Below are 72,089 nucleotides of genomic sequence, written 5' to 3'. Positions count from 1 at the left end.
GACCCAACCCACCCTTCTTCCAGCTGATTTAATAATCTGCCCTTTGCTTAGAGATATCGAGTAATAAATAGTCTCAACTTCAGTTTAAGGCCTCCCTTTCAGCCCTTTCTACCTTTGATTAAGATAATAGAATATGCCTAAGAGAGAAAATGCCTTTTTTTTAAGTAGCTAAGGGATTTTTTTTTCTTTACAACTGTTTTTTAGGAGACCTTTTTAGACAAGATTTCATTAAAAGTGATTTTCTTATGAAGTATATGGCAGCAAAAATAAATACCCTGTTTGTGATACATTTGCAGGTTCAGTCTGTGAATATAGCTCAAAACTACAACTTCTTATAGGATTAGATATTAAAAGGAAGAGCGTCAGAAATGGCTGTAGACATAGACAGTTTTTATACAGACCAAATAAGAGAGAGATTTTGGTTTTCAAGGGTGAAAGCTGGCACTGAAAAACCTTATCTTTTCTCAGTTTTGCCTTCATTCTCTTGCAGAGCCACTGTCAAGATCAAGATTCATGGTTCCCCCCATGGCTGCACAGGAAAACATTATATTTTTCATCATCTGATAAAGCTCATTAAAATGTTGTCTACAGCACTTTTCTTTGGTTATTTGTTCTCACTGGCATGTTACACCATTTTAAATTATTCCCAAGAGAAATAAGGGCCCCATTTTTCAGCTGTTGGTATGAGAGACAATATCTATTGCATTCCAAATGAAGGGAGATATATTAATAAGAAAACAATGAAAAAGTAGTCTGATTTTCACTGATCTAAGGCCCCCTTCCCTTGTTCTTCTTGGGAATAATATTTGATTCAGGACTGCAAGATTCAGTCCAATTAACTTCTATTTAATGAATGCTCTCACAGAAAGTGAAGTCTACTCAAATCTGTGTTTCTGACTGTATCAAATCATGGATGTAACCAGTCAATGGGAGGAATAGCCCGGCGTTACGTGGCTGCTCTGATCAGAACCCAAACAGCCCATATATTCTAGCCCCAGATGGTCATTAAGTCAGCACACTACAGCAGGAAGTGTTGCTGCAGCAGAGTCCTACACAACCATCAATATATTAGTGATAAGGGAAAAATCACAGAAGCATTTTTGAGTTATCAGTCACAAAAGCATTTCAGAACAGCACAGTAACTGGGTCCCATTAGTTTCTAAACGAGAATACGCATTTCTGGATGCAAAAGAAAGAAGTATGAGAAATAAACAACCTTTTATCCAGGATAATTGGGGTCTGTGACTGCTTATTATTGCTGATCATTTGTCAAAAAAACCCCTGAAAGCTACAGAAGAATAAGAAATGTTTTATTCTTGGTCATCCAGCCATTTTTACCTGCTTGACACCAAGAGGGTCACTACCTGCAGATTCAAGGGACCCTGACAACTTGGACAGAAGCAGACTCCAAATGGGATGGCAGAGACAGTGGGAGGGGGGATCCTCATGCAATCCCATTTTTGTTTGTTGGGTTTTGTTGGGGTTTTTTAGGTAATTAAGTCAGACTGTCCTGAAGTGGTGTCTGCCTAAAGCGGTGCCTTCATTAACGTAAGTCCTTGCAGAAATAAACCATGAGCCAGAAAACTTGCATCTCAGGTGGCTTCCTAAAAAACATGCAAGAATTAGGGGTGAGATGTCATTAGGTCTGCAGCCATGGCCTTTAAACTGTAGGGCCTCATCACTACAAGGACTGGCAAATGTAAAGTTGCACCTGGAGCCCCCATCAAGGAGTTGAGGCCAGGGATGGACAGAGCCGGCACTCAGCCTAGCTCCAGCAAGCCGAGGGCATGTGAAATTTCACATGTGGGTCTTATTGCGACTATCCTTGAGAGCCTGAAGAGAAGGAAAGGGGGGGCTTGACCAGATCTCTGACAAGAGGTTTGTTCATTCAAGTTACATTTAATACTGATGTCTACCAATGTTGTGGTTTTCATCTGCAAGTGTGTCTCAACCCTGGAATACATTCGGTATTGTCAAGTTTTAATGTCAAATTAACTTGCCCGAAGTTGAAGCCAGGCTCTTGCCGTATCTAGGCAACTGTTCCAAAACAGTGGTTAACAGGAGGCTGGGATGAGTGGAGCTGGAGGCAGCGAGCGCCGGCGACCACACATCCACTGTCTCTTGCTGTTTTGAGCAAAGTCATTTGTACACGTGCACCTGAGGGACTGTGTGACCATCTTTGGACTGGAGTCAGCGTCCTGCTCACCCCGGGGCTTTTTTCTCCCAGCTTCCTGTAACAGCCTTTTCATGACAAAGCAGATTTGAAAAATGGTGCTGTCACATACAACAAGCCGCTGAATCCTGGATCAGAAGATATAAACCAGGAGTGGGGCAATTTTTTTCGCCCACACTCTACTCAATTCCTTTGCCTTTTTGCCTGGAGCCTCTCCTGATCCTACTTTGCCTTCAGTTGAACCAGAGGAGACAGAAAATACCTGTAAACTGTCTCTGACCTTGAAAAGTTCCCTTTTACCCTGGTGACCTGGCAGCAGGCACAGCACATCAATGTATGTTTCTGCTATTCTGCTGATCCCCCTGTTCTCTTCAGGGGTAATCAAACTGCCTGTGTTTCAGTTCCTGACTAAGGCTCCGGAGAGAAGAGCTGTTTTTATTAAGGGGAACTAAAACTCTTTGTGTTTAGTTGATAGAGAAAGATGACAGGTGCAGAGGGTAATTTGGGATGCCTAAGGCAGGCTCTGGTGCTGAATTCCCTTCTGAAGGTGACCATCTCTCTACATATTACCTGTGTAGGAAACCTGTTGTGCAAGATCCTGGCTGGTCAGTTGGGTTTCCCAGAGTTGCAAATCCCTCTTGACTTGGTGCTAGCTCCCAGTCTTACCTTGTGTCCTGGTGTCGGCAGGGATAGAGTTAATTTCCTTCCTAGTAGCTGGTACAGTGCTGTGTTTTGGATTTAGGGTGAGAACAATGTTGATAACACACCCATGTTTTAGTTGTTGCTAAGTAGTGCTTACACTAGTCAAGGACTTTTCAGCTTCCCATGCTCTACCGACTGAGAAGGCTGGAGGTGCACAAGAAGCTGGGAGGGGGCACAGCCAGGACAGCTGACCCAAACTGGCCAAAGGGACATTCCATACCATGTGACGTCATGCTCAGCATATAAAGCTGGGGGAAGAAGAAGGAAGGGGGGGACATTCGGAGTGATGGCGTTTGTCTTCCCAAGTAACCGTTACGCGTGATGGAGCCCTGCTTTCCTGGAGATGGCTGAACACCTGCCTGCCGATGGGAAGTAGTGAAGGAATTCCTTGTTTTGCTTTGCTTGCGTGCGCAGCTTTTGCTTTACCTATTAAACTGTCTTTATCTCAACCCACGAGCTTTCTCACTTTTACCCTTCCGATTCTCTCCCCCATCCCACTGGGGGGGAGTGAGCGAGCGGCTGTCTGAGGCTTAGTTGCTGGCTGAGGTTAAACCACGACACCTTGCTGACTTGTCCTGCAAGTGTTTTCACTCCCTAAAATGGGTGCATGGATTTATTGTTTCATTTAATCTAGAGATTAAATAGAAATGGGGTTTTGGTCTGTGTGCAAGGAGAGAGAAAGCAGTAGCTAGACCTCAGCTTGCAGCTACAATGGCACACATTGTTTAGTTCAAGTAGTCCATCTTCACAAATCATGCACAATTGTGAAATGTCATGATATTGCTGAATGCATACCATGACACCTCATCTGGGTTCATAAGCAATTCAGAGCTCAGCCTAAATGGAGGGAGTAGCTTACATCAATAAAATCTTTCAGGATCATTTAGGAAGAGAACAGTACTGAAAGCTGCAGGCTATTTTGCTTTCTGCCTAGCCCGCAATAACTCTCAAATAAGAATATTGAACTGATTGACTTGTATCCTGTACTCTGCTCAATATGCTGCTTTCCTGCCTGGCATTTAAATGGAAATATCGCTATTCTACAACATGGAATGAAGGCTGAACATGACAATGTGCTTACTGACTGCTTATATTCCAGTCACCCGCCTGGATGATGTGTTGGTGAGTATTAAACCACAGACACCCCCAGCAGTAATTCCTAATGATGTGGCTCACTGGTGATTATCAAGGCCACAGTAAATGGTCCACGAATCATAAGGGCCTCATGTTCGGGGAGGGCAGTGTCTGCAGAGCCATGTGGCTGCCTCTCCGCTGCCGCAGAACCCAGGTGGCCGGCCAGGGTCAGCAACCCTGAAAAACAAAAAATTGAGAATAATGTGTTTCTCTAGCATACACAGACCTGGCACAGAGACTGATCACAAAAGAAGGTAGTCAAGGCATACTACCATCCCAGCCCGAAGCATTACTGTTCCTAGGTACATGACTAAGTACTGTTCTTTCTTCCAGACACGAGAGCTCAAATTTGTTTTGGATGTGATTCATTCAAAATAGCTGACAAGGGCAGTAAATCCTGGATTTGTTTTTTTCTGATGTATTCCCAATGCTGCTGAGTAATTCCCTTTTATAGAACTGTCTTGTTGAGATACATGTCTCACTCTTAATTTCCACTTCTTCCTACTTCTCCATCTAACTATTTTCTTGCAGAAGATACAAGTGAAGAAGGGAAGAAGCAAGTTGGCTGGGGACATGACACACAGGCACAGGTTCACTGCAAAACCCTGCCCTACTTGTTCTGCCTGAAGATAATGGAAAGAAAAGACACGAAGCTGGATTTTACACAGTATTTCTCAAATGTTGTTAAACTCCCACTTGTTACAGTTTATGGCTGCATTCTTTCTCCTGCTCTGAGTTTAAACAATTTTCAGTGGGAGTCCTTTACAGTGGATGCTTCAGAGCTGTTGGCACTGATTTTGCTGTCTCTTATATTTCACTCTCATACTTACGGGAAAACACCGTGTCCTCAAAAAATGTCTGTGCTGAGCTAGAAATCTCCAATTTTGACATAAATTAGTATCATATCTGTATCTTCTTCTCTTCTGTATTCTTTTCAGTATTTTGTTTTTGAGATCTGAGTCTTGCCAGCCCCTAATCTGTGCATGCCTGAAGTTAGGGATATGAGTAACTCCATGGAAATGCTATTGCTCGCAGACCTCAGCCTTTGCTTTTTAAATTGAAACTCGGAACATCAGCCTTAAGTGGTCTTTCTGTGTGTGAGTCTTGTAAGACATTCTCTTTGGTGATCTTAGTTATTGCATCCGGGGCTATAACATTACTGTAACTTGTTACATCTGTAACTGGCATGACACAAGCCAGCTTAACAGCCTAACATGTTACCAGCAGGACAGGGATTGCATCTCAGCCATCAGAAAGCAAAGTTCAGCTGCCTGAGGCCATCCTTAATATGATAATTGCATTACCACATGTTGATGACTCAAAACCACAAAGAGAACGATGGGGCAATTCAAACCCCTGCATCTGGGAGGGTGTCTGTGTCCAGCCCCTTCCAAACACCCCAGTTCATTGGCAATAATTTTTTTCTCAGTGAAAATGCCCTGAGGCCATTTTACAAATGGATTCATAGCTCCGAGTAGAATAGTAATGCTTTGGGGGCTGCACCCCATGGAAACAACTCAAGCAAGTAGCTTTAATCCACAAGTTACTACTTTGCCTTGAGTACCAGCATCATCCTCAATTTTTTCTTCTGACCTTGTCCATCTGGTGTCTCTCTAGCTTTGCCCTGTCTTTTGAACACCAATAATCAGATATTAGTGGTCTATGTCCCTGAAGGCAGGCTTCAGATCATTTTTCACCCTTCCCTCAGAGGACAGAGTTGTGCTAAGCACAATAATTGATGTCAGTAACAAAACTTCATAGAAAATGTGAGACATGAGAGAAAAAAGTACAAAACCTACCGAGGACTGAGACTGAGCCCATCCTTGCTAAGGATGGGTGCCTCCCAGAAATGTAAATCCACACCCCTCCGCACCGAGTCTTTTCAGATGATGTTAGAAAAGGTCTAATAAAACGTTCTTGTTTTAGTTAATCATTCCTTCAAGCTCTCCCAGCCAAGCTGAGTCGCACTCCATGAGGTCAGCATGCTCCTTGTACTCACAGCCAATGTTCCCTTTTTTTATTAGTATATCAACAGCGCAGTTTACTCCGGTACTGCAACAGTGTCAGGGCCTCATTTTCCATGGCATGAAACTATTCTCACTTCACCTGCTAGCAAACGGAGCTCTGCTTTTTCTCTGAGTAGACAGACTGTTCCTACCTCGTATGCCTTGACTGTGTCTCGAAAGCTTCTTCAGACAATGTACAGGCCAATTAGTGAGTTATTACCCAGTCCCCCAAAGTAGCTTAATGTTTTTCCCACGGTGAAGAAGGTTATTTAGAAAAAAATGTTCTCAGAGCCATCTCAGTTGTGACTGAGTTATTATCTACAATCCTTATTACTATCTTGTCATATGTGGGTGCTATAAAGCTAATAGCAAACTGGGAGGCATGAGTTTAAAATATGTAAGTATTGCCAGTGTCTAATGAGTTTTAAAATATCAGGATGATTTTGAAAGTTTTGTGACCCTCTCAGGCTGGCAGAAATGTGCCAATTAAGAAATCAAATAGAATTGCAGATTCAGAGAAGCCCCCAAAGTGACGGGAGCAAGCCCCCTCCCCCCACTGTCAGCGACGGGAAGAAACTCTAAAAACAAGAAGGGATTTTAAGAGCAAAACAAAGAAATGAGGCAGAGCAGTTCCACCTTTAACAGAGGAAGGCAAAGGACATAAAATACCTGGGGGCTCTAAGTAACCCTGGAAATTGTAGGGGAAAGGAGAGGTTTGAGCATAGCCTCTGCAAGCTAAATAAAGCACCAGAGCAACTAAGGAGGAGCCTTGCTGCTAAACAGGATCTGTAAACGCATTTTCTTACTCGATGCTTTTCTTTTGCAACAGTGCTTGCAATTGCAATGACTAAAACATCATTCTTAGCTTGCTGATGTAGAATAAAATGTGCTAATTTCTTCTGAAATTCATCCAGCGTTCAAAGCAACTCCAGAGAAATCTGACGCACACTAAGATTTCTGGAGGTGGTGATGTACCCAAAATGCCATTTTTAGCGGCACTCACAAAGCAAGACACATTTGCGGCTCGCCAACCTGTAACGTGCTTTCCCCTAAAATTGCGTTTGTGAACTGAAGTAATCAGACATTGTAACGAAGGAGAGAAGCCTCCCTCACTGGTTGTCACTCATTCCTTCTCCAGCTAGGGAAAGGCAGAGACACAGCAACCAAAAACCATGCAAATAAACTCCTACTGTCACACAATATTACAAAGGAAGAAAAAGGCCAATTTTTTTTTTCCTCCCTTGGTCTTTGGGTGTTGGTTGCACACACAGCTGCTACGGTTCTCATTTTGTGGCATCCAGCATTCCCCCTGCACCAGGCTTTATTTTGGAATATAACAAAGCAGAGAGAGCTGTGCTGGCACTGCCACTAGCAGCTGATGGCAGAAAGTAGGGTCAGAAGTAAAAGCACCTGCAAATGGTAAATGCAGTAAAAATGCAGAGAAAAATGCAGAGACTGAGCTGAGATGGAGATGATTTTAAAAGTCAGGAGATTCAAATGGTCCAGAGAGTTTACAAAGCTGATAAAAGCAATGGCCAAAAAAGGTGACCAAAATAATGAAATTTAAAAAGTAAGATCTGTTGGAAAATCAGAAATCAGAGGTTGTTAGTTTTTTTTAATCACAATTCCTAATCAGGCAGGAAACTGCCTGAGAGAGACCTCAGAGACCTCTTCAGCCAAACACCCCTAAAGGAGAAAGATTTTGTGTTTCTACCAGGCAAATGCAGAGATTTAAGAGCATGGAAAATATGCAGGTCCTGCAAAAAGGCATGGAAATGTTACCTTGGAGCAGCCTTGCTTTTATGTCTTCCCTCAAATTTAGTAATGGAATTCAAAGAGCCAATACATATTGGGAGGAGAAAGCAAAGTATTCTTACATTTCCAGAAAACATAGAACTAACAAGAGCTCCACAGCAACTTTTTCCTAAACTAAGCAAGCAGTGTTGAGCGTTTTTCACATTAGATAATGGATCTTGAAATAAAGGATAATTCACAAACTAGGTTTCTGAGCAACCAGTGGGAGGATGGTTGGCTATTTATGTTGTTTATGTTAAAATTCTTTGTATGGGTTAAATACATCTCCCTCAGTCCAGTTTCTGCCTGGCGGGAAGCTGAGAGCAGAATATGCTACTGTAAATTCTTCTGGGACTGTATTTTCAGCACCGGCAATGCTCTGTTTAGGGAAGGAGGTTGCAAAAGGGTGGCAAAATTTAGCAAGATGTTAAATCTGCAGTTACATAATTTTTTTCAACTCTCTTTTTAACCCAACATGCAAGAAAACACATGCCAGGAATTATTCTAGCTTAGAAGGACTTAGGCTGAATCTTATCTTTTTATGCCAAGAGAGTCCCACTGGTAAACGTGGAAGTCCCCTGGGTCTTCCCAAGGTGGGTGAAGTGCAGTCAACTTCACATTTCCCGGGATGCTTGAACAGGAAAAAAAGAGGTGAACAGTTTTGAGAGAGGATAGCAGCCAGACATGGGGGTGGCTGTGGAAGGAGCTGACCCTGTTCTGGCATGGTTGGTACGGAGCTGGGTACATGGTTTCAGCTGGGGCTGAAAAGCACCAGGGAGCTGGGCTCTGCCTTGCTGGGTGGTTGTGGGTATTTGCACCCAGAGGACACGTTCCTCAGACTGCTTTCCCCTACTGGTGCCTGCTGGCCCAGAGTGGTTGACGTCCACGCTACCAACCCCTTTTCTCTCCAGCATCCAGGTTGCCTGACCCTGGGAATGACCCCTAACCACTCCATCTCCCAACTTGCCTGGTGTCCCCTGGGGGGATTATTCATCCAAGCCCCAGGGTGCAGGGCATCCACCCAGCTGTACAACAGCTTGGCATAACCTGGTCCTGTTCAATCTATGTGTATAGCCAGAACCGACATGTCTCACCCAAAAATACATGGAAAATAGTGTGAGCTGGACAGAGAGCTGTGCTTTAAAGTGGTGTTAAATAAACGTCCAAAGTGGTGCTTGCATGACTGCCCCCTTCAAGCTTGGTTCAAATTGCTTGTGTGTTGACAGTGGCAGGTCACTAGTTTCCATTGAGATTTCATTGTTGATCAGTGAATGTACAGACTAGCCACAGGGTAATTTCTTCTCCTTATTTAATCAAATGGAAACTTTCAATCCATTTTTGCATTCACAGAACAGCCACTGCAGTTTATTTAAGTAGGTTACATATAAATCAGCACCAAAAAACACCCCAGCAGCATAACGATGCCCTCCCTTTCCTTTGCAATATTATCTTTATTTTCCTTGGTCTTGTGACTTCTCAGAAGTGTTTCCTTTAGTGCCCATTGGCATTTGTTTGCTAGTGCACAGAGCCCTCTGATTTAAAGGCTTTGACTTAGTGCTGGGGCTTCAAGGGCAGCAGTGCAGCAGTCGCAGCTCCAGCACAGGGAGAAGTAAGTGGCACTGTCCTTTCCATGTTCAAATCAGCAGCAAAACTCTCCATGGATTTTAAATGGAACACAATGAGGAGAGTTTTATTTTTTCACTAAATATAGGCAGCACATTCTGGCCTCCAGGTGACTAGAAATAGGCAAAAAGAAGACTTAGGTTTTATACAGTTGGACTCACTTGAGCATGGTGTGATGGAAGGAGGGTGGGGGTGGCTTTTCCAAAGGCACTGGGGAGCTCCCCATGTGGGTCACAGCCATGTTGTGCACCTCATAGGAGCGCAGGTCAGGGACACTGTAACTGCCTGAGGATTTTACCAGTAAAATTGACTGACTGGCTCTGTGGATGGTACAGGGATGCAGGTTCACCAGGACCAAGCAGATCTGCACTAGGTGTAGCTGGTGGTTTGGAAAAATTCCTCTTCAGCCAGAGAGGTTGGGGTTGGGGATTTGGCGTCGTTTCTCATTTTCTTCCCTGTTACAGCTCTGCACAATGTGGAAAATCGAGAGGTGGAAGTGAGGGAGCTGGAGGGATTTCATTTGCGTGAGGATGTCTGGAGAAGGTTTCTGTCACCACCTGACATGACTTGGCTCCTCGGGTTCTGTAAAACAGAAAGGATGGGAGTAGACTCTTCCCAGATAGTGAACACCGAGCCATTGCAGAATTAAAACAAAGTCAAACAGCTCTCAGGAAGATGTGATTGTTTGATAAACAAGAACATTTTATGGTAATCTCTGTATTTACAAACAGGAGGATGAGTCAAATGTCTGCTCCTTGGAAATTTATTTTTTTTCCTAACAGAAATTTCCTTTAAAGCCTAGCAGTTAGAAAATGCTTGTGCTAAAAATAACTTGTAAAAGGGCTATAACCATGCATGCTCTTTCTCTCACAAAATTCAGTACTTTGCAAGTATTGCTGTTTTTTAGACCACTCAATGTTTTTGCAAGGTAAGGTAGACTCCTTTATCATTAGATCATAGAAACTGTAAGCCTCGGACAACACTTAACTTTAGGCACATCCTGGAAAGATTGCTAATGTAATGTCTGATGCTGTAAACTCAAAGGCATCAAAACAGGAGAGGATGTCAAAGACATCTACCTGCATAACGTTGGTGACAATATGCCCAAGTACTCATACACAGCTGGATATATGCTGACTATTCATGATGTTTTCCTTGAATACACCATTTTAGCTAACAAAATGTCACTCATGAATGTAGGAAAAATTTATAAAGCCATTGAACATATTGTTGAAATGTATTGACAGAATTCAATGTTACATCTGTAATCTGTGATTATTTAGTGGTACTTTGCAGATCAAACTATAACTAAGAAGGTAGAATTTAAAAATCAATCCTGATTGCTACAAAAAGGTATTTACATTTCAGACAGCCTGCCTATGAAACGTTGCATGCTGTTTGGTGTTTTTCATTACTTTAGAAAAACACAAGTAGATGAAAGACATGATCAAAAGACCAAGAGGTATTCCTCTAATTACCATGGTCCACATCCCATAGTCTCATTTCACTCAAAATTCTCATTGTCTTCAGTTCTGCCACAGAAATGTCATGGAATTACAGGGAATTCTGCCTATTAGGACTGTGTAAAAGCCAAGCTACATCTGTAGTGCTTGACTGTTTTGTTTGCGTTATGTATTTTGGAAAATTAATGTTATTGATCTAAAAGATCTTTACAAAAGTAACCGCTGTAACCAGATGCTTTTGAGTCCAGCTCTGAATCTGCAGTGCACAATAGCCCGTGACAATTAGAATTTAATATCCTCAAAGACTTGACAATTTGTGTAGCACATTGGAAAAAGTCCGTTAATACAGAAAAGCACTGAACAAGACTAGACATAATGATCTCCTCAAATTTGACACAACACTTTTTATCTAGGAAAAAGCTATTTTGGATTACCTTGCCCTTTCAGAATATTTTCTTCATCCAACCGCTTAGATATTTATTGTTAGTTCTGATATTTTGTAGTGAGGATTCTGTGTATACTTTTAGTAGTTTTGCTATTAATTTAATATTGAAACAACAAATTATGTCATTAAACAAATTATGTTATTGAAATAACTCTATCACAGCTTAATATATGTTAAATAAGTTGATTTATTGAAATATCTAATGTATGAACAAGTTTAGAAGTTAAATGTCTTGCTAGAGAGATCCATGCAATAAGATTAATGGGACAAGTAAGATAAATGATAATTCCAAAATTGCAATTTGCAAGCTTTGATGCAGCTGATGACTTGAGAATATTACCTCTCATTTTAATGTTGTGTGTAGGCAAAAATAATTATTGTTCTAAACATAAAGACCTCAGGAAAATAGAACTCATTTGAAAAGTGACCTACAGTATGAGAAGACAGATGATCTATGTTTCCTCCCAGTGTTTTTCCATCGCATCACTGCCATTGTCTAGAGACATGGGTAGCGTACTCCCTGTCTTGGTAATGTCAAAAGGAAGGAGGGACTGATAAAGAGGACACCTGCCATGTTAGTTTGTGAGTCCATGGTGAGAAGAACATTTTAAGGGGCTTTGTAATTCAGCATGTATCTGAGTAGCCATGTGTGTATAACTCCGCTGGGAGGAAAAGATGAACCCACCTCAATTAAGCTTGGATTTAGGGAACTGAAGTCAATCTATGATTGCTAGAGCAACGCCTCTGTCCATTCCCTGCCTCAGTCATTCATGAGCACTTTTGGGATGTCAGATGGACTCTTCTTCCACAGAGGTGCACACATGTGCTTTGGGTCATCTTACAAAAATTCATCTTCAACCAGTCAGGCAAAGGAAGCAAATCTCAACATGTGATGGGATGGAGCCCTCTAATAGCTTTGTAATAGACTTCATGATCTGCTTTGTCAGAAAGATTGGGCTTGTCTGCCTGAGTTCACCTGATCCAGCTTCATCATACTTCAAGCAACCATACCATACAGTCTCTTTCCTCATCTCACCAAACTTCATCCTGGCACCAACATGCACTAACAGCTATTTGCTCAAACACCATCAAGGGCACAATGAGGCATTTCCCAATGCTAGCAAGCTGAAAATCTCCAACTGGGGAGCTCCATCTTTTTTGCACCATTCAGAAAAAAGGAGGGTGTCCATGAAAAGGCTTCTGCCATGCCAAATGACTAATGCACACTGAAGATACAACACTGGATTGCCAGTCTCTAAAGACTCATCAGCTGGCAACAGCTGCAATAAGGGCTGATTGTTGCTACCTTGATTAATTTGTAGCAACACTTTATTGCCCATTTTTTCTGATCCAACTGGAGGCACTGGAAAGATACGCCTCACTGGATTTGGAGAGAGCAGAGACATATTGCATGTCGAAGAGCACTGAGAACCTCCTTGCGTATACACATGTAGGAAAACAGTGCTCATTTGCCTGGTGTTAAGAGTGAGCAGGTAATGCACCTTCACATGCTATGTTCCTCTCCACACCAGCTGTTAAATCATTGAAAATAGTGATCAATAAAGTACTAACAAGCTACTTCTCATGGTTGGTGTGATGCTGATGAGATGCTGATTTCAGGAAGATTAAAAGATAAGCATGAGTTTGACAGCAACAAGATCCAGTTGTCATTCTTTTCAGGCACATCTGGGTGCTGTGGTACCTCCAACTTTGCCTGTACTGTAAATTATTTGAAGCAAGATTAGTTTCTAAGGTTTAGAGGATAATTAATTCCCATCCTCATTTACTCTTTGGCATCTCTTCCTACAGGTATGCTGGCTTTGATGGAGGCAGTGATTTTGAGCTGTAGACATCTGTGTTGTAAAAGGTAGATTCAGGTTGTCACATCTCAGTTCACTAATTCCTCTGCACAGTGATCAGAGGCCAACACCTTCTGTTCAACACTAGCCTGAGCTGTAAGAGAAGCAATGATGTAGAGGTCAGATGTGTTATATCTTGTCACCAGCCTTGAGCTAACCATCACTCCAAACAGAATTTAAAACTTAGCCATAAATTGCTTGGGATACGTACAACAGAGAAATATAGCAAAGAGGGCGAGAGAGAAACATACCATTCTTCATCCTACTTGTAATCTGGGATACGTACAACAGAGAAATATAGCGAAGAGGGTGAGAGAGAAACATACCATTCTTCATCCTACTCGTAATCCTGCACAGCTTCCTCCACTTCCATGTTACCTAATATAGTAGGGAGAGCTCAGCTTTTCATGGCTGCTCCTGCCTCCTTCCCACAGCACTTCAGACTCTACTTCTTAGCTATCACAGCCTGAAAGCATGATGTTTAAGAAGATATACCTCCTGCTGGCTTTCGGTTCTCTCTAATGTGGCCAAACATTTTACATGGGATTGGCTAATTGATAATGGGGAGCACTATGGATTTATGTTAGGCACCACAATAGCTGGCTGATAACATTCAACCAGTATTACAGTGTACACTGGCAAATGTTTCCTTTATATGGCCAAGGAGATCTGAATGACAGAAAACCTCTCCTTTGAAGACAGAGCATGCTAGATGCTTTATTAGATGAAATTTTCTGATTAGACTGAGAAGTCATTGTTTCCTTATTGTCCTATGTGAAGAGATGAGAAATGACTGAAGAACTCACTAGTTTGATTGACAAAAGCACAAAATCAGGCAGAATGTACTTACCAGTGCCTGCTTTTTCAATAAACTTTTTGCTGTTCTGCTTTCATTCAGGAGGTATGGAGATGGCAGCTGTTCCTGTGAGGTTCTTCTCTCCGTGGGAGATAGTGATCTGTTTTGCTGCTGTTCACAGAGGTCACAGGCACATGTCTTCGGGTTTTTTTCAATGCAACAGCTCAACATGTGTTTGATGGTATTTAGTGACTTAAGAAAAGGGCTCTCTTCCCAAAACACATTGCCACATCTGTGTGGTTGAGCAAACTCAAAATCTAGACCTATGGATTCTGACCTGCCTTGGCTGTGGGGTACCGTTTATGATGGTGTTCCTGAGCTGTAGGTGAGGAAACACAGAATTGGAGTCTGTAGCTGTGTTTACCTCCTGACAAGGAAAAATAAAGCAACATTACAAACTGATCCAGAATAAGTACATGTAACAAAAAACAAATCAAAAGACGACTCACTAGCAAATAGCGATCTTATCTGTGAAATGAAGTGATAGTCCCAGAAGTGGTTGTATTCATCAGGACACAGAGTTCACTTGGTGAACCTCCAAGAGTTTATGCACAAACGCATACAGTAATGTACTCCCAAAATGTTAACAAAGAGTTCACTCGCACTTTTCACCTCAGCCACAGCACGTCCCGTGGGAGAAAGGGAAGGGAGTGTGGTGGTGTGCCAGAGGGGCTGGGGACGCGCCAAGAGCAGCAGGCAGGTGGCAGGGCAGCTGCCCAGAGAAGGGTGCTGGCCTGGGATTTCCTACCAGCCTCCAAGAAAGGAGTTGATAAATGAAAAGAGACCGAGATGGGGAGAAGCAAGCAAAGAGTCACTGCGAGGGCTAAGGCTGTTTTGGCCACAGGCAGCGGCTTCATTATCACGGCCCTTTCCACTGGCTCCTGTCTGGGGTGCAGAGTCCAGCATGACCCATGCTGGGCAGGGTGAAGGGGAGTGGTGGGACATGTCCCAGACACAAGGCATGAGGGAATTCTGTATGATGTGCTGTAGGACAAGGCATGGCCTGGGCCAAGAGGGCCCAGTGACACATGGGAATGGAGCAAGCGCAGGAAAGAGTCCTCCAGAGCAGCAAGCTGGCCACAGGGCTCGATGCATTTAGAGATATTTTTCCTATAGTTTTGGGCTTTGCAAGACTGCATAAACTGGTTCGTATTTCAGAGTCTTGGGTGTTTGTCTCTGAGATGGAAGACAAACTCTTTCACTAGCCTGACTGTCCTTCTGGTCTTTCCTTGGAGGCACACTGTGGTACGAAGTTCTGGAGAGCAGCAAAGGTGACTTGTACTGTCTAATGTTTCTAGCTTGCCTTGTGATTTCTTGCAACGTGCGGTCAAGACTTCCCCTCAAACAGCATGAAAGGTCTAGCACCCGGTTATGGGATCCAGAAGGATACACCACTTCCCAAGCTGAATGTCTTCTGCTGGCTGGGACACAGGAAAGGAGGAACTCTCTGCTTCCTGAGGCCCCACCATGGTCCTGGAGAGCCAGGGGAGAAAAATCCCTTGTTCCTATTCCATCACAGTCTGGTGCAGGGGTAGACGTGACTTCGGCTAATAATGATAAAGCAGTGGCTGAATCATAAAGATGATCTCAACAACCTTGATTGCTCCTTCTGAAATGTATAGAATTATCAATCATGTTATTATAAAACTCTTACGTACAGCAGCAGCCACAAGCATAGCTGGGGCAGCGTCGCAACAGGCACTGTACAAGCATGCAGTTAGGCATTGCCTGACCCAGGAGCTCCTGCTTTAAGTAGACCTGAAGAGGTAGAAAGAAAAATAGAGACACACAGGTGAAGGGATTTATTTTCCCCTGACCTGCAGTGACCTAAGGTTCAATGCCCTACTAACAGAGTCCCCTTTTTTTAAATAATAACTAATATGCAGGAAGATGCTTCTCCCATGCTTTTTCAAGCAACAAAGCACAATAAATTAAGCTTGACATTAGTATGTGCATGCAAAGCCTCAGTTAAACTCCAAGACACATTTTGTTTACAAAAGCCTTTACATACAACATTTTCTTGGGGTTTTGTTTTTCTCTGTTAAAAATCAGCCACACTAAAAATATTTTTTCCTCTTTAATGGAAAACTATGGAGTCCCAACCCTGGGTGAAGATCACCAAGCAAACCTCTCTAAGCTGCCATACCCTGTGAATAGAGGCCACGGTGCTCACCAGTGAGTTGAACTGCTTTGCAGGGGTTTGTGGTAGCAGAAAGGTCTCTGCATCAGTCTCAAAGAAGCTCAGACCTGGTAGATGACACAGGACATTGCAGTTGATGGGGAGCAGCTGTGAGATACTTCTTTTCATGTCACAGTCACAGAAATCAGTACTCAAAGTGTACAGCTTCAATGCCACCCCAACGGTTAGGAGTTCTCCTTAAAACTTAGGATAGCTGGTACAGCACACCTCACCATGGTCCTTGCTGCCCCTTTATGCTGTTACAAGAGCCCGGGCATGGGTCAGAGCGAGGCATGGGTGGGAGGGAGATGTACTGCAATAACCTGCCTGCACCAGCATAGCAGAGGCACATGCAACCATCTGTGTTAGCCCCTGGGAGCTCAGAGCAGGGGCACAAAATAGTCTTAGTCCCAATATCAGTATGTATGTTTGGACATCAGAGAAGTTTTCTATCCCACTGGCTATTTTCTATTTAGCTTTACAACATTACAGCTCTGGCCAGGCCATCGTTACCACTGTTATTTTTCCACCAGCTGCGTGTTGCAGATTACTCCTTACTACTGCACTGAGCCAAAGAAATTCACAGCTGATACAAGAAGTTCCATGAATAAAAAAGCAAACTAGAAAGACAGCAGAAATTGCAGTGCTATATCTTAGAAGACTCACACCAGAGGATGACCTATTTTATGTTAGTTGGGTTTATCCCAGCAACAGTTTCCCTTTGTTTGGAGCTCCTACAGAGAATACTTTCCACTGTACACACTGCACACATGGTGGATGGGTACAATTTCAGCCTCACTGCAAAGTTGGGGAGGATCCCTGTTGATCTTGGTGGGCCTGAGGTTCTTTGCTCTTTTTGGGGTTGGTATGGTTAGACAATACAATGGATAATTACACATGCTTTTCATTTTAGTGCATCCTCTGGAGATTTTTGTACGGTGAACACTTAGAGACAGCACCACTGAGACACAGACATCTCCTGATTTGAAGACAGCTGCTGAGCTGCCTGAGCTGATGCACATCGCAGTGTAGTTTGGGTAGGGTGTACCCAGGTGAACTCACAAAAAAGGCCAAGGAAGCTTTAAACTTGACATTAGACAGACAGGATTGGGCTTAATAAACTTTCCAGAACTATCTTGCTTTTGCAGAAGGATGAAACAGCAAGTCAGTGATGACAGGATGTGAACTGGATAACTAAGAGGGGTCTGTTTCAAAGGAGCCCGTCTACGAAATGGTGGCTGGTGCCCAGAAAGTGCTGTGCTGGACACAGCCTACGGCCTGATGTTAGCTGGCCCTGGACACAGATCAGTATTTCTGTTTTTCCGTGGAAATCACATACTAAATATCAAAAGGAATGTGAGGACAAGAAAAAGACAAATTAATTTACTCCACTCAAAGCTGGATTTTTGTAATGAAATGAGCAGGGTGTTATAAAACAGAAATGATCTGATGATGCACAGCAGTGATTCATCTGCTCAGCAGAGATTACAAACAAAAGAGACCTCTGGCTTTGCTGCTGTTGCCGGCCAGTGCCAGGATAAATGGTGATGAACATATCCATTGAAACAAGGAAAGAAACACTTGTGTAAAGAGGATTTTCAGGGCAGGCTTCTTCTCTGTCGTCAGCTGAATGTTCCTGCCAGCAGCTCTGAATGCAAAGAAACCCTGTAAGCTTTACCTCCGTGCTGTGCCACTGCTGTGTCATTGCAAGTGATGGGGGCAGACACACGTGGTTCAGACTTGAAATCAAGCTCAGGCACTAAAGCCCAGTATTGTCTGCTGAGGGCTCCCTTGCAGTCTGTAACACCTTGAGCTCTGCCTCCCTGGTGTTGATGTCCCTTTCATGGGTGATGTTTATTGCCTATCAGGAGTTATAGGAATTCCACCTCTGAAGTAGCCACATTTAAGTCCTAAAAACAACTTCTCCTCCTTCCCCCATGAGGACAGTTAAGGAAAACTACTAAGCCCCTTCCCACAGTGCAGGTGCCCAGCACTTCTTGGAGGATGCCCTCAGTGACAAAGGAAGATCCCACTTGCTCTAGTTGGGTTGTAGCATCCCCAGGGTAGAGAGCAGGGACACTGTCAGGGCATATGCCCCTGGGAGCTCTGCAGAAATCAAAAGCTCTGGTGAGAATGGTACTTCTGGTGCTTGGAGGAGAGCCAGCACTGCCCTAAAGGGGTGCCTGTGGTCCTTGAGTGGTGACACTGCTTGGCATGTCATGGTGTTTTATGAAGCTTTGCTTTATTCAGACGTGTTTCTTAGATTTCCCTTCAAAACATGGACTCAAGGACAGATGCCACATCAAAAACTCCAATTATGAGGAAAAATATTATAAATCTTTAAAGTTTTCTTTTGGCAAAGATAACACCTGCTAATTTTAAAATATTTGAGGGATAAGAGACCCTTCTGCTCATATTTTTATATAGACCCACAGGTTGATTGTTGAACAGCTTTTTTCTTTTTAAGCAGCTATAGACCCATAAATATTTCTGCTAAGGCTTGTCATCTCCACAGCAGTCCCAGCCCCTGTTCAACCGTACCAGCAGTAGTTCCACAAAGGTTTGTGAGGGCAGAGTTTGCGCCTTCCAGCCAAGCTCCAGCGAGGAGCTACGTCATGGTGTTTGCTCTTTCCATTCAGTGAGATTTACAGCTTGCTGCTCCTTCCTGCCACTGCAGAGCAGCCCTCTTGTTGGGGTGGTCACCCACTGCCTATCTCATGCTGGAGCTGGGGCAGTTCATGGGACAGCTCACCGGGCTGAGCTGGGTACCGTGGTGAGACATCCCACCTCAGTCCTGACCCCCCTTCTTAATGTCATCATAACCTGAAGCCATATGGTAGCTGGGCTCTGAGTGATATTTAGCTGTGTTTAACTTTTCCGTCATAGACGTTTTAAAACAAGCGCCTGTTTTTAATGCAGAGCTGAAGATGGTTCGAGGGTCACATGGGGGCACTTGGCTGGCACTCTCCCCCCTCCCTCGCTCAGCTCCTCAGGATGCACATGGCTCTGCACTGTGGGCGATTTTTTCACCGCATTTACTGGAATGGCCCCATCCTCCACTGGTGCCTAAGTGCTCTGTTAACAAACTCAAGTAACAGCAATAAATCTTTCTCGGGTTCTGCACCAGCACTGCTGGAGCTGTGAACTCACCTGTCTTGGGATGATGTGGAATTAATGATGCACTCAGAGCACTGGAAACCAGACCTACTATGTGCGATACCTCTTTTCCTTGTCATACCTGTGTGCAGAGCTTCCACTCAACCACCTTGGCTGTTCCTAGAAATCCTCCTCATTTGGTGCAGAAGCAGTTAAATCATAAATGCCAGCATCTGCCTCAGGCCTGTGTTATCAGTGCTGCTTGCACGCAGAACTCCTTTAATTGTCAGTAATCAGCACTTATTCAATATTACTCAACTCTGAGGCAGCTGAGGGAACCAGAGAGCAAAAGTGCAGTGTAACAAAACGTACTGTGTTTATTGAGGACCAGAGCCTGCCCACCCCAGCTGAGGTACTCCCATTGCCTGCAGCGAGGAGTCCTCTTTGGTGGGGTGTTAGGATGGGGTCTGTGGTTTGATCCTGCCCCATTGTGCTAGTCCTGTGGTGCAAACGCAGAGCAGGAGGCGGTGGTTGCCCTGAAAACCTACAGTCTGCAGGGTCTCGGTGGAGAAAGGGTCGATGTGAAAAAGCTCAGGGTACACACAGCAATGAGCATAACAGCAGCAAACGTGTTCTCTCTGCTCCTTTTTCTAGCAGGCGGAGCTTTTTTCGGCAGGGGACTAACTGATCAAGACTGGAAAAAGATATTGAGGAGAAAGAAAAGGGTGTGGACGGCCACACAAGAACTAGTCAATTTTTTTTCCAGTGGAAGACTGTTTTTTTGGTCAAACAATACTGTTCATGTCAAAACTGAAACTTTCCGTGGAAACGTGGGTATGTCAAGAGCATTTTATTTTGGAAAAAGAAAACCTCCAGAAGCCTTTAAGGAGGATGGACTATTTCAGTCTGGTTTTTTATTATTATTATTTTAAAATGTCAACAGTCAGTTTTTAAAATGCAACGTTTTTCTTTTACTTCAGGATAATCTGTTTCAAAATATTTGGGGTTTTTCTTACTGGAAATGCAAAAGTGAATGTGAAATATTCTTATGGACAGGAAATGGTGGGTTTTCACCACTATCATTTGCTTTGTGAAAGTTTCATGGTGCTCTGTTCTAATTAGAAAGAAATTCCCCAAAACAGATATTCTGGTTCCCACACTACTCTAGGACCAGCACCAAAACACAGAGACTGGAAGGGAGGAAATCACTAAACACAGTAAAGGCATCAGCATGAATCACATCCTCAGCACATCTGAAGTGCCTGCTTAGCCCCTGCACACCAGGCAGCTCTGGGTATTTTCTCCTGACATTGCTTTTTCCTTCTGAGCTCATGGAAGGGGAAAAGGTGGAGGACTGAGAAAATAAGCTCCCAATCTGAAGACATTTGCTGTTACAAACTCCATTGCAAACCAGGTGGTCATCTGGCTGTTCAAGGTGTAATACCCTTTCCCTGTTCTTAATGTCTTCTGTTCCAAGATGGGAATCATAAAAGAAATTACATTTGTGCTTAATTTTAACCTATTATCCTGAATGCACCTAAGTGTGCTTTAAGTTTAGCGCCTGCTTTGCACAGTCAGCACACCAGTTCTGAAAATTTCTGTAATTTTGTGCCTTTTGTTTCCCTTCCCATCCAGCTCCTTTGGGTGAGTGCTTTTCTCCTTGAGTAACTACACCAGCTCCTCCCGTATTCACAAGCCTTTCTCACTCTGCTTCCTCTGCTTCTTTTCCCTTCTTCTCTGTTTCTTCAGCTACTTTTCCTTTACTTGCTATCCAAGATTTCCCTGCTAGTTGCAATTCACCTGTTTCCTCTCATGTCCTATATTATCTGCCACAAACATTGATTTTTCTCTTCTTTTTTTCCTAAATCCTGGGCCCAGTGAATCCCAAGTTATTCACATACTTGCAGTGAACATGAAACATGAACATCTGACTCTTGAGGCCCTGTGCCCTAGACTGGGCACTAGAGCAAACCCAAGGATTTTGGACACATCCATCACTGTGCAAGATGAGGGATGTACAGCCATCCAGTTCCCCACAGCCCAGCAGCTTATTTGCTTAAAAAGGAACAAACTCTGAGGGAGCTGAAATGGAAGAACAACAGTGACATACAAAGAAAGAAAAATGATTGCTTCCTGCGCAGATTAGCTTCATCCAAGCTTAGACTTCAAAAAGATTTTGTAACTTTTAAACAAAGCAGTTCTCCTAATCACATGTCTATGATAAAATGATGGTAGCACTTAATCCGCTTTATGCTTTGTTTCATTTAGACACTAACTGTAGGCTGTTTTTGTTATACTTCACTCACTGTATGACTGAAGACATTTACTGTTACAAGGAAAATACATTGCAAAACTATGCCCAGCTTATAGCTTTATTATATAATGCATGGCCTGTGGAAATGTGATTTTTCTGTAACTTAAATAGAGATAACCTTCCACCGCAAGAAGTTGGTACTGTATAGTCTATAAGGGAATACAAGTTCCTGGCAGTCAAGAGAACTTGCAGTCCCAAAAAGGGAGCACAGTATGTGTTCCTCCACTGTGGAATGGTGTCAATGGTGCATGTCCAGCAGTGTTATAGTATAATCACGCAATACATACAATAACGCATAAAGCTTAACAGCCAGATTGATGTGGAGAGCTTCTCGTTCAAATGGGAGGAATGAATTGTACTGCTAAAGCAGAACAGGAGTGAGAGGCACTGCTGGCTGCAGAAGATGAACACTTTTAGATTTCCACGCATACCACATTTAATTCAAGAACTGGGGAGAACTGCAAAGCTCTAGTTAAACCAGGCTGACAGCTCAGATGCAGGAACCACAGGTGGTCATGCCACCAGAAACAGGGACCTGCCTCCTCCTCCTCCAGGAGCACACGGGACCACCAAGTGCAGTCTCTTGCTTCTCAGGCAACCCTGTTGAGTGCAATCCTTCTATGCAGGGATCTTGCTGCATGTTGATACCAGGCAAATTTCTTGTTCCACTGCTTCTACTGGGAGGATGTGCCACAGTCTTGCTCTTCTGAGTCATAAAAACCAAATTCTGTCATCTACACTAATGCTGTTTGTAACTAGTTTAGATTTCTATCTTATGCCACTTTCCCTTATATAGCTATTTTTCTTCCCCTGGTGTTTACTCTTTCCTGATGTGTTTCTAGAAACCCTTTGTATTCCTTTTCTCTTCCCTGCTAAGCAGGCTCCGGTCCCTCCTGTAGGATAGTGTCCATCGGTCTGATCATTGTCTGCATCTGGTCCCGTTTCAATTAATCCGTCTTGACAGGGTATGACCAGGAATGTTTGCAGTGTTTTGGATGAGATCTCGCAGTGTCTTGGAGGCCAATATTCATAATTTGCTGTCTGCAGTGAAAGTTATTTCCTAGGCACATATTTGCTTTTCTCACAGCTGTGTCACAGCAATGGTTCATGCTCGTCCAACATCAGTTGGACTAGTATAGTAAGCTTCTCCCCAGCCATTCCCATATGTTGTTTCAGATACAGGAGAAATTATTTTTGATCCCCAAGTGATGGTGCCCTTCATATTATTAGCTTTCAACCCATTTCTATTACTTATTTCTCAAGGTCACCTTTTATTCCTTTGTGATACTCTGGTTCTGCATTGTGTTGACCATTACAGACTACTTGTGTCTCTAGCAAATGTCATTGGAAAAATTACATTTTTTGCTGAAGTCCCAAAGGAAAGTATTCAATTAGATGAAACCAAGACTGATCTTTGACAAACTCTAACAACATACTTCAGCTCAGTAGTTTCCTTTTCAACATGGTCTGGTTTTGCCTTCCCCTTGTGAAACCCTGGTATGATTTTTAATCCCACTTCTATCCTCTACCTTCCTCACTTATAGTAACCATTTCTCATTTAACAGTGTATCAAAATATCAGCTGACAGTCAGTGGGATTGGATCTGTTGTATTTCTTTTTCAGGGGAGATTCATTCTTCTGTCAGTCTGGGATAATTAAACTTTGTAAACCCCTTAGCCTTTTAGAATCACAGAATCATTTAGGTTGGAAAAGACCTTTAAGACCATCAAGTCCAACCGTTAACCTAGCACTGCCAAGTCCACCACTAATCCATGTCCCTAAGCACCACATCTACACGTCTTTTAAATACCTCCAGGGATGGGGACTCAACCACTTCCCTGGGCAGCCTGGTCCAATGTTTCACCACTCTTTCAGTAGAGAAATTTTTCCTCATGTCCAATCTAGACCTCCCCTGGCACAACTTGAGGCCATTTCCTCTTGTCCTATGGCTTGTTACCTGGGAGAAGAGACTGACACCCACCTCGCTACAACCTCCTTTCAGGTAGTTGCAGAGAGCGATGCGGTCTCCCCTCAGCCTCCTTCTCTCCAGGCTAAACAACCCCAGTTCCCTCAGCCGCTCCTCATAAGACTTGTTCTCCAGACCCCTCACCAGCCTTGTTGCCCTTCTCTGGACATGCTCCTGCACCTCAATGTCCTTCTTGTAGTGAGGGGCCCAAAACTGAACACAGTATTCAAGGTGCGGCCTCACCAGTGCCGAGTACAGGGGCACGATCACTTCCCTACTCCTGCTGGCCACACTATTTCTGATACAGGCCAGGATGCCATTGGCCTTCTTGGCCGCCTGGGCACACTGCCGGCTCATGTTCAGCCGGCTGTCGACCAGCACCCCCAGGTCCTTTTCTGCTGGGCAGCTTTCCAGCCACTCTTCCCCAAGCCTGTAGCGCTGCATGGGGTTGTTGTGGCCGAAGTGCAGGACCCGGCACTTGGCCTTGTTGAACCTCATGCAGTTGGCCTCGGCCCATCGATCCAGCCTGTCCAGGTCCCTCTGCAGAGCCTTCCTACCCTCGAGCAGATCAACACTCCTGCCCGACTTGGTGTCATCTGCAAACTTACTGAGGGTGCACTCGATCCCCTCCTCCAGATCATTGATAAAGATGTTGAACAAGACCGGCCCCAAAACTGAGCCCTGGGGAACACCACCATAACTGAAAAGAAAGAATAATTAAAGACACGATAATAATTGCTGAATGGGATTTTTGGCTTATTCTTACTTTATCTCTGCACATCCTGATGTACAAAACATAGTTTAATTTGCTCATAAGAATTTGTTTGTATTCTTTAAGGACCATAGCTTTATATGGTCATAAGAATTTGTTTGTATTCTTCAAGGACTATTCCTAACGTCTTCTTTGAGAGGATACTTAGCCAATTAAGTCTGCGGTGCTTCTCTGTAAGTTTGTCTCTCCCTACAAGTAATTTTTGCATGTTTGACTTAAAGAAGTACCAAGATTACTCCTCATTTGGTTCTCTGAGTTTTTCAGTTCAGCCAGCTTCACCATTTTTCTTTATTTTACCAAAGCTCATGTTTTAGGACTTGCAAAATTTGTTTATAGACCTATCTTTGGCAGTCTTTGCAGAAAATATAAACTTTTCATATTATTGCTAAAGTTATATTTTATAATCAGGCATTCTATAATTTCCTCCCACTTACTGACGTCAAGTCCAAAATAGTATTGCTTTTGTTTGTTCATTAACTTTTTGAAAGCATCTTCTGGCTAGTACATCTAGGAACTTCTAAGCTCCAGTAGAGTTTTTTCTTCAAACTGAACTTGGAAAGTTAGAGTATGTTCGCATGATTGCATCCGTTTGAGTCACTACATCCTAAACATTTAGGTTCTGCTTCAGTTTGATGACTAAGACATACGCTGATGGTCTGCTACCAGTTCTCAGCTTAATTTCTTGAGATTGTATCTTTTCTATCCTACTCTTTTTTTGGTGAAGATAGTTGCTCTTCTATTCTTCAGTGCAACCACATCCTCTTTACTTCTTTATTTCCTTTTTGTACTCCTGTATAAACTTTTTCTTTTACTCTTTCTTCCTCACTGTTTGTTTTCTTCTCTCAACAACACACTTCTGCTCCTCTTCTCACACCAGCATCTGCCTTTTTGCATGTCCTGTCCATCTTCAGTGTTACCACTTGCCTGCAAGCGCTTTGTTCCATCAACCACGTCAGGTGGGGCTTCATGCATAAATAGCTGCTGTCAGGTAACCCCTCTTGCAACTTCTGTCATCTTTGTCATCACATCCATTCCTGGAGATATCTCCACTCCTGTCTAAAGAACGAATTTAAATTGCCATCATTGAATTGCCTCATCCTTGACATTTTTCTTGACAGTTGTTGCAGGGAACTCTAAGCTCCCTTTTTATAGTCTTATTCATTGGTTTCCTCTTGTTTCTGCTATGTCTGGTCTAGTCAGCCAAGGAAAATCCTTTTCACTCCCCATGTACTACAGTTAAGTGGCGTGATCCTAGAGCTGCCCTCAGTGTCCTCACATGTCCTGCAGGTAGCAACGGATCCTGAAATGTGAGGAGTTTCATCCTTGCAGCCTCTCCTGATACAGCTGCTGCTGTTATTGTTTACTGCCATACCATTGTTATAGTCAAGACACCTGATACAGTACCTGGGCTAGGACACTTCTGGCCCTGGGTTTAGAAACACAAAACAAAACATTATTTTGGGCGTGGGGGAGCATTGCAGGTATTCTGCCAAATTTTTGACTAGCTGATGCATTGCCATACATAGCATCATGTGGTTCTACTGAGTTAACAACACTAAAGGTACATTTTTTCCCCTCTCTCTATGAACAAGCCTGTAACTCTCTTTGCTGGTGTATCTGGAAATATACAAATGAAAAATTCCAGAGCTGGATGCTCTGGAAATTGCTAGTGAAAGGTGAAGTTCATACTAAGGGCAAGTCCAGGCTTTTGTCATTTATGTAGACAACAGGATTCTGAATCAAGTCAAATCTGGAGATTTATATCCGCCACTCTTCAGAAATTAAGTATTTCAAAGACAGCAGGAAACACTGATCTTAAATTTAAGTTGGCTTTCAGGGAACACACCTGCATCTATCAGAGCAGTGAATGGAAGACCATATTCTACATCTGATACGGATGTTTTGGTATCTTGAAATACCCAAATGTCTTTAAATGCTCTAGTGATTTTCCAGAATTTTATTCATAATGTTTTTTGCATTAGATTGATGTATAGTGACAAGATACAATAATCACCCCCTTTCTTGGAAAACTAGAGTAATTGTTACATTTCCTTTGCCCTGGGACATCTTTGTCAAGGTAATCAGTCTATCCAATCCAAACAAAGTGACAGTCATGGTATTTCTGCATAACGTCTTCCAGGAGACCATAGACGTTCCTCTTCTGGATCATTGTTTTGATACTGGGAGCTTGGCTGCTGCTCCAACTAATTAAAAAATGCATGCTTCCTTGTTGGTGTATGTTAGAGGTTCATCAAAGGCTTTTCAAGTGAGTGGCCCCTCTAGCTGTACTCTCCAAAATAGAGATTAAATGTACCAGGGAAGTCCATTTTGCTTTGGAGCAGCCGAAGCAGATGATTGCCTCATCCCTACACGTACACACTGAAACCCAGCAGAGCTCCTCTTTGGGGAGGCAGATGCCTCTAACTCTGCAGTTAAGACTGTGCTATCAAAGCAACAGACGGCATCGTCCTTGTTCTCCTCAGTGTTTAGATTTCTGTAACTTACTTATCAGCCAAGTAATCAAAACAGCAAGGCAGACACCCAGTAAAGGGCAAATGCAAGTTATACTGTTCTGAGACCTCCCAGTTACAACAGTGAAAAAATGTGCAATTTATAGAGGTCGTTCTGCTGGAATTATCCTAGTAAGATAGTTCCAGTAAAAATCCTAGTACAGATCTGCCCTACCTTGACAGACAAAACCAGCTACCTTGGATTTAAATTAAGACTTGAAGTCTGCTCTATCATAAAAAGGTGAGATTTCATCCTGGAGGTACAAATTGGGTTGGAAATACTGGAACATGGACAATTTCTAGTGGCCAGACATATGAACCCAAGATCTGAATATCCATCGACTCATGTAGTACCTAAGACCACACAAATCCACAGAGGCCCACAGCACTTCGTTCCTTCCAGACGTCAGTGACGCTGCCTTCAGAAATCATCTCTGAGCTGTCTTGTTCACAAGACTGTATCTGGTGACCACCATCCTCAGAGATGGATGGCTCCATGCGAGGATCCCCCATTGCCCACTGACCTTCAGAGCATCTGGTGTGATGCAGTGTCTGTGAGGGTAATTTCAGGCTGAGACTCACACTCATTTCTTACACCTGGTGGTAAATCCTTAGTCTTCTAAACGTCATTTTCAAATCCCTCTACATCGCTCTGTCAATTAGTCCCCTGCAATGGAAATCGGTGTTAGGTAACACCACTGCTTTCTCAAACTTCATCAAAGTGACGTGGTATACACCTAACCCTTGACCACGTGTGCTCAGGACGATGCCCTCCATGCCTTCATTTTCTGGGGTGCTTTGTCAGCTGGGGGTTTTCTCCCTGCTTCCACTCTGCACTTACTGGCTCCACTTGAATCCCCAATACAGCAAAGCTGATCAACCACCATGCCAAGAAAGTTTGGCAAGGACATCTGCATTGCTTCTCCTTGAAAGCCCTTAATTTTTCAGCTGACAGCTAAGTGTTGGAAGTCCTCAAACCACAGACCTACTTGCCACTGTTATCTGAACATGTTTTCAGCTAAAGCACTGATGCACGCTGTGTTTTCTTGCCCAACACTACAACAGTCCAGGAAAGACTCTTGTTTCACTGCTTAACCCGTTTCTGTTTGCTCACATCCTCCTCATTTTCCTCCCCCATTAGCCATTATCCATGGTCATGGCGGCTTTATAGTTAAACACGTCTTGAACCCCAGAGGGTAATGCCACAAGCTCCTATATTGAGAAACTAGGAAGGGTTATGTCATTGTCATCTGCCTGGGCCTTGCAGATATGACCCAGGATCTGTGGGAGACCTGCACCCTCTTGGCCCAGCATCTGTAGGCCAGGCAGGATACCCAAGTGCTCCTCAGAAGCAGATTCAGCCATAGGCTTAGGGCTCATAGGCATTGGTGACTGCTCCTGATCAGCCTATCTACCTGGCTGCAGTCACTCTCTTCCCTACCCTCCTTACTTGTTAGGTTTCCTGATGTTTTTGTGACTCCAGACTGCACCTCTGTGTTCCCATTGGATGCACCATGCTCAAGGCTCATTGATGTTTTGAATCATGACCTGGCCCTCAACCATGGGCCTGCCTTGTCCATACTCCCACCCCAGCTTTGGTCTCAGCCTGTTTTGATGCAAACCCTGCTGCCTGCTTCCATTACTTCCGCTTTCCTCCAGTTTCAGCTGGTCCACACTACATCCTTGGTAACACACATCAGTTGCAGCATGTTTGCCTGTCTTTTCATGTCACCACATTCTGAAGGCATAGTGGTGCACTGCTTTGTCTCCCATACATGTTAATTTTTACAGGGATGTTTCTTGTGGAAGTGTTTTATGGAAACACTTCTTTGTTAAGATTACCTCCAGCTAACATTGCCACATGCAAATCTGTGCAGCTTAAGAGCATCTTCAGAATAAACTTGACTTGTACCTCATTTTATTCCTCCTGTCGTGTGCTCTGGTGGCACCCTTTGATACCTCTTTGGAGAGGGAAGCCCTATTTTATACTATAGTGTTACAAAGTGGGACTCCACAGTGGGTGTTGGCAAGAACTCAATTTTCAGGCAAATATTTTGGGCAGTTGCAGTGGTGATGGTGGGTAGTTTCTGAAGAGAAGCCATAGGTCTTACTGTGGGAATTTAAAACTTTCTGGACCATGGTAAAACGCTGGTATGCAGTGCAGCAGAAAACTAGCAGAGTTTGTTTAAGACTCTCAGTGATATGAAAACTACTGGCACTGTTTGAATAGCCACAGGCCTGTCTCAGGGGTTGAGAGGCTTCCTAGCAGCAAATGAAAACACTGCAAAAGGAAATGAATGTGCTTTGTGTGTATGCAGGAATGTACATCAAAGGCAGACTGAGGCTGGGTGATAGGCCCTTGCAAATCAAACAGGCTCTGGAGATTGCTAGTATCAATAATATTTAAATGTCCAGGGTATCTTTCACTCCAAATATTCTGGGAAAGTGGCTATCGTCACAGCTGTGCTGTGATAATGCCTCCCTGAGCCCCTGGGAAAACAGCTCTTTCCACATGCCTGCAAATTGAACACCCTTTACATGGCACCCACCGAGTCACTCGGTGTCTCGGTTTCTCCGGCCAAGGTCCCTCCCTCCCCAGCATCACTGCTTTACCAGGCAGGCCTCCTCGCTGCTCCAGGGTGCTCTGCTGGGGCGGCCACCCCACCTTAGGCCACTGCACTACCACTTTTGCTCATTGCTGTTTATGTCAGACATTCGCTTAGTCGGTACGGAGTTGTCTTTGTTGTCCGAGCTGGGTACGTCATCCACGCGAACAGCATGAAAGGAGCCACTTGGTGGCTTCAGTCCTGCAGGTGAGCGGGAGGCAGGGTCTGCCTGAGCCAGCAGCACTGCAGCACTGACACAAGCAAGCTGGCAGCCCAGCGAGGGCTTTCCAGGGGTTGCCCACAGCCCCGCGCAGGTGATGAAATTCCATGAGTTAAAAGGCATTTCTCAACAGGTCTGACTTTTGCATATGAGGCGTGCACCTGGCAGAGAAGACATCTGCTTTTGTAACTACAGTTTACAGCTTTCAGGAGCTAGGCCTTAAAAAAAATGAGACAAGCACGTGGGCTGATGTCTGCAAAGCAAACAGGTGACCAACACAGAAGAGACGCAGGGAGGAGACATTGTAACGTGCCCTTACTTGGGGGCATTCAGAGTCCTGCTGTCCCCAGGGTCACCTTCTCCTGCACCATCACGGAGCTCTGGAAAGGTAAGAGACATTAGCAGGCGACAAACCTGCAAGCCCAACATCCAGGGTGCTCCTAAAATACAAGATATTTGTAACTAAATGACTTCTTAGTACAGAACGGTTTACTAATGCTTGAACCCACATAGCCAGGAGCATGAGCAAACACAGACACCGCCTAGGGCTTCCCATGTGTCCCCTTCTCATTTCCTTCTTATCTTGACTAATTAGGCATCATTCAGCTTTCTTTTGGCCACCGCTTTCCTGATGTAAGCATGTAGGAAGAAGCCCTATCACTTATTCATTCATCCTGTCTGCTAGCCCACACTGACAGCCTGACTTACACAGAAATAACAAACCCCTCTTAGCTGTGCCTCGCTTGAAAGAAGTGCACTGTGCATCATGGAAAAAAAAAGGAGCCCAGCAAAACACTTCACGACTGGGACCTAAGACAATAAACGTAAGGCTCTAAAAATTAGACTTGGCAAACGGCATTGCAGATAAAATCAATAAGGAAAGGATAAGAATATATTAACACAAAATATTTCCTGGGGAAATGGAAAGTTTCATAAGAGTAGATTTTAACATCAACAGAGTTATCCAAAGGGCAAGAAAAAAATCTGCAGCCTTTCAGATGTTGGCCAAAAATGAAAGAAAAACAGGCGCCTTCTCAGTCAGGTCTGGCAGCAGCAGCCACCAGCAAAAGGAGCTCAAGAGGGGTGGCAGCTGGAAATTCCCCGGCTTCTGAAGCCACTGGCACTTGCTGCCTCTAACCCTTCTGCAGCCACCAGACCCAGAAGGATGTATGTGCATCCTGAAGTTCAGCGACCTCCTTCCAGGTAGGAAAGACAGTGGTGGTTCAGAGGAGCTGCACAGCCTTCAGGTATGGCCACTCATGCAGGTCTTCGACTGGGGCTCCGAGTACACTTCTGCTCTCATTTTTTGGCATGTCTCGCTTGGTGCTGCCTTCTTGTTCCTTCTGCCCTCTGATGATCTCCCACCATCACCTCTTCTGGTAATCTTTCACTGTCTAGATTGAATGTGTGAAAGCAACACAGCACCAGCTATGCCAGTCCCTACCTCTTGTTAGTCTGTTCAGCCAGCTGGGACAAGTTGGTTCTGAAAGTTTTCTTGAGTTGTAACTCAGATAAATCAAGTCAGTAAATCTTTACTGGCTCCACTCTAGTACTGCTAGTCCTCCACTGCCTTCCCACAATGGCCTTTCAGTGCTGAGTGAGAACAGACAAGTCACTTTTCTGGGAAGGGACAAGCAGCGTGGGTGAGCTTGCAGCACTGTGCAGAGGGATGCAGTACACCCTCTATGAGTCTCACCTGAGGAAATGTCCTGTGGGCTCAGCTGTTGTGTCACTTCGGCTTTGCCAAGCAAAAGAAATAATTCAAATGTAGGAAATGTAGTTCTGCAATGAAGACCTCAGGGTGTGAAATCTTCAAAGAGGCTGTTTCTGACAGGTGGAAAAATGACAGAAGGTGTGCCTACGCTGACTGTTAGCAACTGGACGCCAACCCCAGCTCTTCACCTGGCGATGGGATTATTGCACCAGGGAGCACCCCTGGTTTCTAGCTTCCAGCTTCTATTCTTCCTGCTCAGTTCTGAGAACCAGGAATGATGTGCTACACCTACACTTCCCTAAAGGACTTGCAAGTTAAATGTTAGTCCTGAGGAGCAGTGCACTGGAAGAGGAGGTTGTGGAAACACATTTCTTGACCATATTCAGCATCAACATATGTCTTACAGAATGGTTCAGGAATGGCGAGATGAGTCCACTTATGATACTGATATCATAACCAGATGAACTGGATCTAAGTATGTATGCAGCTCATGGCAATAAAAGTTGTCAACTTCCCAAACGTGTCATGCAAACACATGACACTTCTTCCCCTTGAGCTCATCTGTGGCATAATATCCTTTTGCAACTGTAGTCATAGCCTATCTCTGGCCCCCAAGCTGTAAACACAACAGGCTCGAGTAGTTCATCTCCCTGCACCGTACAACCTTTTGCTATCAGTGGAGGAACATGCTGTTCAGCAACGAGTTCAAAGATCTGCTCCTGGTTTGCTTTTAATCTTCTGTTTTGCTTTGCGAATATGCAATTAAAAAACTGGAAGTGTTTTTCCTGGCTTAGGATCCTTAACATGATGATGCTGTCCATCTTTCTGAACGTTTCCATGGTATTTTACTGCACTAATGGATGCTCATGTAAATCACTGTCACCCTTTGGTCACAGGCTGTGATGCCTCCCTTCTCTAAGCTCTGGCCATAGAGGACATTCCCCTGCTGTTGCAGCAACCTGTAGCTCTAGGACTTTATCTTGTAGTTTAAGCTGCAAATTTCTTCGTCCTCTGTTCAAGGCCCAAAGTCAGCCAACAGGGAAGGAGGACTTCTCTGAGGGGTTGAATGCCATTGAAATAATGTTTAGAGATGGGCACAAGAGCTCTGGTTTCTAGAAGGACTGGTAACTCTAACAGATTATGTTGTTTCTTGCTCTAGTTTGCACAAGCAATTAGCTAATTTCAGCTCCCAGTTCTGGCAAATCTGTGGGAAATAACATTAGGAATAAATGTGTTGGGTTTTTTTTTTTAAGTAAAGTCGTCTCAAACTCCTAGTGAGGTGCATTTAGGATTAGCTGCTACACAGAGGGAATGGGAGAGCATCCATCCTATTTCAGCCAAAACCAGTTCCCTTTTACAGGTCAGCTTCCTAATCCCACCTAAGTGCCCTCTGTGCTCCTCTGCATGATGCTTGCCGACCCAAGAGCACAGCTCACTACAGAGCTGTTTCACGGGTGAAGACACACTTCTCCCTGCATTCCCCAGGTACAGATGTCCCACACTGTCTGGAGGGAGCCTGTCCCTCTGCTAGTGCCGGTGGCTCCAGCCGGCCAGGCGGCACCGCAGTCCCAGCCATGCTGCTGGCATGCAGCCCTCCCCACCCATCGCCATGCCACTGGGGGCTGCCTTATCTTCATCCCCATTAATAGGCAAAGCAGTAGCTATGCGTGGTGGATACAGCCTTGTGCGTTTGATCGTGTGAGCAGAGCTGATGAACTATACTTCAAAACGTGGATTAAGGATGCTTTTTTTCTCCCAAGAGCTGCAGTTCTGTGGCATTCGTTCTATAAATCCAGATAAAAATCTTGTTCGTACTTTTCAAGTTTGTATTTACAAAAGAGTTGAAAAATAGGCATAATGACAGTTTAATTAATGTATGTCATTAATTCTGCAGATAATCAAACCCCTGATAAGTCTCTAATCTTGTAAAAAAGAATTAGAAAGCACTGAAACATCTTTTGCTATCTGTGAACCTTGTAATGAGATACTGCGTGCTTGGAGGAGGAGCTATGGAAAGGAACAGCACCAGAGGACATGTTCTCAGCAGATTTCATCACTGGACTTCTTGTGTGATATTTTTCTTGGCAGAAAGCTTGTAACTGGAGTCCAAAGCCATCAACACTGTTTTCAAAATTTGTCCCTCTGCTATCAATGTATAAAGTTGTTCTAATAATTTGTGGCTATAAAGTAGGAGAGCTTTAGCTTCTCTACCATTTTCTTTTAAGTATCATGCACTTAAAGCACTAATTAAGTTTTAATGCTTGCAGACCTTACTAGTTTCTTCGTAGTGAATCATGTATGTGTGCAAATCATGCTGATACGCCATACCTTATTCAAGCATAAAAAATTAATATAAGCCAATATTTCAAAGTTGTTTAAAAAAAAAAATGTGGCCAACTTCAGAGAACTATTTTTTGGAGCTTTGTGTTAAACTCTGTTTTCAGTGCTGTCTGCATATTTACACTTATACATGTAAAGTGCAGTTTATGTGTTGTTAGTTCTTACCAAGAAGTGTCAGTGAAACTACTTTGGAGGATGCAGTGACTAACAGACATTGGCAGGAATTTGAGGAGCTCAAAAAGAAGTGCTCATCCTTTAAAACTTGAATTCAGAGCAAAATGTAATGTACAAGGGCAAAATGTCCCAGTATCTGCTGCTCCTGCAGGGACCTGGGAACAAGCTGAGGCTGGTGGGAAGCATGGTGGGAAGGAACAATAATAAGTATTGCTTCTCTTCCTCTCCAGAGACCCAAAGAAAACTGAATTTGTCCTCTGGAAAGGAGGCTGGGTGCAGCAGTCTGCTGCGGGGGGAGGGTTAAGGCTGGGTGAGAGCTTTTGTCTGGCTCCCAAAATAGACTGAACCACTGGAGGAGCCATAGCAGGACTGGGTTAAATAAACCCCCGGAGGGTTGGGGGGGAATTCCTGGCAGGCAGGCAGGCAGGAGGAGGGTGAAGAAAATGAGAATATTTGTGGCAGGGTTGGAAATGGTTTTTTCCTTTCTTTTCTTTTTTTTTTTTTTTTTTTTTTAGAGTAGGACTAATGCACAGTGCAAGAAGCACTAAGAAGCACCTGGTGCCCCAGCCACAGGTTAGCTAGCGGCTGCATTGCTTAGGTAATGCCCATGCAAGCATGAACATGACGCATCCCTCGAGTGCAGAGGATTTTAGGCAAGTGGGGTGGGGAAGGGGATGCAGGTCGGTGGTGGGGTGAGGTGGTCAGGGTGCTGCGGGCCCTGGCTGTGCTCTGCTGCAGGCAGGAGCGTGGGCTGTCAGGGGGTCATTGTGGCAGCAAGGGAAAATGTGCTCAGCCCCTAGAGATGCTCACCCCGGACAGCCACCACAGAGGGAGCACCCCGAGGTGATTTCATTCAGACCTCTCCTACCACACACAAACCACTTTTTGTAGATTAATGCCTGCAGGAGGTGTGACCCTTGATGCACTGAGAATGAAAGTCTTCAAGACTGAAGACATGGTCAAGACCCTGAGGAGTGGGGGACTTTTTTGTTTGTCCTGGAAGCTCTGCTATCCGCTGGTCTAAGGGCAGCTGGGCAGTGAATTACCCCATGTGATACAAGAAATTGTGGTGATGCCTCTGTAGGCTGAGGAAAGGGATAAGGTCCTGCTATTAAACCAGGGCCACGAAAATGATCAGGGGGATGGAACACCTCTCCTATGAAGAAAGGCTGAGAGAGTTGGGGTTGTTCAGCCTAGAGAAGAGAAGGCTTCGGGGAGACCTTCTTGCAGCCTATCAGTACTTAAAGAGGGTTTGTAAGAAAGATGGGGACAGACTTTTTAGCAGGGCCTGTTGTGACAGGACAAGGGGGAATGGCTTTAAACTAAAGGGGGGTAGATTTAGACTAGATAGAAGGAAGACATTTTTTATGCTGAGGGTGGTGAAACACTGGCACAGGTTGCCCAGAGAGGTGGTGGATGCCCCATCCCTGGAACCATTCAAGTTCAGGTTGGACGGGGCTCTGAGCAAGCTGATTTAGTTGATCAGGGGGAGTTGGACTAGATGACCTTTAGAGGTCCCTTCCAACCCAAACTATTCTATGATTCTATGATTCTATGATTCTATGAATGTAGGTAAATAAAATAAGAAATTTTTGACCCTTCTCCAGAAAAGAAATTGTTGAAAATAGGAGATGCGTTTGGGTAAGACTAGCAAACAGAAAGACAGGTCAGGGAGATAAAACAAAGTGGACCTTCTGCACATTTTCCCCATCTTCAGATAAAGCCATATTGGTATACACAAGTACGACAACTCCTGAACTTTGGCTCCTTTATTTATAAAACAATACACTAATCCCAATCCCTGGATACACTGACGTAACTGAATGTCATACTTTCCAAATATAATGGATTGCATTCCCATCATAAAATAAATACATTCCAGCAGTGAGCCCTACAGCAAATAACAGAGCTCCAACAGCTGGGGAAGCTGGGGTAAGAGGTACAACAATTGGGTTGTCTCACTGAAGCCCAAAAGCAAAGTTTTTGCTGGCAGCATTCTAGGAAAACCTATTATAATGCAATGCTACCAAAAAAGTGCCCTTTTCTTTCTAGTTCTGCGCTGCATGCAAAAGCTATTAAAAAAATCCTGCGTAAACAAACATACTCTTTTCCATATGACCTTTTCTTCAGTGTTTTCAAAAGTATATTGTCTTTTCAGTTTAACACAATATTTGTCAGCTTTTATTTATAGCTTAAAAGAAAAGCCTCCCTCAAACTGTCACCAGAAATGCCCTTCTATAGGCATGCTGTCAGGAGAAAGGCTTTCCTTTTCTGAGTGTCATCTTGGGCTCAAATACGTTTTACTGAAACCAAGATACAAGTGCCTCTAGCAATCATTGCATCTTGAATCAGCCGGACATGTATCACTCTGGCCCGAGAGCCATTTTTAATCTGTATTATGCGAAAGTGAGGGTTAAATACAATAGATAACCAAGCAGCAATGGTTTGCTCTCATGCACTCTCTCTTTTTTTTTTAATAAAATAAGCAGACACTAAAACCTTTAAAGAACATTTTTATTCTTATCTAATGTGTAGGGGGCAAGAACAATATTTGCAGCAGTATGATAAAACAGCACATTACCCAATTCTACAGGACTCAGCATGTATTTTTTAACTTAGAAACTGTAATGAAAGGCCATGGTGTTTCACAAATTGGTTATACCCTGTGAATATCAAAAATGAAAAACTGAAATGTCACATTGCTAGTGAATATTGCTAGCACAAATTCACCAGCATAATGTAAGCAGGCATGACCCAGGGCAGATTACAGATTGCAGTAAGTTTGGGAGCTCCTTTGCTGAGAGTCAGAGAGATTCCTGCAACTTCATGGGACATCTTCAAATGTAGCACAGGACTTTATTCCCCGTTCTGCTATTCAGTAACTTACTGAGATGGAAAGAGCCAAAGATGTGCAGTTAGATAAAATGTAGTCCTCTGGAAAGTCCACATTGCCAAACAAAGAAGGCTGGTCCCATGTATCAATCCTTGCAGGAGCTCAGCATTTGGTGTCATGAGTTAACACTTCAGTCAAAGCTGATATTCTTTTTAATGGCTGCTGCTGAAGTGTACGTATGTTTTTTGTTTCGTGACTGAATTACCTACAAAAGTGAGGACAAAACCCTGGGAGCCTGCTTCTGCATGTTTGTATCCTCAGTTTGTGATAGTACACTTCTGGGCTTTGGGAGCTACAAAGCTCGCTCCTTCCCAACCCAAAAGGCATTTTTGTCTCTTGACGAAACAGTCATTAAGCCAGTCTATTGAGTTCAGATTTATCCTTTACACCTTTCTGATGGCTCTTCTTTTCATTTTTCTGTTTGTATTTCATGTGAAAAAACACACCCCCTATAATGAAACCTGAAAAACAGAGAGCACTCATCAGTAAAGGGAAGAGAAAACTTTCTGAAAAGGTATTTCAGCAAAGGATCTGACACCTGCACTGTAGTATCCATACTGCTTTACCTCTTGAACAGAAGCAAACGGCTTTGGGGAATGACCATGCAGCATTGGACCAACAGCATGTTCAGGGACCCGAGGCACTGGTGGGCAGGATCAGATGCCTTAGGGCTCAGACTTCCCCCAAAGGAGAACTTCTGCTCTAGAATCTGACCAGATGGCAAAGTGTCTTTTTTAGCCCCCCTCCCTTTGAGCAGTGATTTGTCATGTTTATCTTGAATTGCAGTCCCTGATTTTTTTTCCCAATGGAATGGCAATTCTGTCACAGCAAAGCTGAGACTACTGACAGCAAAATTGTTCTTCAGGAACTCCTTGGTATCTGCTAGGAATAGCTGATGGACCCCAGAGATTTGTGCACCCATGGCAGAGAATGACTGAGATTTTCTTCTGGCCTGGATTAGAAGTGCTTATACCCTTTATCATCACGTGTCATATCCAATGAAGGTGTCTAGATGTCTTCATATGCATACATACATATATATGTATATATACACATCAAATACGCATATTATATATGTGTATATATGTCTGATCTTTTTAAATCATGATGAGCTTGTTACACTGTATGTAAATTTATTTCCTCTTTATCAGTGTTAGATTATCTATCACTTTCAACATCACTTTGTTCCTTTACTAAAGTATATAGGAGTGCTCAGCTACTCCCCTTGCCCCATTCATTGTTCCGAATATCTGTTCTGTAGTTGTTCTTATTTTGCATTCACATTTGCGGTATCTGAGTAGTTAATCAAGGAACACGTGTAGTATCTGCCACATGATATTTATTCTCCCACCCTCTTCTCAGTGGGAGAAATACCTTCCAGGAAAGAGACAGTTTGTCTTAATGAAAGAGTTTATCCCATCAGAATAGATTGGCTGAGGGTTTGGGGTGTATTTTTGTTTTGTTGTATTTTGTTTTCCAGTGTCTATGCTCTGTGTTTCTTTTAAAGACAGTAAGACTGCAGAGGATCTTTGCTCTTGGAACGAAAGGTGCTGCAGTCTGAGAGAGTCCTTAGCTCATGCAGGAATTCATTCTGGTGTCAGACAGGCCCCCAAGAGACAGCTGTTTTTATGGTCATATCTTCTGAGCTTCAAGGCCAAACTCAATGTTTGTAATAACTCCAGGTTTCATAAAATCTTTAGATACTTCTCATTGTTTTTTCCATGCCCATCTCTGATCCCTGTTAAATCCACCTGAGAGACTATCAACTGATTTTGCCTTTACAGTGAAAAAAACTTGCTATTGAAAAAACCTGCATATTCATTTCAGGAATTCTTTGAAAAATCCTTTACGATCTACATACACTGTGTTTTTTTAAAGTCATAAAGCAGTAGCAACTTTTACTATGCTCTCTGAGGCTGACCAGCTCTCTTGGAATGAAAGCATCTTTAGTCAGTTATCCAACATAATTTTCACTTAAATGTGGCACTATACTAAGTGAGGGATCAGAGTAAGGCATTGTGCAGAAATAAGTGATATGAGAAGCTTGAACAGAGACGATAAAGATGCAGTTTGAGGGGTTTCTCTGTCAATCGTATGCTCTGAGTATGGCTTCTTCCATTTTAAGTTCTTTGAATTTTTTTTCCTCTTTTTATCTTCAAAAGACAAATACATACACATCACATGCATCACTTTCTCTTGCTTTTGGGGTTTGTGTATTACAAAAGAAAATCAGCATACAGCTTTGGTTTTGTCTTTTTAGGTACTGAACTTGTTCTTGGGGGCTCATTCTCTTTTCTGTTAGAATTGAAGTAATGGTAACTTACATAAGTTCTTGGTTTTTTTCCCTTTTATCCTCTAATTTAATCCAACTCTTTTGAATATGAGGTCTGTAACATATTTAATTTCTTTTCTTTGATTTTCTCCATGGGTCTTTCACACTCCCTCCCCTCTCCACAGCTGAGTCACAGTTTCCCAGTCTGGCTGTTGTGACCATCACATTCAAAAATCACACAGGACTGAGCACTGAATTCTTCTTGCTCTTTGCTTCCTATGGGACTGGATCCCATCAACAGTCACTTTTTGCACTTACATTGATAAAGAGAATACTGAAGGAGCTAGAGGATGTTATGGCAGGACCCCTCTCGATCATCTACCAAAGCTCTTGGGAGCCTGGGGAGGTCCCTGCTGACTGGAAGCTAGCCGATGTTATTCCAATCTACAAAAAGGGCGTGAGGGAAGACGCAGGGAACTACAGACCTGTTAGTCTAACCTCAGTTCCTGGAAAAATTGTGGAGAAGATCATACTGGGTACTACTGAAAGGCATTTAAAGAATAATGCAATCATCAGGCACCATTGACATGGTTTCACAAAGGGAAAGTCCCTCTTGAGGGACAAGAGGCCTTGCAGAGGGATCTAGATAGATTGGAGCATTGGGCTATGATTAATGGCATGAAATTTAACAAGCCCAAATGCCATATTCTGCATCTAGGATGGAGTAACACCGGGCACAAGTATAAACTGGGAGAGGAGCGGCTGGAGAGCAGCCCTGCAGAAAGGGACCTGGGGGTGTTGAAAGGGACCTATTGACAGCAGGCTCAATATGCGTCAGCAGTGTGCCCTGTCAGCCAAGAGGGCAAACCGCATCCCGGGGTGCATCAAACACAGCATAACCAGCCTACCAAAAGAGGTGATTATCCCGCTGTATTTAGCGTTGGTGTGGCCTCACCTTGAATACTGTGTGCAGTTCTGGGCCCCACAATTTAAGAAGGATGCTCAGGTCCTTGAATGCGTCCAGAGGAGGGCAACAAAGCTGGTGAAAGGGCTGGAAGGCATGTCCTATGAGGAGCAGCTAAGGACTTTGGGCTTGTCTAGTTTGGAGAAAAGGAGGCTGAGGGACAACCTCATTGCTCTCTACAGCTTCCTGAGGAGGGGAAGCAGAGAGGGAGGTGCTGATCTCTTCTCCCTGGTATCCAGTGACAGGACACATTGGAATGGTTCAAAGCTGCGCCAGGGGAGATTTAGACTGGACATTAGGAAGCATTTCTTTACCGAGAGGGTGGTCAAACACTGGAACAGGCTTCCTAGAGAGGTGGTCGATGCCCCAAGCCTGTCAGCGTTTAAGAGGCATTTGGACAATGCTCTTAACAGCATTCTTTAACTTTTGGTCAGCCCTGAAGTGGTCAGGCAGTTGGACTAGATGATCGCTGTAGGTCCCTTCCAACTGAAATAGTCTAGTCCTATTCTATTCTATTCTATTCTATTCTATTCTATTCTATTAATACAAAAAAAGATTTTGTCTTGTTTTGGAAAAAGTTTTAAGCTACTTGTTGAAGTTACATCAGCTCATGCCTATAAGAACATAATACTGTTCACTACCACTTAACAATATAACTGTACTTTGTTCATCTAAATGCCAGTTTCCCACAGCTCCAAGCAATTCTCCATACGAAAGATGGAAGCCTAGGAAGCTGAAATAGTTGAATAAAATCATAATTGTAAGCTACGGGTACAGACATTGTAAGCATGACATCCATGAATGCTTCACTATTTTCACTATAATCTGGAAGCCAAAGACAAGGCTCCAATCCCTTCCCTGACAGGGAAAAGGCAGTAGGTAGCAATGAAGTGACAGTATGCTACAAGTGCAGCATTTTCTTCTGTCATAGCTGCTTGCTGTGCCATTGTATGTGCATGCAGAAGCACAGGCTAAAGAAAGCTATTCCTACGACCAAAAACTTACAAGTTAGCAGCAACCGTGATACACAATCATGAGATCTTTCCTCTTTTGCTCATTCTGCAACATTCATGACATCTCTTCACCCAACAAGTGAATCAGTGTCAGAAATGCACCAGCACCATCATATCTTGGAGACCTGGCTTCTTATCAAGCAAGAAAAAGTGACCTACCAATGACAAGCAGGACCCCAATAAGAATCCCAATTGCCTGGCCGGTGGTTGGCCAGTAGTGCTGACGCTGTACTTCGATAAAACACGACTTTTCACTTGAACACCTGCAGACGTTTACTGCAAAAAGAAATGCCATGAGGTTAATGAGAAGTTTAGTAGTCCAGTTTGATTATTCATAAAGGCAACTGTTGTCTTGAAATTAATACTTCTGTGCATAGGATACCTTCAAGATTCACTTTTCTTTCCAAAGGTGGTTTTCCATTGTCATTAATTATTACTGGAATATTATACACCTTCTCTTCAAAGTTAGCATGTTTCGGAGAGAGGTAAGCATGAGTAGCTGTAAGTAGGAAATGGGACATTCATGTCAGCACAAGAAAGAAATTTAGCTCAACATTCATACCAGCTGCAAATGCTCTTTTTTAAGGCTGCTTTGCACATGATGGTAGTTCCTGTTTTCCCCCATGTCTTCCCAGGTCTCATTGGTTTGCAGACATTTGGTTAAAGGGGACCATCTAAATGCCTAGTCTGGTTTTCAGCATAATATGGTCAGAGAATTTCCTTCCTAATTTCTACAGCAGGCCAAATCTGATCTTGAGTGTGTTACACTGATAGCATCACATCTAAACCAAGAATATCCCCCCATACTCATAGAAGCCATCACCAACTTGAATTGTTCCTAAGATAACTTAGTAGGACAGACCATCCTTCTAGTGCACTTACACTGTCACATCTAAGACTCTTTAAAACTTCGAAAAGTAAGACTATAGCAGCCATTGGGATCAGACCAAAGGTCTATCAATGTCAGTATCTTGTCTCTAGAATAGGTGGAGATTACAATAAAAAAGGAAGCATGTATTTTATTTTCTCCTAATGCTCTCCCAGCCTTCAACCATTTTCAGCTCAGGGACTTCTTGAGCGAGATGTAATTTCTTGCTTTGAACTTGTAGAAACTTTCTACATACATAACACCCCGTGGCAACAAGTTCCACAGTCAACTACCTCCTCCTTCTATCTGCACTGGAAATAACTCCCATAAGTTTCATTTGAGGCTTCCAGGTTTGTGTACTGGAAGAGAGGGCAAACGATGAACCTCTGGCCACTCTGACCATAGAATTCATGATTTTATAGACCTCTATTGTATTTTTTTCCCTACTCTCTTCCAAGCTAAAAAGCAGTAGCTTATTTTGCTGCTTCCATACACTTCCTTATATCAGGCTACTCCATAACTCTGATTATCCCTGTCACCCTATCTGAACCTGTTTCCAGTTCTACTGCATCTTTTTGGAGATGGAGAGATTGGAGTTGAAGTTTTGAACAAATCATGGATTTATACAGGGGCACAATGATGTTCTCTGATGTATTCTCTGGTCCTTTCTAGTAATTCCCAATATTTGATCTGCTTTTCTGAACACTACTGATAATTTGATCTCACATTTTCATGAAACTGCTTACAGGTCTTACTCCTAACTTGTAATGGCCAGCTCAGCACCCATGATTTCAAATGTGAATTTGGGAGTCTGGGGTTCATTTGAATCTGCCATTTTATTGTTCAACCAACTTAGTCTTGCAAGGATGTTCTGCAATTCTTCACACTTGGTTCCTGCTCAAATAACTTTGTATAATGAGTAAACTTTGCCTCCTCATTGCACTCCCATATTTATTGACCTACACAGGTCCTAGCAAAAACCCCTTTGGAAAACCACACATGAACTCACTTCAGTGCAAGAGCTGACCATTTACTCCAACTCCTGAATTTTAAATTATTATTTATCCTTTCAAAACTTGTCCCTTTCACATCGTGGCAACCCAAGTTTCTCTAGTGAGACATTTCGTCAAATGTCTTTTAGGGATTCAGACAGGCTCTATCGTCCAAGCACTTATCCATGTGCTTATCGATCCCCTTCAAAGAACGCCAGTTGGTTTGTGAGGCATGACTTCCCTTTGCACATGAAATGTCAGAAATAGACAGTTTGCAAACTGCTCTATTTCTTTAGCAGAAGTGATTTGTATTCATTTAAGCACACAGTACATTTTATTCTTACATGTTTCTTCTCTTGTAAGTACTAGCGAAATTTTGGCTTGCAACATACTAGATGGAATCTCTTGAAAAAAAATTATTAGTGACTTAGGTGTTCAAATAAATACATGCCAAAATGCATGTAATTTCTCAACAACTTATTTTTTTTTCTACATGGAATACTGGATATGCAATAGTAGGAATGAAAAGGGATTCAATATTTCTTTATACTTCCCAGAGTACTTAGAGTCCCATATCATTATAAGAATAGCTTTATTAACTTACCATTGACTTTTGAGATTTCCCAATTATTTCTTGTATTCATATCACCCGCGAGAGAAAAAGTAAATGTTGAATACCCCTGTTCATCAGCATCAGTAGCTTGAAGGAAAGCTCTCTCTCCTCCACTGAGCGGGTGGCAGAAGAAAGGAGGATAATCCATAGCTAACAGTGGAGGGTTGTCATTCACATCTTTTAAGTGTAGTATCAAGGTTGTTTTGGATTTCTGAGCTGCATTATCTGTAGAGTTTAACAGAACGCGAAGTTACACGCACATCTTGGACTTACATGCTGAGTTGTTACTTTTGCAGCTATTTTATAGGTACATCATCAGGCAGGCAGTGGGAGGTGGTATTCTGTCTGCAGGTTGCAGAGGCAAGGTCTCAGGAGGTCCTGAGGGACTCGTGGTAGCTGCCATCATTTTTAAAAAGTATGGTTTATTTACCCCCAACTCTTGCTGACTACAGAACACTAGAAAGTGAAAGGAGGCAGATAGACCATTGTATCTAGTAAGTGGTCACATCCATCATATCTGGTAAGCAGACACATCCAAGGTGACCAGTGCTCTTTGGAGCACTCTTTTAAGCATGAAACTCCTTAAGTTTCCCATCTCTTTTCTAAATATAGGAAATGCAAGTCAATATTCTGCCTTGGGGCCAAGACTAGGGGCTCAAGAAGAGCTTTCAGAGACCTGTCATTTCTCCACCCTGTTCCTGCAGGAACAGCCCCACTCCATCTCGGTGCTCGAGGAAGCTCTCCTTTTTCCTGACATACAGGAACTGCATCTTTATCCATATCCCCCAAAACAGTGGCCAGCATTATTGTTTATCTGTGTTTAATAAAGGAAATCTAGATTTATACCTCATTCAGTCAGATATAGTCCAGAGTTTTTAACCCCTATTCAATGTAAATCACATAATGAAATCTCCCCAGATGGACTATCTGGAAGATTCTAATGGCTGGAACTAGGAGCTATAATATATTTCAGACTAACTAGTGTATTAGTTTTATTCATAATAAAATGAAATTCTGTACAAGGTTGCAAGTTACTCTTCACGTATGTTTTCAGGAAGCCTAAACATACCTACAAGAAAGACTAAAATCTTTATAGCTATAGAGGAAAATAGTGGCAGAAAATGTTGATGCTGAAAACACTGAAGAAATTCTAACTTTCTCTATATGCCATGTGGCTCAAGCAAATATAATGGCACATGATAGCTAACTTCATGAAAGTTATTTTAATCCTCATTATCTACAACATCAAGGTTTCTTTTAAGAAAGTTAAATTCTTAAGAAATATATACTTCTAAGGACACATCACATGTTCCTGTACTTTTAATGGATTTAGACATGGGAAGTCTGATAATTCCTCATAAAGCAGTAAGGGCAGGGGATTCCTCTGTGTGTATATGTAGTTGTTTCATCGCTTACTTAGCTCTGATGCAACAACATCAACCATGTACATTTCTTGCTGTTCTCGATCCAAAGTGGAAGCAGTATATATCTGCCCAGTGGCTGAATCAATCCTCAGCCATTTCCTCATGTCACCTTCTAAGGAGTATCTTTGGAAAGAAAGAAGAAAAAGTCACATATACTATTCCAAATCAGGAAAAATTACTGACAAAACAAATGCTTCTTTATTGATTTTAGGCAAGTGGCTTGATTACAGTTGCACTCAAAGAGAGGGTTCCTGGAAGAGTACCAGTACTACAGCCAACGAGAAGAGACAGACAGAGGAAGGGAGGCCAAAATCATTGAGAATAAAGAGTGAGAGCAGAACGGTGGGAATGCCACTGCTCCTCCAGCCTGTGTACTGCAACTCCACCTTCCTCCTAACTGGGAAACCTGGGGTGTTCCTGAGCTTTTGGTCCAGAAGTGCGCTCTGTCCCAACCCCATGTCCCTCACTCCCCATCACATCTCCCATGCCTTGGTTTTGATGGGGGCACGAGCCAAAGTCTAGGGCACAGAGGGAACAGTGCAGCCAGGCACCCTTTTTTGGACCAGCAAGAAGCCAGGACCCCGAGGTAGACCTCAGTGGTCATCTGCTGCCAGTCTGGAGCAGCCTGTAATTACCATTGGGGCAGCCTCAGAACAGAGGGTGCTTTAAATATCACCACATAATTGCCTTTATATTATTGTTCAAAAAAACCCAAGGTCTCTGCGTATTTACTTATACAAATTTAACCATGAACATATGACCCAGTTAAAGCACAGGCATTTGCTTGAGTAGATGTGACCTGACATTCTCATTCAACGTACCCCTTGCATTAAAAACAGCATGCTGACATTCTTATACATCTTTTACTTTTTATACTTTTTATTTTATGTCCTTTAACCTATTTTTTAGCAGAACTGTAGTTTATGTAAATATGAATTCCTGTCATCTGTCTCTGTCATCATCCCCCAGAGCTTCTGGACTATGTGGCTCACTTTCAAACCAGTTTGACAGAAGGCCAAACATGCTAAGTTCCCAAAAGTTAGGGGAAAGTAGAAAGCCAGATGAGAAACCTCTGGGAATAAAAATCCATGGGAGGCCTAACAGTCATATTCTGCAACTCCATTAACTATTTGGTGTTTTGCTGAATTTTATTTAAATTTCAAGGATTGTTTGTTTTGGGTTGATCTGTTCAGCATCCCAGCTGGGAATCGTGCAGCAAGAGCCACAAATAGTTCTTCTATCCGACTCTACCGTGTAAGGTACATTTACACCATGCAACACAGCACTGTGCATAGATCTGTGAGCTGGCAGAGCCTCAAGGTGACTTGACCATACAACATGGTGTTGGGCCACCAAATGAGCCAGTTTGAGGTTTTGCAACCCACTCACAAACATAGGGGTTGTCTTGCACAGAGCTTTGCATCTGCAGTGGAAGTAGGTATATCGTCTTTGGCAGTTGGAAAATAAAATGAATTAATTGTCAATTATAGACTTGAGAGCTTCACTACAGGTTGTGTGTTTTGGTGGAGAAAAAGTCCTGTGCAGTTTCCTGTGTGAGATGAAAAGTAGCTACTGTCCTACTGGTTCCCAGGGGTGCACAGTATGTGCTTCATTCATTTGTTAAAGGCATTATGGATATGGAAACCCTGTTATTCTCAGACCAGCTCTGCCTTTTTCCTGGAGACATATATTGGCCTTCTTCCCTTTCAGTTTGCTAGTTCAAGGGCCCCACTGGCTGATGCTTGTCACAGCACAGAGAGAAAGCTGGTTAGAAAACCACTGCCCAGCAGTCTGCTGCAGGGGGGTCACTGGCCACCACCCCACCACACCTCCACTTTCTATTAGGAGATGAGACTTTTGCAAAAAAGTCTTTTCCTGCATGCCGAATATTGGGCATGTTTTCCTTGTACCTCTTTTAGAACAATTTTCTAAATCCTAAATTCAATAAATAAATCATGGTCACTCTCTTTTACCGTACAGTATCCCCCTCAGGATCATAGGCCTCCACTGTCATGACCAGGGTATCGACAGGAATGTCTTCAGACACTTCTCCTTTGTAAACTGTCTGGTGGAAAACAGGTGGCTCATCCACATTTGTTACGAAAACTTTAAACAAGGTAAGGGAACTTGAGTTGTATTGCACGCCTGGCACCAACGGTTCGGGGTTTGTGGCATTGATCACCAGGTTGTACACTGGAGCTGCTTCAAAATCAAGAGCCTGGATAAATCAGAAAAAAAAGGTACTTTAAGCAACGGCCCCGCTGCCACAGGAAGCTCCCATGGGAAACCACAAAGTCCCCCTCTTCTGAAGGAGGAGATTGCATCCCAGATACAGATGAAATAAGGGAGAGCTGTCAGGAGCAAAATGACACTGGGAACAGTCAATTTAAATGAAACCATATGCCCGTTTGGAGGCCGCCTCAGCAACTGCATTTCCTAATAATGTTGCCACCTGCCTGACTAAGTTTAATAACTATATCCTGTTTACAGCAATAGTATTTATAGCTCTGTACAAGAAGGGCTTGGGTGACCTCCGGGTGAGAAAAGTCATGCGAGGGTTGTTACACCGTGGAGTTTCTCACAATTGCTTCCTTGGGAAAAAATGACACTGAGGTTGAGCCTGAAGATGGTCCACCAAACGCTGCATCTGCCTGCCCTTGGTCTGGCCTGCGGCAGGTGAACTGGATGCAAACAACATGTCACCCCTTGGAAAATGAGTGATAGGTTTTCTGGACCCATAGTTCAAGTGCCTTCAGGAAGGCTAATTTCAAAGGGAGAGCACTTTTGCTATTGAAATTCATGGATGCAGCAGAAAGTGTTCCTTATATTCCTGTCTCCAGCATTCAACATATGGGATGTATCACCCATCGCAGCACGCACTGACCTTGGCTTTGTCATGGTTAATGTTTGCCTCAGCAGGAACACACTGCCTCTCCAACCCGACATTGAGACATGCTGGTCTCACTTGCACCTCCCATTGCAAAAGCCACCAACAGTCCAGAGCACTAGCAAGGAGATCAGTCTGCCCTGTGACAGCCCACCACCACGACCACAGCCCATGGAAACATTTAGCTGGCTTTCTCTTTTCCAGAAACACTGCTGCAAAATCACTCAAATGATGGCATTTTTTTTCCTTTATGGTGCCTAAAGACCTACTTCATCGGCCAGAGCCTGCTCTGCTGGAGAAGGGGCCAGCAGCAGAGCCAGCGGAGGGAGCTGCCGGTGGCAGTGGGCGGGTAGAGGACAGCAAAGGCGGGAGGATAGGTGTGCCTGAGCACTGCACAGGCACAATGCCTGAGCCCAAGAGTAGGGCCTCCTGCAGTCTGCACCATGCTTGAGGTGTCCTCACCCCACCACCAGCCAACCCCTCCCTCTGCAAATCATCACCAGGGTGGTTACTGTTTATGCAAATATATATGTAAATATATATATATAAATGGAGAAGAATAAACCCATCTATTCACCTTGTTAATCTTGACAAACCCTCGGTTTGTTTCAGGATCTGCCTCTATGATGAACGTGTTGTTTGGATCTCCTTCCTTCACTTGGTAAATGATGTAGGAGCTCCCTGTGGCAGGCTCGTCTCCATCGGTAGCTTGAATTTCTAGTATCACTGTTCCTACCGGTAGACTTTCTGCAACAGTCACATTGTGATACTGAGGAGAGAGAGATTGTTGAAACATGACACACTGAGCACCATCTGTGGATAACTTGAGCACTACAACAAGCTCACGACCCACGAGCATGGATGTATTTCAACCCACAGCAGCCATGTGAGGGAGGGAAGTGGTGGGTGCATTTCACAGCAGAGACATAACCAGGTTAGAGAGACGTACAAAAGCATTAGTAAAGTGCTTTGCAGCAGTAGAGGTGAGCTACCTCGCTGCTCAGGGGAACCCAGAAATGAAAGATGGGCACTAGACCTTCTGCAAAGTTGCTATATCCCCCTTTTTAGCCATACATTTATCAAAGGTGATGGGATCACTGTCAGTGGGTGAGCCACTAGTATAGCAGCAGTCCCAGACCCTCTGGAGGAGCCTTTACCTCCTCTGTTGAAACTAGTCCACGTACATGCAATTCTCACAGCAGTAGGGACAGCACCTTGGTCTCCTCTGTACCCAGTGAGCATCCTAGCCACCAACTGTTAAGTATTTAATTGCTCCATTCACCATATGCCATTGCCACATTAGCAGCCCAGCTCCATTTACTCTGTTTGATGTGTGCCCTGACCCAGCAGTCTCATCCTGAGACCAGGTCCTGGACTGAGACCTTGAGGTGAGAAAGTCAACAGCCTGCTATATAGGCACGCAGTCTGCATGTGTCTAACCTCCCGTTATCATCAACAGAGAGCTGGGCAATGCAAGTCAGCAAAGCCCAAAAACCAACACAGCTTCCCCGGGAGGACATCTACACCTGATGAGCTAGACAGCTTTCCTGAGGCCACCACCTACATTGCCTACAAGTATGGTGGGAGCTTAGACACCTAAAGGTAGACGCTCCAGCCACTGCAGTGTCTGAAGAGAGGTTTGGGCCAGCAGGCAGAAGTCACGGAAGGCCTCTTTGCCGGATACCAGCACCTCCACCAGAGGAAGAGGCAAGAGCCTGACACCCATTCCTGAATGAAGGGCCAGCAGCTACGCATTTGGGCATGGATCACTGGACCACTGTTTCTGGTTAAAGAAAATACAGCCTTTGATTTCCATTCACTTTCTGGCTTTTCTGGATACATTAACACTGTGTTTGGAAGGGAGCTTGGGAGATTTTAGCTTTTTTTCCATTTAGCTATTTTGATTAATTTTAAAGCCTTTTCTTCCTCCTTTCCCTCCAGAACTTACATTTCTGGAATAAACTGCTTTAGTAGAATCATTTCTTTCTGTACACATAGTTTTCCACTGAGCAAATTACCTTACATTTCAGAAATAACTATGAGTCAGTCCCACTGTCTACTGTCTATACAGACCTTATATGCTGCCTTTGCAGCAATACCTTGCCTTTATTTTCACTAGTGGATTGCTCTGTTACTTGTTCTGTAAATGGTTGGTTTCCCATTGACATTCTATAGACATTGAATGTATGCTCAAACATTTGTCAAAAGTTATTGGGACATCAAAAATGGTGTTAAAAATACTCACATCTGATTTTTCAAAGATGGGAATCTGATCATTGATGTCGATGACATGTATTTGCACGTCACAGATTGTTTGGAATACTGCATGGAAAGAGGACAAACAATATCACAGCAACCCTTCTGCTGAAAATAACTTTCCTCCAAAAGGGTTCACTGTGAGCAAAAGTGAGCGCTGCCAAATCATCCAATCCAAGCAAAGCCCTACTGTTGTAAGAAGCACTTGATCTCCAGTGTCTCGTAGTCAGTGAGAACCTCACTCTCTATCTTACTATTCACCTTCCCAATTTCTTCAGCCTGTTTCATTTTGTGCCTGTCACTTTTTTTAACCATATCCCTTTGCCAGGATGATAGCTATGAATTGTGTTAGCTTTCTCAATATCACTTTTGCATGTCAAAAAGTAAGCCCCAAGTTGTTATGCTACCTTGTCCTCTTCGTGGGCCATCAGGCAGCACCCTCATTTTCGTTACAGCCAGACTTAAACTTCAGTTCTATGTAAATCTAAGCGCTACCTGAGCAGGGGCACCCATAGCAACGGGGGACTGTGATTTTAAAAGTATACTCTGTCTGGTCGTGTGCTGTTCATATGTAGCTGGATTTTAGTGTTTTACGGATGTGCTTTATGAGCTGAAAGTTAAGGAATATTCTAAACAAAACTGTTTGGATGGAATTCAAATAAGCATCCAAAACAAATCACCAGCTTCTCCCCCTGCAAGGTTTTCATCTCATCTAAGTGATGTTATTTCATTTACAGACATGTGACACTGCTGTCTTTACATGCCAGTTCCTCCATCCACAAGTTTTGCCTGGCTATAAGGACTGCAACACAAAGCTTTAAGCTTTAGTATGGAGTTTGATTTCCTTTCCATTCAGTGAACCACAAAGGACTCCTGGGAACTTATATAATGGACAAGATTATTTTTGAAGATTAATTTCAGCTCTTAATCTTTTAAAATAAATTATCTGGACTCTCTGAGCAGCTGTGTTTAATTTCTTGATTTTTTTCAGTGAGTCCTTTTGAAAGATTTTTGGGGAAAACTACAATCATGATCTCTTCATTTTTTTCCCCTGTGGAAGAAAATCTTTTACTGGAGTACTTGTTAAAAAGCTTCCCAGTTTATCCATGCCCTGCCCTAGAGCTGGTTTCCTTCCATACGTGCATTATGAATCATGATTAACCTCTCTGCATCTCGAGAACAAGGCAGTACAATGCCAGAGCCAGCCAGCTCCCAGCGTTGCTGTTGCTTCCAGTGAATCCTCTAGGTCTCCGCTCATCCCTTGGACACTGAGCGCTGGGGATGCCAGCGTGAACAAAATTATTCCAATGTATAACAGCAGGCTTTACATACCTGCATCTGTCACCAGCACCTTCAAGGAATAGTTGGATGCAATGCGCTTGTTTAACGAATGGCTAATTAACTGCAAAATCCCAGTGTCTTGCTGAATAAAGAACAGATTACTTGCAGGAACAGCAGGAACCTGACTTTTTATTTTGAACTGCAGACGAGAGTTAAGGGTGCCCTCCTTATCCATGTCCGTAGCAAACACGGTGCCAATATTACTTCCTGTGGCAGAGGAGAGACCAGAGTCAGTCAGATAATGCAGTGGTCCTATTCCTCCACAGAGGTACACACTGACAACAGTGATACCAATGCAAAGAGTAGAAGGGCAATAAAGATACAACTGTGTGGAAAACACTGCAATGGACACAAATGTTTGACTTCTGGGAGTTTTTCCTTTAGCATCCCAACCAGCTGTTTTGGGCTTGGGGCCGTCCAAAAGGACTGGGCTATATGTTTTGATCAGAAGTGACTGTAACAACAGACACTTCAGCCTTGAAACCAAATAACTGATGTGAAGACTTAGGGACAGACTTCGGTAATGGTCCATTGAGGTCAAAGGCATTATGCTGGAGGAGAATCTCGATGAGGGAAAATGGGCTCATGCCACTTTTAGAGCAGTATTTCTTGTATTAGTAATAAAAGGGGTGTTTTTCTTTTTACATTCTAAGCAGTTGTCCAAAACTGTCGTTGTGGGAAAATGCAATTTTATATTTTAAATGGAACAGCATTTTTTAAGTACGGGTCTTGGGTCTGTCCTTCTCAGGTTACTGAAATCCTTTCCACATGAATTATTGAAGTGAAAACAACAGAGCTATTTGCACAGGAAAACATTTCTCTAGGAGAGCTACGTTTTGCTCTTTGGGATCAGAATTTCTAGTTTTATTTGTACCCAGCTGGAAACAATAACATGACCAGAATGATGTGTATAAATGAGTAGAAGCTGTTTTCTTACCTCCACCTTCATTTTCTTGAACTTCAATTACAGTGAGGGCCTGCTGGCACACAGGGGGATTGTCATTAATGTCTTCCACAGTAACATGAATGTGCAGAGGCTTGTCCACCAGTTCTCCCTTATTATCTTTTGTGACCACAAAGAAAGTATACTGCAATAAGAATACTGAGATTAGTTGTGCTGAATGTCCACTGTGACAATATTTTGCATTTAAATGTGTAACTATGGGACCATTCCATGCAAATGAAATATCCTCTCATATGTTTGTTCAGTATTTTCACTCTGATTCAGAATTCTTCCATCACAGCTTAGTGCCTGAGGTCTGAGTTTTCAAAAGAATTTAAAAGTCCTGAATACTTCATTGCACTGTGAACTTGCTCTCGCAAAAATTCAAGAAAAGCAGGAATATCTCATTTTTGTCACTTTGCAAATTCATCTGTCACATACAGAGATAGGATTCCTCCAGCATATCTGATCCCTGGCCTATTCTGTGCCCAAATTTCCTCCAAGAACAAAAGGGGACAGAGGGGTTTCCTGTCTAAAAGACCCCCAGATGGGGAACTTCAGGGTAACTTTACAGTTGCAACTGCAAGTTAAACTCTGCTTCTGCTGTGGAGGGATCCCTGAGGCCCCTGGGGGGGGGATCTGAAACATTCAGATCTCCTGCCCTCCACAAATGCCACTGCCTACCTCCTGCTCATGCACCTACAATCCTGCCATGGTTGGCCAGTGTTGTACATTATATATATGCTGTGGGCAGTGATTGCTACTGCCAGACCCATGGAGAAGTGTTGTAGGGTACCAAACTGAAGGCAGTTTAACAGTGTAGTAGGTGAATGTGCTTTCATATCTATCAAGTCATTCCCAAACAGAAATGACAAGAAATAAAGCTTTTATTTCTTTTTTTCCCCTCTGTCCTTTCTACTGAGCTTTCTCGTATTTACTCCCACACCAATAATCAGCTTCCTGCTATGGTCTCTCCCATCAGTGAGGTTTTATGTGTTTACTTACGCTATCCTTTTCTTCCCTGTCCAATGGTTCAGTCACATAAATAACCCCATTCTGATCGATGGAAAATGGGAGCACGGGCAGCTTTTCTTTTTCAAAAAGGTCATAAATTACATCTGGCTCATTTGAGTGCACCTAAAAAGACAAAAATAAGTCAGGATAGGAAGTCAGAAGTGTAGACTGAGATTTAACAGGGATCGTTTCTGGACCACAAACAGAAAAGATTGCATTCCTGTTAGCTTCATAAATGAGAAAATTAACAGTTTGGCAGGCTCTTGGGACGAGCTGCAGAAAACCAGGCTGATAATCCACCTCTGCTCCCTGAATTGTTGTGGTGAAACCATTTTACCTCAGTTTCTCCAGATGTCCAGATGGGCTACGACACTTATCTTTTTATGGAAGGGTTTTGGGATGTGAAACTAAACGGTGATACATGAGAAGAAAGCATTATATGCATTTGAATGTCTTGACACTAATTTATTCCATCTCCCTATGCTGTCTATTCCTGCCTGTTGTTTTGGTTTATCTAATTCAGAGATGTGGAGCACCAAAAAATATATCCAGTACCTATCTGCACATACATGTGTGCATGCTCTTTACATGCATCAAAGTCTGTGATGAAGGATCTTTAGTGGGGTGCTTCAGATTTAAAATGAAATGCAGTAAACAGACTGCCAAATTAATGGAGTCAATATTACTGTTTATGTTTTATACTATATAGCAGCAACTGCATTTCATTTTCCCCTAGGCAGAATCAACATGTCATTGGCCGCCATGTGAAATTTATATACAAGTGACCCCAGGATGGGAGCACCTTTGCATGTTAGTTTTTCTTCCACCTGTTTTCACCCTGGACTTCCTCGGGCTGTCACTGAGGCCAGTGACAATAACACCAAGTCAGTTACTCTTGCAAACAGCATCCGAGGAATCCTGCCATGTCCAAGGGATGACGGCACTGGGGGTGTCAGTGCCAAGGCATTTTTCAAAGTCAAACATTCCTGAAAGGCTGCTGGCCTGTTAGTTAATATTTACTGATGTATACATCACCATCAGTCTGCAGTTATCGGCAAAATATTTTGCATTTGCACTGTGTAAAGAGGAATACCATGGGAATGCAGGATGCTGAAGGAGGGGAGGGCATTTCAGTCCTTCCTAGGTACTTTTGATATAGCAGGTGTGCTGCATCACACAAAACTGGTCATGGCAGATGTCTCTGAGTGCGGGGGACTGCCCACAGCAGTGTTGCAGTGGAGCTGGTCCCCTTCCAGGCTCTTCTGCGGATGGAAGAAGCTAACTTCAGAATAACCTTCAACGGGTTAGCTCTTGATTTGCCCAAAGCCTGGAGGGCCTGTGGTGTTAGAGCGGGGCTGGAAGTGGTCAAAGAAACTGTCCTGGTTTCGGCAGGGATAGAGTTAATTTCCTTCCTAGTAGCTGGTACAGTGCTGTGTTTTGGATTTAGGGTGAGAACAATGTTGATAACACACCGATGTTTTAGTTGTTGCTAGGTAGTGCTTACACTAGTCAAGGACTTTTTAGTTTCCCATGCTCTGCCGGCTGAGAAGGCTGGAGGTGCACAAGAAGCTGGGAGAGGCACAGCCAGGACAGCTGACCCAAACTGGCCAAAGGGACATTCCATACCATGTGACATCATGCTCAGTACATAAACTGGGGAAAGCTGGCCGGGGGGGGCCGCTGCTCGGGGACTGGCTGGGCATCGGTCGGTGGGTGGTGAGCAATTGCACTGTGCATCACTTGCTTTGTGTATTATTATTATTATCATATTATTATTATTATAATTTTATTTCAATTATTAAACTGTTTTTATCTCAACCCATGAGTTTTCTCACTTCTACTCTTCCAATTCTCTCCCCCATCCCACTGGGGGTGGGGGGGAGTGAGCGAGCGGCTGTGTGGTGCTCAGTTGCCGACTGAGGTTAAACCATGACAGAAACCCATTGGGAGAGAAGAGCGGCACCTCCGCAGAGGCACCCAATTGCCACATATCTGTCTGGGAGCTCCCTTGGGGTGTCTCAAGAGCTTTATCTTTCGTATTGTGCCAAATAGCCTTGTAAAGCACCCTTTTTCTTCCAGTCATTATGCTGTAACAAAATTCTCCAAATGTTTCCTCTATCCATGGGATATTCTCACACACAGGCGGTGCTAACAGCCTCTCCAAACTGAAGGGCAAAGTCCAGTCACTCTAATGTTTATATTGCCTGTATCTCAGTCACCTTCAAACCATTAACTTTCATACTAACGATAAGTTAATGAGACCTGCACTAAAGATCATTTCCAAAGGATACCATATAAAAAATAACCGGAAGGTGCCAAAGTCCTTCTGAAGAGCCTGGTGTTGAATGCAGTGGGGACACCTTCACAATTAGCTGGGAGAAAACGCCTCTGTGGCACCAAGGAGAGGTGCAGGGAGCACGGCCAAGGGCCCTACCTGGCTGATGTTGACAGGGTAGATCTGGGTTGAGTTTTCTTGGATGTGGATGGTGGGGGGAGCTTTCCACAGGCTCTCCTTCACAGTGATGATCACATCAGCACTGCTGGTGAAAGCATTCGTTGTCATCCCTGCCATGTCCTTCACAGTGACGACGAGCGTGAAGGTGTCCTGCTTTTGAGGATCCAAATAATAAGAGCCTAGAAACAGAGCAAAGAGCCAAGTGAAATGCAGCAGAGGCTGTGGAGATGGTTCATCTGCCCATTGCCTCCTACATGCACCATCCTGCTTCATCTGCTCCAGGCTCACTCCTTAGATGGGCCTCTGTGCCAAATCTCAGCAAGCCGTTTCCTCTGGCTTCTCTGAATATGCAGCACAGCATCATGTGGACGTAATCGTATGAGACCTCTGTACTGTGGTCTCATGTTGTGCAGATGCATCACTGAACAGCCCTCACTCCAGTTGGGCACTTGTTCAGCCCAGCAGAAGAGACAGGGTTTTTAAATCACTGCAGTTTAGTTGGGATCACATGGCTGGCTGAGTTTTCTCCGCATTTTTCATGTTACTGATTTTGATTTTCTAGATTTCAAGGAAGAGAATTAATCCCAAGATATGACTCAGTGTAGTCCTGAGGGCCAAAGAATCTACCTCTCTTCTCAATGTATTTTTAGATCCCAATCTCCATTTCTGCTACCTTCCTTTGAATTTGGTGGGACACAAACAAAGTTCCCCAAAACCAGGGCCTCAGTGGAGTGTGTCCCACTGACTATGATTATTCAGAATTTAACATCAGAGCTGTGTTATTGTTTTGTTCTAGGTACACCCAAGAACTCATGCTTGCTTTTTGACAAACAAGGATCTTTTTACATACCCATCTTACTCGGTGAGATTGCTCCAGTTACATTATCGATCTGGAAAAGCATTTCTGTATAAGGGTTGGGAAAATGATGGAGAATGCTGTAAGTCAACTGTCCATGGGGAGTTGTAGGATCATCACGGTCAGTGGCATGGACGTACATAAAGGGCTTGCCTGTTCAGATTAGAGAAGAAACAGTGGTAAGAGGAGACTGAAACCTCAACACATAGTCCATTTGAGCAGAACTCTCAAGCCAGGAAGGCAGCTTATGGGGAGCTGCCGTTGTTTCATAATGCATCTCTCATGGTAAGCCATGCTTGTGTGTGGAGATTACATTGCCTGTGTACCATTCCACAGGTCCTGCCTCCACAGCTCTGCTTAGTAGGATCACAATAGGTATGCAGACCAGTTGATGAAGAAGGTGACAGAGCTAACTCAGAGAGCTATCTACCACCCAAGAGTGCCTGCACCCGGAATGTAGCTCACTGGTATCTCTCTTTAAGGCCACTTTGCAGTCCTTATACAAATCAGTTCAACCCAAAGCAGCTTGAGAAAAAAGCCCTACAGCTGTGACACAGTTATAATTAAAGGAACAATCATACAATGAAAAAAATATGGAAATGCGCAGTAACATAAGTGAATTTTTGCCTTTTAATCACCAGTGCAACATTCAAAATCTTTTTGAATTGGATGCAGTTGAAGAATACAGTAAAATATTGCAGAATAGTTTTCTGACCCCATGGCATTTTATATGCATATTCTTTAGCAAAAGTTTCTTCTTGAGTCCATAGTCACAGTGATAACAACTGGCTGAGTCCTTTGTTTCATTTCCAAGATGTGGGTCTTGAGCTGCTCTTTGATACTTTCCTGATTTCTGGACTGGATCACTGCAATCCATTAGCTAAGACTCTCTCCTAAATACTAAGGTTCAGCCCACGTCCTGAGAAGCATCACTCACAGTAAACAAATACCCCATATCTACACTGGCATTTTATTTCACTGATGTGCAAAGACTTACATATTCTTAGCATTGTCTTTCTGTATAGTCTTTGGCAACCTTTAAACTTTAAAATCTTTCTAGCACAGGGGTTTTTTTCAGTGCGATGGTGAGGGCAGCAATATTTGCCTGTTAAATGATACTTGCAAAGCAACAAGTACTATGAAATATTTCTGATTACACTCATCCTTTTACACCACATAGTGGTCACGTTTTTGCCCTTTCATTATATTATACATGTTTGTACCCTTATTTTGTACAATCCTGAGGGAAGGAAAACTGATCTTTTTTCAGCTTGTTGAAGTATAGCACCCACTTTATCTTCCTGTTTAACTAATATACCTAGCTTCTTATTAACTATCATATTTCATTATTATAATGATTACCTGGACGGGAGTTCTGCCTCACTACTCCAGTGTACTTTATCTGGTCAAATTCTGGCGGGTTGTCATTGATATCCTCCACGTGTATTGTAACAGTGTATGGACCTTTCACTATGTTTCCCTTTTCATCCAGACTTTCCACCTTGATTTGGAAAAAGAGGGAACAGCAAAGAAATATTTTCATGTGGATAAATTAAAAGACATAAATGAACATCAGGATGTCAAATGCCAAGTCATTCTTCCTGTGATGCAAATCTGGTGAGAGCCATAACTGTGTGACTCCATCTACAAGGACAGATTTACCATGGTAGCTCACTGACAATAGTTCACTACAGTATGTAGTGCCAACAAAACAAAATAACCTACTCCTGCTTCTGATGACACTTTTCAGAGGGCAATTTCTCACTTCCAGTCTCAGCAGACTGCTTGTATTCTTGCACAGCTTAGACCTCATGCTTTTCTTTAAATAGAAATAGATACTTTCTAAAGAACAAGGAGAAAACCCAACAGGATATAGCGGACTCAAGTGCGCTATTGTAAATATCAACCAGAAAAATAGGCTGATATAAGGATTTGTAAAGAAAACTTAATTCTTAGTTCTGATTGCATTTTTGTTCCAAACAATTTGACTTCTTATTTTTCAGCCTTCTTTGACTTTAAAACACCGAGTATATATTATGTCTGTCCAACTTCATTTTGTTTGCACATAATAGATCAAATCATCATTATTTATGCCTAACCAAGTATCCTTTTTCAGTTCTGTCATCACTTCTTCTTGTCTGTAAAGGATTCCCATGTTTAGAGTTAATAACTTCTGGGGCTAGAAAATTGTCCTCTCTAATACCAATTCAAGGGTGCTTCAGAGCTGAGAACATGAAACCATTAAATCTGAAGTGCTAGACTTTAGAAAGATAGCTAAGGCTAGCTAAAATATCATCATGTATTTTGTTCAGATATTGATCCTCTCACGATCATCTCCTTCTCAGTTGCTAGTGCCTCAGAAAAAGACAATACCATTTTTGACACAGAATAAGAGCACAAGGCTATACTGAGACCAAAAGATCGCCTACCCGCTGTCCCACTCCCAACAGTGTTTACGATGAGATCCTTATGAAAAGAGTATAATAGCAGGACAAGCACACAATGCTCTTTCCTCTAATAGCCTCCAACATCTGCCAAACAGCCTTCTGCTGTCATTTAACAGAGGTTAGATCTGTGCTTCTGTGTCTAAATGTCATTTACTCACACCATTTGTCACTAAATAGATTATAATCTTCCTAAGTAGATTACAATAGTTTATTTTCCCATTCCAGCCATGGAATTCACCCTATAAGTCTTCAGGGATAACAAGCAAATCTCATTCATGGGGCCAGATTTCACTTCCAGTCAAGTGTCCTCCTCATATTAGAAGAATTACAGGATTAGTGTTGGCATCAGGGTAATTTTTGTTCTCTCAATATAACCTTCCTGTGCTAAGGAGCATTTTCCTCTGCAAAGTCTTTCAGAATTATAAAACCATGCATCTTTCAGCAAAAGTCAATATTAAAAATGAAAAGCTGTCTGTAAACATAGACAAAAGAAAGAATTTGAAATTTCCACAGTTTTCCATTAATTTCAGGTTTACCAAAAAAGGGTGAATATGAATAACCCTCCCTTCCTATTTTTCACTGAGTTTTTACCTGCAGCCTGTGCACTGCTTTGGTCTCCCAGTCCAGAGACCCATTGAGATACAGGATGCCTGTCTTTGGCACAATGTCAATTATTCCATCTTTTTCACCAGTCACTCTGAAACTCACAGCAGGTGGCTCGGATGTGAACTAGAATGGGGAAAAATCAAAGGGAAAATCATTCTTTTTTCAGCATTTTCACCATAATCAAAATAATTTCATGCTTTTGTGTCTTTTAAAACCTATTGCCAACAGTGTGCTTGGCTGGGGGAATGATATTCCAAGAGTCTGCTCAAACAAATCTGCTCTTTTCTGATCCTCAACAGAGGAGTTTTCACATTATTTCCTGAATGCTGCAGGAAATCCCAACTGAGGTTTCTTTCCAAAGCAAACGTCTGCTTAGGACAGTGCTTTATCTGAGCACAGGAATGGAAAAAAATGACACACATCCTCCATTTGCCTGGGAGCTGGATCTGTCCTTCTGTGGTTATGGCTTTGGGAAGAAAACCTCAGAGCTGAAGGAAAATGATGACACAAGTTACATGGAAACCCATTCTCTAGGAATGCTGATATTATTAATCCCTGTCTTAGGATATCCTCTTAAAATGTGTTTGAGAGAAAGGGTTGTCTCCTGCTTTTTGCATGTAGACTCTTGAATTCCCAGACAGAGGAAGTCAAAGCTAATTTCAGATCCTCTTGGGGGACCGTTCTTCCCACCAGCACAGATGACAACACTGCCTGTGAGGTCAGTGTGTTCAAACTATGGGGTTTTTGACCAGGGTGGATATCAAGAGACACTTGATTACCTGGTAAATGAAGCGCACTCCCCCTCCTTCTGGAACAGAGAAATTCATGTCCTTCAGAGGCCCAGTTACATGCAGGTCCCCCAAATTCTGGCACATAGCCTATGAGAGAGAGAGAAAGGGATGGAGGATATCAGCTGAGGGATGTCTGCTGTCACCACGCAAGAACAGCAGCTCTCCATCACTGAGCCTCTTGCAAGTTATTTTGCTGTAGTATAATGGAGAAGACTCTTGCTGGTTTGCATTGAACATCTCTGGGTTCTTCAGTGCACATCCATTTTTAAAATCAGGGTTATTTATTAGTTCATTTGAAAACAAACATTTGGGCCTTGCCCTTTTCTAACCACTACGTAATTAAATGAGATTTGATCTACCTTCAAGAGCAAACAGAAGCACTGAAGAGCTGAGGGTAGACTGAGAGCAAGAGGAAATTCATAAAAGCATTTCTGGATCACACCTGTGCCCACAGCAGGAGCAGCCACATCCCATCCAGGAGCTGCACAGTCCTGTGACTACAAGTGTGTCAGGAGACGCAACGCCACACCTGGGGATGTGGAGGAATTGGGGCTGCACGCCTTGTAGTTTCCCCAGTAAATCCAAACCTTTTTTGTAAGGAAAAAGGTGCACATCCCCAGGTCCCCTACCAGCCTCAGCATCCTGGCAATCTGGGAAAGCCACTTGGGCCCTGTGCCTTCACATCAGTTGCATGTGAGTGCAAACCACAACCAAAGCAAACACGTCCTGCTGATCTTTGGCTTCTACCTCATGGCAAAAATGTCATGCAAATCTGTCTCAGCCTCTGTCACCAAGGTCTTGCCAATGCTGAGGAGCTGCCTGTCAGAAGTAGGGCTCCATCATTTGGCTGCACAGGTAAAACTCCCTTTCTTCTGGTGTAAAAATGACTTTATTCTGCTTTATAGATCTGGAGTGCCATTGTCACCCCATGGAGTCAGGCTCTGGCAGTGCATGTTCTCTGCTGCATGACTTTTCCCCTGGATTTGGTCCTATTGCTGCTGGGACAGCTATTCAGCCTCTCACAGAAAAGTACAGCTTACATATTGCCAAGGGAAAACTTAATTCTGGCTATGACAAAAGCATTGCTAAGTTCAGCGCAATTTACCCTAAAGCACTGCTCCGTGTGTGTATGTGTCACAAGTGGTGTTTGAATAACGCCAGATTCTGCTTAATAATAGCCAGAGATACTGCCCTCCTACAAGGGCAGTACAAGTCTACAAGGGTTTGTGACTTTTTTTGCAAACAGGAAAACTAGAATATTGTGAGAACTGGGGAAGGAGGGGGCGGGATGCTAGTGAACACTAGTGACAGTAGAAAAATAAAAGAAGCCATGTAATAGGTACACATACCAGGAAAGAATACTTTACAGCTACCCTTTACTATTTTTGCTAAATGCTGACTGCTGGCCTCTGCCAGGGACAAAATAGCAGGACCCTGGATCTGACCTGCTACAGCTGTTCCCGTGTCACACTGGTGGGCACAACCTGGCTCCTGGAGGTTTTCCCCAGGGCTATTTTGTGGAGGGGTGTTGCTTGGTCATGTTCCTCGCTGTGGAGGAACAAAGGCTGATGCTATAAAACCCAACAGGTTCAAAGTGCAGGCTGTGAAGCATAAGAGATATCTCTTCCTGTTGATTAAAATTACTTTATGTGGACCATAAGTATATCCAAACATATGTCTATAGCATGAATCACTACTCAAGGGCCTGAAGGGGAAATAGGGCTTTCTCCTTGGCCCATATCTGGCTGGCATCCCTTTTGAAGGCGGCTGTAACGGCTGTGGAGTGGCTTCACGGGGGTCGGCACTGCCACGGGCAGCAACTCTTGAAATGGGAAGGAAAAAGGAGGTACTCGCTACTGCACATCAACCACACCCCCAGGGTCTCCATATTCTGAGGAATTTTTTTTGTAGACTTGAATTTGACTCATTTTTTATCTTTTCTGTTAATTTCAATTGTAAAGTAGAAGCCACCACTATAGCCTTTGCAGACATCAGTAAATCTATTGCGTTTAATAGATGAGGTCCATAAATAGCATAATTAATACATTTCAGTACCAGAAAATCCTCTGAAAAGGGATTCACATAGATGGAATAATGAGGATAAATAATTAATATGCACGGTTTAATCTATGTGACATTATATGTCTTAGAATACATTTAATATGTCAGCACATGTATGGATTATAATACACATGAACACATGATACAGACGTCTTCACTGTTTGGTGGTTTGTTGCAGTGTTTTTAAATCTTTTCTAGCGTGAAATCCACTTACTGGAAAAAGTAATATCTAAGTAGGAACTACAAGAGGCAAAATAGGTAAATTGGTTTCTTCTAGGTTTTTTTAAGATTTTTTTTCCTAATGATCAACACGTCTTCTTAACTTTTGGCCATGGGGTCACACACGTGTTGGGGCTGCACTCCCACACTCAGAGTTACAGCCGCCCTGCCGGCACACGCTGCCAGCCTGACCTGCAGACTGGGATGCCCCGCGGGTTAGAGCTCAGAGGCTCGCAGGCAACCTTTGCCATTTGCTCCCAGATAAACAAAGGGAAAGCTGTAACTCACCGAGTGAATGACGAGCAGAAATTGAAGTCCACACAGCTTAAACATACTGGAATATGCTTTGCTTCAGCTCCTGCAAGGAAGAGGTGATAGTCACTTTAACCCCATAGAGTTGGCCCAATCTATTTGCGAATAAAGGCTACAGCTAAGCTTTCCCGAAGCTGCAGAAAGAAAGCAGATGAGGAGTGAGCTCTGAAGGACCAGGCGCAGCTCTGCCCATGGGAGGCAAGACCGCTGGCATCACCGGGCTGGCCAGGAAGGTCGTGCCCATCAGGTCTGTCCCCAGTGGTGCCGGAGGTGCCACATGCTATGAGAGCCTCAAACAGCTGTCAGAAGTTGAAACTGGCACAAAACTTCAATCCATGCACCCTCACTGTTGCAATGATTCTATGTCATGCAAGCCCCATTTTAATTTCTGCTTTACTGAGGGCAACATCATGTTCACAGGAAACACTATAACCACAAGAAGATGAAGGTCTTGCAGGGACCATCCTGAGGCCTCTGTCTTCTGGTTACAAAAAAACAACTGTTCAGTGCAGCTTGCAGAGGCAGAGGAAGCGGGAGGTGTCTGCACCCCTTAAAACAACATGGCTACTGGAAACAAAATTTCCAAGTCCAAGGAGTACTGCCTGCCTCAAATTTCAAAAAAACCCTGAGCACACGCTGCAGTGACTTGTGTTACATCTTCCTGGAAACTAGATGGGTTCCTCAGAAATGAAATCTTGCTTTCTCACTACTTCCAGATTTTAACAAAAAGGGTGAGGCCGGTTCTGGAGAGAGGTGAAGCTGGTGTACAGTGCTGCCATCTTCAGTGATGCTCCATGTTACTTGGCTCACACCTACAGGAATCCTTCAGCCACCACAACTCTGTCCCATGGAGACTCCCAAGGAGAAGACGACAGTGTGGAGGCACAGCTCCCTCCAGATGTTTTCCTGCTTGGGCTTCCCATCATACCTTTTTTTCCCCTCCTCCTTTTCTTTCCTCAATGGCTGATCAAAAAGGGGACCTGTAAATATAGAAACTGCTGCCCGCACTGCTATTGTCTCCAGCACTCATTTTAGGACGTGCCACAGGACTTTATCTTGCAAATCCCATTCTTAGCAGAGTCAGAATGTGTGTGCAATTACGCCCTTTGAAATTACTGGGCTCTTTCCTTGGGCGGGAGCTATCTGCGTGCGTACTGGAAGAAAATAAAATTACACTCCTTTGAAACCAGAAGTGATCAGGAAAATAATTAAATTTGTCAGGGAACAAGGGCTGAAGGTGAAACCCCTGTAGCTGCCTGCAGCCAGAGGAGCAGGGGCCTGGCACAGGCAAGACAGAGGGGTAGAGAAGACACTTTGAACCTCCTGAAAAGACACTTTGAACCAAGACCGTTGCTGATATTTCAGTTAGTCAATGGAAATTCATTCAGTTCCTCCATCCGTCCGACAGCCTCTCCACTCCCCTCCTCCCAGTCTCTTCTGAATATATTGGCCAGTTTCAGCTGCACTTAATAGCAGGGTGGGAACTTCAAAAAACTAATTCCTTATTAATTTGGGGTGGCAGCTGGGACAGAGGACCTAAAGGCATGCCCTCCCCCGAGGGTTAGGCTGCAGTGTATGCCCAGCGGCTGCCTGTGTGGTTTCATCTGCCCTTCTGGGGGAGGCACGGCTGTACGTGCCCCTCGGCCAGCTGGCGGTGGAGGAACACCAGGGAGCTAAAAGTCCTGGGGGGAGGCAGGCAAGAGGTGAGGAAAAAGGGTATGGGGTGGTCTGGGGATTCCACAGTCTGGATTCAGGGAAAAGAGAGAGACCAAGACCTACTATGGTGAGGAGAAAATTTAAGCAAAGGACAAGTCCAGCCTTAGTGTAGGGGACAGAAAATGCTGGAAAACGCACTCCTTCATGTGGCTGTCCGACTGCGCTGTGTCTCGGCCAGGTGTCTCTGTCCAGATCCAACTACAAAACACAGTGGTGGAAATACAGCCATTTCATAGGTTACGGGTTTGCATGATAAGTGCCTTTGCTGTTCCCTTCTCTTTGACTATAAATATCATTCCCTAATGTCATGCCATTTGCGGTGCCTGTTGCAAGGCCAGGATGAGTGGCTTGATCAGCCCTCGAGCATTTATTTTTGCCTGGAAGCTGCTACCAAGTCTCATGAAGCATCGCACTGCCAAGGACCAAAGCCCCAAAATACATACTACTGTCACTCAGAATAGAGTTTCAGTATATATAAACTCATACAAAAGTTTTCAATAATAGACAGTTTCAGGATTAGAATAAGATCAGCTTAACTAAAAGCAGCCTGAGATCTGGCTGAGGACTGGAGCCATATTTTCCCCTTCATTTCTTAGTTTCATCTCAGTGTTATATCCCTAATAATCCTTTATGGTTCCCCTGCCTGAACAGAAATCTCTAGGATAACCAACATACACATATCCCAGCGACTTTCAATAATAAACATTCAGAGAACAAAGAATATTCCCGGAGGTTAAAGATCAGTAACAATCACAAGTATTTGGTTCCCTGAAAAAAAAAATGTTGATTTTCTTTAAATGATTAATTTCAGATGTTCGAATTCAGTAAAGAGAAAACAGAGGAAATTGATCCAAATCAAATACAAACCAGACTAAGCCTTAGCACAGCAGTCATCCATTTTACGAGGACAGCTGAGTTCCTCACGCTGCCAGAAAAGCCTTCAGCAAACCCCTTGCTTCAGCTTTTAAAATCTTTCCATGAAGTGACAATTAGACCATCCCTTACCTGCAACATGAAAAGCTTATTCTGCTCTAAAAATGCTTCTTTCTTTCAGCTGTGGGAATCACCTTTGCGCAGGTTAGTAGTGTCTGTCTCTGCTTCTCCACACAGTTTATAGTTCCTCAGACTCGCCCTAGAGTTTCAGCAGCTCAAACATTAACAGCGTGGAGAATTATTGATTCTTAATGACTAGGTGTGGTATGAAACGGCAGCCATGTAAGGAAGCAATGTAGCTCTGAGATAATTTACAGCCTTCTATATTTTTATGTCCTTTGGGGTTTTCTTTCTGAATTCAGTTTTTTCGGTGGGGCTGCGAGAAATGAACACACAGGGCACGGGTTGCAGCCGCAGCAGGAAAGTTGTCCTTTCTGTAGGAGAGGAGGTGGAAAGCAGAAGGCATGGGCCTCGGGTGGAGAGAATATTTGCTACTTGCCTAGTCAAAGGGATAATTCCCATTCAGAAGACAAGGTGACTTGTTTTCGCAGCAGATCTGTGCATGGGAAGGACCCAGCCTCGTTATGGGAATAATTCATCAGTCATCAACTCAGAAAGTTCGAATTCTGTCTGAGCTCTGCAACAAATTTACTTCGGGTAACTTTGAGCGAATCACTCTATCTGCCCGTTTCCAGATACTCATCTCATAATGGATGTAATCATTTCTTTCCCTCATGTGTCATCTTTCATGTCTGTTTGGGTTTTCAGCCCTTCAAGGGAACCAGTCCCTGCTAGCCTCTGCATTATAGCTCCTGTAGTAAGGGGAACTGAAATCAACTGGACTGTAAAGAACTATGGTAAAATAAATAATAAACAAAATATATTTGGAAAAAACAGAAGTTTTTAAAAAATCATAATCCTTAAAATGTTATGCTTTCTGCTAACTCACTTTTTAATATCATGCTTACTTCAGAAGTTTTGAACAGGCTTATTTTATTCTCTCATGAAATGTTACTTTTCATCCAGGTTCTAACTTCTGCTTTCAATTTCCTCAGTATGTTAGATTGCTTTTGAACATTGTTAAATTATTTGTGCAGCGCATTAAGTACTTTGCATCCAAAGAAAGAAGTGTTTAGAATCGATTACAGCTGGAAGGCGTACAATTCTGGGAAAGGTGAGCTTTCTGTTTGTGCTTCAGATCACAGTTTTCCCTCGAAATCAGCATTTGCTTCTCCAAGAAAAAAGCTCTAGACTGTGCTTTCAGCATGCTTTCAAACACAATTGTTCTCCATTTGCTCATGCACTCAGAATGATTCAGACTTTCTCAAAGCTGCCTGCTAGCAGAGAGTTATGTTTAGAGCACAGCTCAAAACCAACAGTTTCCATTAAAGCATTAGAACTCATTGTTAATGATTTCAAAGTAAATATAATGAGGGGGAGGGAATTGAACTTTCTTGGAAATATGTTGACTTTAAGTGACTTACATGCAGATTAATTGTGTACTAGTTGGACATGAATGAGAAGTACTTTCAGCATGAAGTATAAATTTCAAAAAAGCCAGAACTCATACCACAATAACAAATTCACATAAACAAATTCCTAATGTCATTTTTAGCCCACCTGTAGATGACAAGTGCAGAATAACTCAAGTCATGATGTCAGAAGTCAGAGCCTCATAAACAAGTTAGGCGTTGGTCTTTCAAATGCTAGAGTCTCTGCTTGCAAATCCAATTATTAGGAAGTGCAGTGGGGTACGTGAAATACAAATTTAAGGTACCTAGTATGCTTAATTGAATGCCTATATTTTTTAAAGTCACTGGAAGAGGTGAACCTATTCATCCTTAGTGTCTTTCTCTGGCTGAAATAATTTCCCCGCTGCAGAGCAACTGCTTACAAGTTGTAACCACACAGGAAAAAAAAAGTCTCCCATGTCAAATACATTACAAAGTCCAGAAGCACTTAAGGCTTTACAACAGTCATAACATGGTGCCACAGATAAAATCACAAGAAGAAACTCAGCAGTGAGACTGGTGCCTTGAGCCAGCTGTTTCTCTGAGTAAATCTGATGAAAAGAAGGCAAACATCCAGGTGTTTATTGTGTGAATCATTGTTCAAAGAGTCAGTTTTTCCAGAAACAACTCTTCTCATATCATTAGTCACATCCTTTTCACTCTTCCCATTTATCAGATCTGACATTCCTCCCTCGCTCCTTTTTAATTTTTTCTCTTTGTCTTTTTACTTTTACGCCTTGTTTTGATTCACCTGATGTCTCTCCACGTACCTCTTCCATTTCCAAAACTAACGGGACCTCCCTGACCTCAGCTTCTTTCCCTTTCTGTTTGTTTAGAAAAGATTTCTTTTATGGATCTCTTAGGGCATGATAATTTCACAACATCATCAATATGTGTCAAAATGAGCTAGTGAAGGAAAAAGCAGCATAGAAAAATAATGCTTAAATGAAACTCAAGTTTCTCGTTATCTAGTTCCTTTACTTCTCCTGAGGCAGAATCAGCTACACCTGCAACATAAAAAATGCAAATAATGGCCACTCCTAGTCTCCATAGGTGGTACTTCCAGACATCTGCTCATTCACATTGTTGTCCTCTGGACGCTGCTCAGTCACTATCCACCTTTGCTGATGAACTGTGCCCCAGATTCTCCCAGGTGAGACTTCCCAGTGCTGCTGAGGACAGGCTGTTACAAACAATATTTCCCAAGCAATGCAACTCTTACCAAGGCACTTATAAAATATTTTCATGTTATCTATCCTCATTGGTTTGGTAGTTGCACTTCCATAATTCTGATTTTGTCTCTATTTGCCTATGCTATATACTCACCTTTAGTGGTGTAACCTACTTATGACTGTCTTTGTGCTTCCTTTGTGAGTTTGAAGACACTGAAGAGCCCTGATTTACCAAAGTTACTCTTACTACCCTTCCTAATACTACTTCTGCATTGGGACATATTATGCCCTTCATTTCATTTATACAGAGACCTGGTCATTCCTGCTAATGCTTTTCTTTAGTTTGTTTCCTATGAAATTCTTCTTATCGATAATCTTATTTTATAGAAATCTGCTTTTTTCAAGTCCATTTTAATTTGTTCCCTTTTCCCTTTGCAAGGACTGTGGATTCTCATCATTCTCATCATGCTCATCATTACCAGACACTTACATCACCCCTATCTCCTGTACTCTGCACTTGAAAATAAATATATTCATCCCCATCAACATTTCACTTTTTTTCCTGACAGTTCTTTCTGAAGCACTTTCCCCTTCTGTACGAACAGTCCAGTCTCAAATTATTCAGCCAAATCGCTATGGTTCTCATAATCTTGAGAACTTACTAAGTGTTACAGGGCCCCAAATTACTTGCATTTAAGATGTTCTTCAGACCTTCCTTTTGCATCTCTCACTCTGTTTTGATAGCCTTGCCCTTTCCACTGTTTATACCCCTGTTCACGTTGAGATAATTTATGTTTATACAACGGTGCAAGTTGTGGTGTTGGGGAGAGGGAACTTGGACAAAAAGCACAAATCAAGATGATCAGATGGACACAGCTTTGTGAGCAATCATCCAAAACAAGAGGCACCATGGTAAAGGGGATAAGGGGGGTGAACTATGTAAGCATGTGTTGGGATAGGAACAAAGCATGACACTGACTGTTCAGCAAGTTCCCTGCATAACTTTTGTACTATGGGGCTTCACCATCAGCCCCCTTTGATCCTCGTTTAAGCCCTTCTTGCTAGCTTAGCCAACAGGAGCACAAAAGGTATAAGCAGATGTATACAGCAGTTCAGGGTACTAATGCTTGATGGCCAGGGTCAATGAAGCTACACCACCTGTGCAACCCTGTTCCCTAGCCAGGAGATATGGCCCTTCAACGCCTTTGCCTTGGATGAGGAAAATCTTACCTGAATCATCCCTGTTCCTAGAACTTGATACTCAGTTTTGACCTGTTAACCTTAATTCTTGGCCAGATTCTTAGTGCCTGTCTGGGGGAGCAGGTAACAGCACCAGGAGCTCAGGTGAGCTACCTAAAATGGACACTGCCTTAGAAGCAGAGACATGCTCTGCTTTCTTTCTTCCTTGGAGCTGTCACTGTGAATTGCTCATCTGCTGTAAGACATGGGCTCTGTCCTTCCTCAGGGAAGCTCGCAGGCCGTTTCCACCCTACTGAGGGGCCTGCTCCTTCCCCGCTGTTGCTGCTCTATGTCTCCAGCATCTTCATTTGGCTATCCTTGGAGGACTCCATGTCCATTATATTGGTGAAATTCTCCCAGCCACTGATGTGTCTCAGCCTAGCCATGTCCTCCAGCAAGCCCTTCACCCACATGGTATTTTGTTCTTGGTTCACATTGACACTGATGCTACCTCGCAGTTCAATAAATCCCCACCAGGACATGGGCAGAGATATCCCAAGCTGGTTTCATTTGCAGGTTCCTCAAAGCAGGAGGAGGCTGAATCAGCAGCACGCCTGGCTCTGATTAGGCAGCACATCCCCACCTTTGTTCCCAGAGCATCTCCTTGAAGGCCTCCGTCAGCCCCAGCCCCGCAGAAGTTGCCCCACACATGTAGTGCTCCCAGCCACAGCATCCATCTCCCCCAGGCACAGACATCTGACCTCTCCCACCGCACACAGACAGACTGAACTGGCTTGCCTTCTTCATCGCTGACAGAAGAGACCCGCTGAGAAGTTCACTCATTTGCTGCTGTCAGGTCCTGGCCCCTGTTAGGTGCTGAACTAATGCTGTTAAACTCCTGGGCTATTAAACTTGCCCAGGTCAAGATGATAGATTTTAGTTTCCCTTTTTCTTCTTGCAAGCAATGACATAATGGAACCAAATGGCTCTTCTGGAATAAACGATGCATATTCTAGAGATTACTTATGTTTATACTACTTATTGCAAGACCTCCAAAGGAGATTAAAACTTGAACTCCTTACTGAAGCACAGGGAAATTCACTTTCTTTCAGCTTGCTGGTGTCCTCTAGCTAATTTTCATGACATCTTAGGGTGGCATATGCATTAGAAGTTATGAACTGCATATGTCAGAATCACATTTTTTTCCTTATAAATGCAGAAGAAGCAATTTTTTTACCTCTTTCATTCATTACTCAATACATATACAGACATGTCCACAACTCGCACAGCTCAAAATATATAACACTGTGTCAAAACAAAATAGGAAACCCAAGTCTTTTCTCTGCTACAGTCTGTTTAGAAAGCATGATAGTATTATGACATGAAACAACCATCAAACTGGCAGGCTGACACTATTTTTTGTTTATTCACACACGTATGTAAATGCAGATCGCCTTAGGACCCATAAAGCAGATGGTCTTAAAGCACTCTATCATCTGGATGTACGTGTCCACCTGTAGGACACTGAAATAGGCATGATAAAACAAACTAGTCTCTAGGGCTTTGTTTATCGCTGTGATCACAGATTCTGCTGCCTGGACTGTTACATATAGCAGTCATTGGACAAAAATCAGAAATAAGCCTGGGAGCAAAGCCCAGATGCCATAATTCCCCCTTCAAACTGAAGCAGGGCTCAGGTCCTCTTCATTTCCCTTCTCCGCTCATCAGAAATCACAGCCAGGCAGTCCCCACGGACCCTGGGGGGAGATGTGGGGCTCTGGGTCCCAGGTGTAGGGACAAACACTTTCCTGCAGGCATCCAAGCCCCAGAGCAGGGGCAGGTGCTCTCGTCCAGCCCTGTGCTTAGCCTTCTCTGGTCCCCAGCACTGCGCAGCTCACTGCTTCGCCTCCTCACCTCCTGGGTTTGCCCTCCTGAGGTGTTTCACTGTCCCTATTAGCTGGGTCAGGAATAAGGTCTTGGAGCTTTGGGGTTGGATTTTACCCCAAGTGCTTGAGAAAAAAGCCCAGCAGTGTTTAAGTTTTTTCTTATATCTGGTTCTCAACCTCTTTATTAAAAACTACTATTACAATATGCAATATGCATATGGTGCAATATGCATATAGTATATATGCACATATGCAATATGTATATGGTGACTGACTTACCAAGTAAAGCCAAACTGAAATTCACTGCACCATACACACAAATCTGCAAGTGCCTGGGCAGCCCCATGTCCCACAGCTCAGCTGGGAACCTGGAAAACTGGCCTTTGAATCAAAACATCTTTCAAAAACTAGCACAAGTGACTGAAAGCTGATGCCGTTTGTGCCTCTCCCTCCCACCCGCCCAGCTTTGAATACAAAATGAGTTTCTGCCGATCAGGCTTTCCTGACTCTCACTTTGCC

General features: G+C 43.3%; 1 protein-coding gene across 1 annotated transcript; it reads right to left on the bottom strand.

Annotated features, from left to right (window-relative positions):
- Positions 1-36,442: 36,442 nt before the first annotated feature.
- On the bottom strand, positions 36,443-65,960 carry CDH17 (cadherin 17). The gene is made up of 18 exons (XM_076332168.1): positions 65,895-65,960; positions 63,150-63,219; positions 60,570-60,668; positions 59,776-59,913; positions 58,100-58,238; positions 56,732-56,890; positions 55,861-56,060; positions 53,418-53,549; positions 52,407-52,557; positions 51,461-51,676; positions 50,118-50,194; positions 48,450-48,641; positions 46,959-47,203; positions 44,978-45,108; positions 43,553-43,786; positions 41,471-41,587; positions 41,248-41,364; positions 36,443-37,300 (listed from the first exon to the last, which is right to left on the bottom strand). The coding sequence occupies exons 2-18, from the start codon at positions 63,192-63,194 to the stop codon at positions 37,191-37,193; spliced, it is 2,502 nt and encodes an 833-aa protein (XP_076188283.1). The 5' UTR covers positions 63,195-63,219; positions 65,895-65,960; the 3' UTR covers positions 36,443-37,190.
- Between the last annotated feature and the right edge of the window lie 6,129 nt (positions 65,961-72,089).

Source organism: Aptenodytes patagonicus, chromosome 2, assembly GCF_965638725.1.
Source record: "Aptenodytes patagonicus chromosome 2, bAptPat1.pri.cur, whole genome shotgun sequence".
Classification (NCBI taxonomy): domain Eukaryota; kingdom Metazoa; phylum Chordata; class Aves; order Sphenisciformes; family Spheniscidae; genus Aptenodytes; species Aptenodytes patagonicus.
Note: the sequence above shows the minus strand (reverse complement) of the source record. Positions and strands in the feature narration are given on the sequence as shown.

Coding starts and splice junctions, on each gene's coding strand:
- CDH17 (XM_076332168.1), bottom strand. CDS start 63,194: ATGTTTAAGCTGTGTGGACTTCAATTTCTGCTCGTCATTCACTCG. Junction 50,195..51,460: donor GGTGCTGGTGACAGATGCAG/GTATGTAAAGCC, acceptor CTTTCCATGCAG/TATTCCAAACAATCTGTGAC. Junction 37,301..41,247: donor TGGGGTCCTGCTTGTCATTG/GTAGGTCACTTT, acceptor TCTGTTTTTCAG/GTTTCATTATAGGGGGTGTG.